Genomic DNA, 65,545 nt, shown 5'->3' on the forward strand with positions numbered 1-65,545 from the left:
GCGGGCCGCGTAAAGCAAACACGCTTAGTTTGCTTTACCTAGCGCGAAAGGATGACGCAGTCGTATTTTTTGTGTAATAATTTTATTACACATAGGTACTTACTTATTCTATTATGGCGCGCACAAACTGTTCGGTTTACGGATGTAAATCTTCATTGAAATCCCAGAAGGAAACAATATTTCAGAAAGATTGTATTAATTGTATCTGTTGAATTAAAATCAAAGCTATGTATATGTTGTCCTCATTATTTTCTAATCAGATTGTACATCCCAATGCGAATGCATTACTTAGTTAAATGTTATAATATACAATTAAGAACATCCAAAAATAAAGTGTCCACGTAAATAATATTTAGCAGTGCAATATCTGTAATTATATATTTATGAACAAATAATTACATCAGATTTAATAATCGCAATTATTTTGAATGTACATATGAATAAAGATTTCATCATAATATTAATAATCACAATTGTTTTATTTCCCATTTGTTGCAACCCTAGCGTATTTTCGTGTGGCAGCGTAATTACCTACGCTGGCGGCGGCATAGCGCGACATCAAAGGCGATTCCTTACTGTAGGAAATAATATTGTAATACTGTGGTTTGAACGCGCTAATCTCGGAAACTATTGGTCCGATTTGAAAAATTATTTCGGTGTTAGATAGTCATTTATCGAGGGAGGCTATAGGCTACATAATATATGTATAGTCACGCTAAGACCAACAGGAGCGGAGCAATGCGGGTGAAACCGCGGGGAACAGCTAGTATAACATAATAACAATCAGGTATTTGCTAATTTGTCTAAAACGAAGATTTATTTCCGAAAGAGTGAGAGGGAGGTATCATTTTAATGATAACTGAGCGAAATTATCAGAATGATATTTTAAAAATATCGTTAAATAGATTTCCTATAAAAATAAATACAAAAAGCGCCCCGTGTGAATCAAACACATCCACAAAGGCAAACAACAATGTATAACAAATATTTTGTAAATATTGTTTGAAAAGACCACGTCGCATTTCATTTTACGCGAATGGGCTGTGGATAATAAAGATGGCCTCTACTTTTATTTACAACGAATCCTATTGGAGGAAGAATGTTTATTATAGTGACGAATTTGTATGCTTGAAATTCTATTTTGGTATGTTTATTAATATGAGGAGTCATGTTGAAAAAATTGCTTTATTGTAAAACTAGCGGTCCGCCCCGGCTTCGCCCGTGGTACATATTTCGCAATAAAAGGTAGCCTATGTTCTTTCTCAGGGTCCGAAGATTGTCTTTGTCAAATTTAATCAAAATCGGTTGAGAGGTTTAAGCGGAAAAGCGTAACAGACAGACAGGCAGAGTTACTTTCGCATTTATAATATTAGTAGGGATGAATGAAATTAAATGATTATAAAGGTAGGTACAAGATTTAATTCCATCTTCTTTAGCTAAAAAACATAACAGTAAAAAAAGTAGTTCGAAGAACCAAGGAAACATGGAAAAATTGCACACAGGTATCTATCTTAATACGTGTGGATATAAATCTCGTGTCACAATGTTTGTCCTCAATGGACTCCGACTCACACTTAACCGATTATAATAAAATTCGCACACCACGTGCAGTTCGATCCATCTTGAGAGCTAAGTTAGTTTATTATAAAATGTAAAAAATTGAATTTATATTTTTGGTTTTATGGCATTCAAATGCTTTATAAATATAAATTTATAAAGAATAGAAAAAATTCGATCACGAGGCGGGACTCGAACCCGCATCCTTCGCGCCATTCCGGGGCGGATGCCTCACCAACTCAGCCACTCGTGACCCGCCCGAGTGATCGAATTTATTCTATTCTTTCAGTTTTATGTGTCTGAAGGGACACACCGCGCGCCATCTATTGAGATGATTAACAACCATTTCAACCAATATGAAGCACTTTTCAGTGAATACAATATTGTAACGATGGAACACGACCTTTTTTGTTGAATTTATATTTTTGGTTTTATGGCATTCAAATGCTTTATAAATATAAATTTATAAAGAATAGAAAAAATTCGATCACGAGGCGGGACTCGAACCCGCATCCTTCGCGCCATTCCGGGGCGGATGCCTCACCAACTCAGCCACTCGTGACCCGCCCGAGTGATCGAATTTATTCTATTCTTTCAGTTTTATGTGTCTGAAGGGACACACCGCGCGCCATCTATTGAGATGATTAACAACCATTTCAACCAATATGAAGCACTTTTCAGTGAATACAATATTGTAACGATGGAACACGACCTTTTTTGTTGAATTTATATTTTTGGTTTTATGGCATTCAAATGCTTTATAAATATAAATTTATAAAGAATAGAAAAAATTCGATCACGAGGCGGGACTCGAACCCGCATCCTTCGCGCCATTCCGGGGCGGATGCCTCACCAACTCAGCCACTCGTGACCCGCCCGAGTGATCGAATTTATTCTATTCTTTCAGTTTTATGTGTCTGAAGGGACACACCGCGCGCCATCTATTGAGATGATTAACAACCATTTCAACCAATATGAAGCACTTTTCAGTGAATACAATATTGTAACGATGGAACACGACCTTTTTTGTTGAATTTATATTTTTGGTTTTATGGCATTCAAATGCTTTATAAATATAAATTTATAAAGAATAGAAAAAATTCGATCACGAGGCGGGACTCGAACCCGCATCCTTCGCGCCATTCCGGGGCGGATGCCTCACCAACTCAGCCACTCGTGACCCGCCCGAGTGATCGAATTTATTCTATTCTTTCAGTTTTATGTGTCTGAAGGGACACACCGCGCGCCATCTATTGAGATGATTAACAACCATTTCAACCAATATGAAGCACTTTTCAGTGAATACAATATTGTAACGATGGAACACGACCTTTTTTGTTGAATTTATATTTTTGGTTTTATGGCATTCAAATGCTTTATAAATATAAATTTATAAAGAATAGAAAAAATTCGATCACGAGGCGGGACTCGAACCCGCATCCTTCGCGCCATTCCGGGGCGGATGCCTCACCAACTCAGCCACTCGTGACCCGCCCGAGTGATCGAATTTATTCTATTCTTTCAGTTTTATGTGTCTGAAGGGACACACCGCGCGCCATCTATTGAGATGATTAACAACCATTTCAACCAATATGAAGCACTTTTCAGTGAATACAATATTGTAACGATGGAACACGACCTTTTTTGTTGAATTTATATTTTTGGTTTTATGGCATTCAAATGCTTTATAAATATAAATTTATAAAGAATAGAAAAAATTCGATCACGAGGCGGGACTCGAACCCGCATCCTTCGCGCCATTCCGGGGCGGATGCCTCACCAACTCAAATCACTTGAAATGGTTGTTAATCATCTCAATAGATGGCGCGCGGTGTGTCCCTTCAGACACATAAAACTGAAAGAATAGAATAAATTCGATCACTCGGGCGGGTCACGAGTGGCTGAGTTGGTGAGGCATCCGCCCCGGAATGGCGCGAAGGATGCGGGTTCGAGTCCCGCCTCGTGATCGAATTTTTTCTATTCTTTATAAATTTATATTTATAAAGCATTTGAATGCCATAAAACCAAAAATATAAATTCAACAAAAAAGGTCGTGTTCCATCGTTACAATATTGTATTCACTGAAAAGTGCTTCATATTGGTTGAAATGGTTGTTAATCATCTCAATAGATGGCGCGCGGTGTGTCCCTTCAGACACATAAAACTGAAAGAATAGAATAAATTCGATCACTCGGGCGGGTCACGAGTGGCTGAGTTGGTGAGGCATCCGCCCCGGAATGGCGCGAAGGATGCGGGTTCGAGTCCCGCCTCGTGATCGAATTTTTTCTATTCTTTATAAATTTATATTTATAAAGCATTTGAATGCCATAAAACCAAAAATATAAATTCAACAAAAAAGGTCGTGTTCCATCGTTACAATATTGTATTCACTGAAAAGTGCTTCATATTGGTTGAAATGGTTGTTAATCATCTCAATAGATGGCGCGCGGTGTGTCCCTTCAGACACATAAAACTGAAAGAATAGAATAAATTCGATCACTCGGGCGGGTCACGAGTGGCTGAGTTGGTGAGGCATCCGCCCCGGAATGGCGCGAAGGATGCGGGTTCGAGTCCCGCCTCGTGATCGAATTTTTTCTATTCTTTATAAATTTATATGTAAAAAATTTCTATACATACCTCTAAAGAACAATGAATGTAAACAAATATAATTCATTCATTAAGTATTGGAAAACTGAGAGATGATACAAGAATTAAGCGCGTCACACACGGTGAAGATTTTATCTTAAAATACTGTTATATTTTATATTACAGTATCTTAACGCATCCGGTATCAGCGTTCGGACCATCATTTTTCTTTTTGTCATTGCGTACTAAGACTCCTGTAGAACCGCCATCCTGTTACAAATGACCCACAAAATTTCGCGTCATTTGTAACAGGATGGCGGTTCTACAGGAGTCTTAGTACGCAATGACAAAAAGAAAAATGATGGTCCGAACGCTGATACCGGATGCGTTAAGATACTGTAATATAAAATATAACAGTATCTTAAGATAAAATCTTCACCGTGTGTGACGCGCTTTAATATTACCGACAGACTAGAATCGACACTCGTAATGAATTTAGTGTTGATAAGACAGACAAAGATACAGAATATTAAACAATAGTATAATATGATATGATTTTATCAAGACAATAAAAGTAAGTGTCCAAGGAAAACACAGGTAAAGAAAAATATCAAAGAAAACATGTAAAAATATACCAATATTATAATCGTCAACAGCTACTGAAGAACCTAAAATTAGACACAAACTAGCAAAAGAAACATTAAAATGGTCAGGTATCAATTTAATGTTGGTATTTCAAAAAGCTTTGCTCATATTCAGCTACGGCAATTGTAAAAGAAATACATAGTAATATTCCAGTCTCCTTATAATAGATAGAATAAATGAATGAAAATTACTTTATTGTACACCTTATAGACATTTTACAAACATAACAATATAAGATAACAATGTACAGTAGGCGGCCTTATCGCTGGCAGCAATCTTTACCAGGCAACCCAGAAAAAGACGAGGAAAATAAATGAGTCAATAACATGGTGGTGCAAAATAAATAAAAGTGCCAGAATAATATTTTTATTGTATACATACTATACCTACATATATGCAGCTTACATTATAATATATCTACATATACACAGATAATAAACATAGACAGAAATAAGGTAAAATAGAAATGTTATATCTTAAGGAAAGAGAATAAAGAATATCCTTACAACCACGACAAAATTGACAATGAAAATATTAAATCCAGTAGCATATAATTCACCAAAACAACGCAAACCCACAATATAATACTTGTATTGTTTTATTTCGAGAGCTCTTAATATTACTGTCACAGATGTGAAACTACTTTTAAGGGTACTTAAATCTGGCAAGATTACACCCTTATTGCAATGGGTATAAGAGCTATTTTGAGTTTGATTTTTAAGTGGGCTGACTCTGCGATTGAAAGACTTCAAGAGCACTTGATGGTTGTATTGTTACATTACCCTCTTTTTCATCGCTGGTTAGAGAATTAGTTTCTTTATTGATGGGTTTTGAGGTTGGAAGTATACCCCAGTTGATTGAAATGGTTTATTCTCTTATTGATGACGTAGATAAAAGTGAAATTAATGCAAAACTAATACTTACTAAACTAGATGACTCCATTATACCACATACATGAAAGCCGTGGTATAAAATTGTTTGTGTCGATATGTTTTGGTGTTATTCTCAGTCTGTTATTTATCATACATGTAATACACCAGTCACCAATCGTATTTTATAAATAAAAAATTATCCTATCCGATATTTCTGGAAGAAATACGTTTGTAATATTAACACTTACCATACAATAAAAGGTTCACACCTTCACAGTCACTCAATAAACTTTTACTTTGAGTCCATAATTATTTCGTTTTAAGTAATTCTTTCACCTTTAGTAACTAGATTAATCCGAAGTAACAATAAAATTTCCTGAGCAAATATTTCTCCTGTATTTTATACTTACATTATACAGGGTGTCCCACTGTTGGTATACTAAGCTCAAAGGAGGTTATAGTTTTGCATACGCTGAGTACGTAAAAAATACTTAAAAAATTCCAGACGCATTTTTTTTCAAATAGATGAATTCTTAAAACTCTATGTGTACACCCATAACAAGCAACCCGCCCATTTTTGCCACCCGCACGTGAGCTATCGTTTAAGATTATGTTTTCATAGACAAAATGCTCACATTAGAGAAGCGGTATATGACGGCTGCGCGAAGCTAGAGAAGAAAACATGGATTTTCAGGAAAAAATTATCAAAAAAATTTTGACGTAATTTTGTTGTTTATGTATTTTTTACGTGATCAGTGTATGCAAAACTACAAGTCCCTTCGCGCTTAGTATACCAATAGTGGGACACCCTGTATATTTTCTTACTCCTGTGTGTTGCATAATCAAAGAATCTATTCAAGTTAGTAACTTATTCAGAACTTCAATCATTACTTGGTTCACTTGTTTTTGATTATAATATCATGACAATGTTGGATAATTAAAACACTAGTGGCGTGCGCCGGCTTGACCCTGGAAATTAATTTAAAAACAAATAGCAATTATTCAAAATAAGTTTAGTAGGTTTTAGATTAGATGAAATACAAAGATTTAACTTTATAATAATTAGCTCTTTTCTAGATCGTTATTTAAAAACTAAACAGTTTACTCTGTACAACAGATAAGGAATTATCTTACTAATATATACTTTGATGGCTATAGGTTCGACCGACCGGTTGAAAACCAGTAAAAATTATTGGAATATCTGGTCGTCTATATTTCCTTATGAATATGTGCTCCAGGTCATAAAACGACATACATACTAATGCTTTTTATCAATTTGTCCCCATGCCCCAGTAGGTCCATCGTCCTTGATAGCCAAGAGTCCCAAAAATCCCACTCCTTGTCTAAATCGCCTGAATTGACAGTAATTGGATCTTCCTCTCAATTCCATTGCACTTGATACACTGTTCTTTTAATCTCAACCTTGTGACCATAATCAGAGAATTCAATTTCGCAGACATAACGGCTGACGCATGTGGCCTTTAAATTCTACCTAACCAGTTATCAAACTCAGTTTTGCTAAGGCAATTTGAATTATATCTTTGGGAGTTAGGGTTGTTTCTCCTTTGTGTTTCTCGCTGTCCTATTTGACTTAGATACGGAACAGGGGTGCACCAAATCAAATTAATTCGATTAAGATGTTCTGTTTGTCAACTGTTGTAAATAGATCTGTAAATCAAATTTAAATGGTCCCGGGTTGGAATACCGCTGACATTTGGCTTACAAATATTCAGGTTTATTTCTTTATAGAACTTATTGGAGGTATTATACAATACCGGAGTGATATATTCGGAGTGATATTTGTTTTATTCTAAGGCCAGATGTTGGATAGAGTTCGGTGAGTTTTCGTACATAAGTATTCTACTACGCATGTATAAGGAATGTTACGTAAGTATAATACGAATGTTTGTTTCTCTATATATGTATACCAAATCGCTGATCGGATCTAGACGGAATTTGGCACAGTGATAGAATAGTCTGGATGAGTATCCTGGTGTAAGGTAATTGAAGCTATAGCATATGGTATGGCTAGAGTAAATTATATTTCTTTGTCCTTTATGGCGTACCTACCTATGTACATAAAACATTAGATTTTATTTGTAACATTCCAGTTGGGTCTAAACTCAAACTCAAACATTTATTTATTCAATTAGACTTCTATTAGAAGCACTTTCCAATCGTCATTACATATTTTTAACATTTACCACCGATTTGGAAAGCAGTATCTATGGAGAAGAACCGGCAAGAAACTCCATAGTTGAATCCATAGTAGACTAAATAAGAGGATTCCAAAATTTAAGAAGATTATGTAATTATTGTTGTTTGACCTGACTTAAAAACAAATTTTTAAACAATACTTAATGTCAATGAAAACACTTCAAGTGTTAAACTTCACTTCGTTTTCAAGTTTTTTCAATTTCAAGAAGCACACAGCAAGTTAAATATATCAAATAGCTTTTTGACAACAATGCAATACCTAATATAATGTTATATCAAAAAGGCATTCTTATAAAACCCTGGTGTTAAAAAATATTTGTGTATCACGGGTAAAATTCGAAACCGGGCGGGCCGCTACAAACACAAAAATGTGCAATATTACTTTTGTAAACTACAACTAGCGCCATCTATTGGTGAATACTTGAACTTATTTAATTAACTAAGGATTACTTAACTGAATGAATAAACATTTTTTTTTTAAATAGTTATACCTACACATATTTAAACCTCCAATAATATAAATTGCAGAAGAGTTTATTTCACACAACTTTTTCGATAAATTAATATTTTGGTTAGATATCTTGGTTTAATGTTTAATAGGTTGCAATAAGGGTTGCAAAGACATTGTCTTATAGGTGATAAGCAAATATGAAATACTCTCACTTAAATTATATCCTTAGTCACCCGTCTCTTGTCATGTTTACATAATTATATGTAGGTAGGTACCTACGTACTTACCTAAATTATAAGAAGTTCTACAAAAATTACTAACCAAATACCAATGAGCTTTATTTTCCATAGTAGGTATGCTTTGAAATTAAAATACATAACTACGCAATATTATTATATCTAGGCTAGGTATACCTCCATGTATGACAATGAAAATGGCTGCAAATTAGAAAAAACAAAGAACAATAGTTTTAACGAACACCTATTTATACCGAACTGCTTCATAAAAAATCTTAATAAAGTATAAAATTTTATAGCATTCTTTTCACATAGCAGATAATACTTCAAAGAGGTGGTACCATACGTCAAAATAATTAAAAAACACCATTAAACTTAATGTTTTCAATGCGACAGACCGCGCCGAATACCGACCAATTACCGCGAAATAACATTTTAATGATAATTAAAACTTACCATAAAATAATTAAAAAACTATAACGAATGAAATTTCGCTTTTAAAAAATTCTCAAGTTTTTCCAATTTATTAACACGTAAAGTGAGAGAGACGGGTGTATGCGCTGTCTCTGTCACGGCGGCATGGCGTGTGTCAAATGGCAGATCCCACGGCATCGAGACAGATACGTACTGGCATAAAATGCTAATTTAATTGAGTAATAAACGGCTTAATACTAAAATATATACATATCATAAACTATGACACTCGCAATTTCGTTTACACAGCAATACGTTCCATGGTCCAGGGAAAATTTAAAAATAAATTCAACAGTACAAAAATTTATTCATCTATTTAGTCATAAACAACATACCTACTTAGGTTATATTATTATTATCTATACGCGTTAAAATAAAGTGTTGAATTGTTCATAACTTCATTCTATCGCTTATGCGAAAAAGGGGATGGTAATTCAATATAAGCATTATAATGTACATTCGGCTATATTTTTTAAATTTACATTAACACATTTGTAATTTACACAGCGTAAACATTTTTATTAACATTAATTAACAATCAAGAAGATCTTACCTCCTCTCAAGTTATAAAAATACGATTTAGGTATGTAGTATGGAGTTACCATGGAGTAGGTAACTATGGAGTTTCTTGCCGGTTCTTCTACGTAGATACTGCTTTGCGAATCGGTGGTAAATGTTAAAAATATGTAATGACGTTTCAAAAGTGCTTCTAGAAGAAGTCTAATTGAATAAATAAATGTTTGAGTTTGAGTTTGAGTTTAGTACCTTCATTTGAATAGCTTAACATAATTTAGGATTTTTTAAAATGTACAGTAGCTTAATTAATGAATTCTGATCGAATATTCTATGTATTAGGTACCTATATTAGAAAAATATATATTTCTTATTGGAGTGAAAACTTCTTTAGCAGCGTTGAGCACTTTTTCTGTAACGGGTATAAAATCTTAAACTCGCGTCAGGACACGTGACCTGATCGAAAAAGCGTAAGACGGATGGATATTAAACATGCTCAACGTTAATAATCAACTTTTCACTTCTGCCGGCACTCCCGGAGTGCAACCCGTCTTTTTTTACAATAGAGAGTGCATCATAGCCTTCTATCGCATATGAAACGGGATCATACCACGGTTTTCGCTAGTACAACATAAACAATCGCTTTGTATTTCCCAATGTTCAATTAGATTATATTAATTACCATAAGTTAAATAATTTCGAATCCGTCTCTGAACAGCGTCCGCACGACATTTCGTTCTTCGACATTCTTTAAGCAACTTCACTATGTTTGCCCGCTGGCGTCGCTCATGTCGTGACAAAGTAATATTTAAATTTGATATTTTGTTTTTATAGCATTGAAATACTTTATAAGTATATGACGGCGCCACCGTCGAAGCTTTAAAAAATAACGAACGGCGAACCGATATAAAGCAGCGCGCGCGCACGACTCGGGTCATTCGTTCGCCGACCGTTGCCGAGTGCACATCTATTACGAGCTTACTATAACTTATTTGTGATATTTATTTTATTAGTGGTCATAATATTGTAATACCAAGTAATTGTATTAGAAATGACTGTATTGTAAAACTGACATGATTTAAAAGAGCAACTATGGAGTTTCTTGCCGGTTCTTCTCTGTAGATACTGCATTCCGAATCGGTGGTAAATAAAGAAATGTTTGAGTTAGAGGTGTTTCTTTGCTCGATTACCCAACGCAACGCCCACAGCTTGAAAATAGATCCACATTCTACACCTTTCGCCGACATCAGAATTGGGATCAAATCGAGCAAATGAGAAAGCACGTGGCGATAACCTGGATATAATTAATGCGTGCGCTGATTAAAAGACAAAATGCCGCAACCACGTGGCACTTCGATCCAGTTTCAACGGGAAGAGGCATCCTACAGATCTACGAGCATACGTGTCACTGAGCAGCCGGTGACAAAGGGAGAGCTCGTTATGTGCGGGCAGGGTGGCAACTTCGCCTCGCGCTGCGCGGATGCCACTGCCGCTCGCACCACCGCGTCGGACCCCGTATCATCGAGAGCAGCGCTTCATCATGACTTCACAAGTCTGGCATCGCAGCGTTATCGCAGTAGCAGTGGCGCGGGCGGTGCGCCTACAAGCCGTGTGGTTCATGGCAGAGGAGGGTTATGGTGTAACGAAACGACGCGTTGGCAGCTGCCACTCGGCACATGTATGAGGCTAAGTGCTGGTGAATCTGGTCAGTCGTACTATTTTTATTACTATGTTTCTGATGTTCTCTTGTAAGAAATCGGTCAGTAGATAACATTTCACTTTGAGTGTGCAATTAGATAAAGAAAGTAAGGTTTTTAAAATGTAGTAACTTATTTGAAAGAAAAAGAAATTTATTGCCAAAAACAAAATTTATCTTAAAATTCAAATATCAGTACCTAGGTCGTGTGACTTGTATTTCACTTATTCAGGGACACGTTTACTTGAGTAGGTAATTCACGTTATTTAAAAAAAAAAAACACTTCGCGGCGTAAGCACTGACTTCAAGATGAATTAAGTAACGACTTGCTTTAATGTTGGTTAGTTTGTGAGCTAACACTAAAGAAAGAAAGCGCAATAATTTGTACACTGCATCCAGATACTTCAATCGAACGTAAACAATAAACATTCACTTGTCCGTGTATCGGAACAAAAAACAGTATGCGAATTACTTTTAAATTAGTTTCTTAACTACCCGCGTTAGTTTCTTGACTACCCGCATTCATTTCTTGAACTACCTGCGTTAGTTTTTATTTAGACTATACCCTTGACAAATAGCAATTAATTGCTACACAAAGACAGCCTTATTGCCATTCGATTAAAAACGAAAAGCAATGCGTTAACTAGTGCTTAGAGGTTTAATAAACTTTTCGTAGGTTTTATTTAGGGTGATATTTGAGGTCATTTCTTTATAAAAAAAAATAAATAAATATTAAGTCGTGAACAATTCACAGTATACAGTTTTTACAATATGCAGTATTATGAAATGTGGCAGACTTAGTTTGATCGAATGAAAGATAAATCGAGGCATTTCGTTTTGAATTTTTACTTAGAAAATTTATTAAGGCCCTATTTAGGCAGTTCATAATACAATGTCACAGATAATTATCGTGTGTTCAAATAAACATCTGGCGTAAGATAAACGTTATGATTGGAGTACGGGTCTAGATTCGGTTTTAGTATGTAATTTGATTGCTTTAAAAAAAAAAGAAAAAAAAAACTCTTAACTATCCCATCAACGTAAGGGTCCGTTAAATATTACGATAGTTTAAAAAAAAAAAGATAATAACCGAAAATAATCTCAAGGTTAATCGCGCATTTACAGTTTACATACTGTCGTCAGAATATAATGTCTGTTTAATTGAATAGAGAAAAGAAAAAATCCATCCAGGTTTTCTGAAGGTTATTTTGTAGCTTCAAAATATAAGAACGCAAATCCTAAACGTGGAGTATTCGATAGTATAATCGATTTACATTGTGTGCATTTAATGTAATTCCTTGATAATAGTTTTTGTGACTAGCTGCAGTTTGACATCAACTGAATACATCAATTAGGTAGTTGTACAGTAGTTGTTGAGCAGTACATTCTTATTTACGTTGAAACTAAAATTTAGCTCAGCCCTTTTACCGTTCGATATGAGATTCACAGATGAGTTTAAGCCTACACTTATCAATTGTTTCGAGTTTTCAAAAGTTAACATACCGTTAAGGAATTTTAACCACATTTGAGAACAAGCTTTTGCCACTTTTTGAGTTAGTCGAAATTTTGTGTTTTTTTGCGGTTAAGTTACGAATTATTCGTTTTAAAAACTTTTTAGATATTGTAATTTTTGCGCTATAGTCAATGATCATAGTTAACGACAGGTAATGTCAGATTGATTTTAATTAGCTAAATTACAGAGAGCGTTTTACGACACAGCGTTTAGAAGCGAGGCAGTTAACAGTACGGCGCAGCGGTTGCGTAGCATATGGAGCAACGTAGCATCATCAGCGGCCAATGGTACGGCTCGATGACGCGATGCCAGGATGACGCAGCACAAACGTTGAGGATACGGTCGCGTACCGTTTTACTGATTTGCTGCGGCAACACTCTGTTTTCAGTTTTCATAGTTGACCAGTAGCATACTGACATCTGTTTACTCGTACGCTGTACGAAGTAAATGTGTGTTGTGTCCACACAACACACATTTACGTAATATTCCAATATTACTACAGTAATGTCGTTTATTAGAAGAAAGTGATATGCTATCTGGCATGAGGTCCAGGATAAAACATGTGTGTTCTGACCGGTCAGTAGGATCGGGGCAGTGTAGGCTGAGGCAGGATGGATGTTATTTTGACAAAAAAAAATGAAAATGAATTATCGTAGTAATGTAGTGTGAGATATTATGGCGTACGAGGACACAAGTATGACTGTATCGGAGATAACTTGTGTAAAGTAAAAGTTTGTAACGTGGATTATTGTAACGGTAATGATTTCATTGCAGGAATTGTGCGTGCTATCTGGTTTGCAGTCCACGGTAGTTGAGCCTTCATTTGTGGTGAGCGAGCGTCGTGTCTATGTTATGTGGATGTTGTTGGTGTTCTGTAAGGTCAGTATGGCCGAGCGGTATAGTTGTCTAATCCCGGGATGAAATACCGTAGTGCTGTAATACGAGAAGGGACGTACGAGGACGTACGATTGTCAGTATGGCCGAGGAGTGGAGAGAGTGGAGAGAGTCGTGAGTTTGGATTTAATATTGTTGTGTAAAAAAAAAGAAAGAAAAGAAGGAAAAAAATAATCCTTAAAAAAAAATATGCAAAAAAAATTATGCAAAAAAAATGATGCAAAAAAATGATGCAAAAAAAAATGATGCAAAAAGAATGATGCAAAAAGAATGATGCAAAAAGAATGATGCAAAAAATGATGCAAAAAGAATGATGCAAAAAAAAGGAGAGCAAAAGAATGGTGCAAAAAAAAAGAGAGAGCGAGTTATTGAAGGGAGTCCGGTCCAATTACTCGGCTATAGGGATTGCAGATCCGGTCTAGCACGCTATAGGGAAATCTGGTCTAGCACAGTAAGCTAAAGAGATTTCCGGACTGGCACGCTAGAGGGAAATCGGGAGAGATTTCCGGACTAGCACGCTAGAGGGAAATCTGGAGAGATTTCCGGACTAGCACGGTTGCTGAAGGGCTTGCCGGACCAGCACATTGTTTTAATTGTCTTGTTCCCAGGTGCTCAGAAGTCGCTCGAGGACGAGCGTATGTCAGAATGGCCGTGACGGCGCCACCGTCGAAGCTTTAAAAAATAACGAACGGCGAACCGATATAAAGCAGCGCGCGCGCACGACTCGGGTCATTCGTTCGCCGACCGTTGCCGAGTGCACATCTATTACGAGCTTACTATAACTTATTTGTGATATTTATTTTATTAGTGGTCATAATATTGTAATACCAAGTAATTGTATTAGAAATGACTGTATTGTAAAACTGACATGATTTAAAAGAGCAACTATGGAGTTTCTTGCCGGTTCTTCTCTGTAGATACTGCATTCCGAATCGGTGGTAAATAAAGAAATGTTTGAGTTAGAGGTGTTTCTTTGCTCGATTACCCAACGCAACGCCCACAGCTTGAAAATAGATCCACATTCTACACCTTTCGCCGACATATACTTTTTTTAAGAATAGAAATAATCCAGGTTCGCAGGTTCAAATCAGCATAACGCAGGTTCAAATCCCACCTCGATATGATCCAATATGATTGTGAAACTAAGGACGAATTACTTGGCTGAAAAATGAAATATATATTGTAGTGTAGGCACATAATAAATATAGGTAGGTATATAATATGACTAGCCAACTGTTTGTCTGTTTATATGTGAATTCATCGTATTACTGTGATGAATTTTAATAGCATCTTTTATTTTAAAATCATTTTTGAGATAAATTCACATTAAATAACTTACCATCAAAGCTCCGGTGAAAAGCTAGTAGGTATTGTGCTTTATTTGTAAATTAATAAATATTATTATCAAAATGATAGATTAGATTTTTTGTATATTTATTAAAAGTGAACTTTCACAAAATAAAACTGATAATATAAAATTTTCACTTAAATTAGGAATCTATAACATTTTAATAATAAGAATTTGGTGTTAATAAACTAAAGGCAAGTCTTTTTAGTAAATTACTTTTTTTCGAACGCATGATACCTATTTTATTTTTAATTTTGTAGGATTCGATGGTTCTTGAAATTTGGATATACCTAAATTTACATCAATTATGTTATGGATTTAGATATACTTAAGCTTCTTTCACGTGAGTGAAGCGACGCACGGCCAGTTACGTACTTCTATTTTATACACCCATATTTGTTAAAAATGTATTTTTTTCTATAAAAAATTTAGTTGTTACAGCCGCTTAAAATATTAATTTTTCTAGTATCTATCTATGCATGCATGCAGGCATCTATCTATGTATTGTTTTCCAATTTATTATTATCTAGTTAGAAAAATTGTTCCCACTAGACTCATTCCAATAGGAACTCGTGTCATAGTATTTGTAACGATACTCCTCCAAAATGGCTTGACCGATTTTCGTGAAGTTTCTATTTTTGGTATCATTTTTGTCCTTCATAATATTATATCGTACAATCGTAGATGATATAAAGCTAAAGCGTTTGTATTTGTTTGAACACGTTGATCTCAGTAACTACTGATCCGATTTCAAAAATTCTTACACTGTTGGATATTTACGTAATCTCTGAGTGTACATGTAGGTACCATAGGCAAAGCCGAGGCGAACCGCTAGTTATTTTATTAACACATGTGAGACAGTTTGAGAGTTTGAACAAAGTTAGCCGTGTCAGTGATAAATAATAAATACCTACTCAATAATATTATAATTATAATTACATATTAATATAACAAACTTACATTTAGATAATAAGAATCATTTATTACCAAATAATGCATTATACATTCATAGTAGGTACAATACTAATAGGTAATTATTTGAAGAAATAAATATTTAAATACAAATAAATAATGCAATAGATACAGATTTAATCGAGTATTTAATATATTTATTATTGCAAATTGGTGTTGAACAGTACAGCAAACATCCAAACTATGTAATAATCGCTATTAAATGAACATATTATGTTCAATTGACGGACATTTTGAATAAATAATCACAGAAAAAATGTTTTACATACAATTAAGACGAAAACCTATGCAATAAATCTTCTTATTTCAACTATTACACTTAAAAAGAATTATTACAGTGATTATAAGCAATTACTGAATTTAGTTAAGTGCCGTTTAGCTTTAGTGACCAATAAATTTTGTTAATTTGGAGCGAATTACTAATTACGATGGCGCGTGGCTGAATAGTTCTAGAAACTACCGCAGCGTGTCGTGGCGCTAGTGTAGTGTTCCGCTATTCGCCGCTAGATGGCGGGGTTTTGTATTGATTAGGGTTTGTATCTAAGTGCATATCGATTTTGTATCGATTCGATTCAATTCGAGTTGACAATTTTTTAAAGTGAAACTTTTATTACATCGTCTCAAACTTTCTGGTCTGTGTAGCGCATGTCGCGTGTATCGCGGCTGCCGAGTAGGTATACCTACTCGGCAGCCGACCGTCACGCGACATGCGCTACACAAAGCAGTGTTCGGAACCGTTCGAACAGTTTCACTTTTACCGTGGTTTCATAAAACCACACAACATTTTTTATGCCTTATATTTCATTACAAATGTAAATGCGTTGTGAACTATTTTAAATTTTTAAATTGTGATTGCAATTAATTCAATATTGAGAACTTGGTTTTTTCGAAGAGAATAATAAGCACTTAATATTTAGGTAATTATACAACCGTTAACTGAAAGTTGAAGATGCGGAGACAAAGCCTTATTTGTTTTGTGTTTTGAAATGTTAATAAGTTTAAATAATATATTATGATTCATAATAAAATATTTGAAAGGCATTTATAGTTTCTTACGAGAAGTTCAGTAAGTTTAGTGAAAGCAACAAACTAGGTTTAGGGCCGATTTTTCAATGCTTGAATAAAACTTATTCGTCGAATAATGTATAAAACTACCATTTTAAAAACGTAATCTAATTGCCCGTATTTGACAGTTTACGTGACATTTTAATATTATCGTGTAATACTTTATTAGACGGATAAGTTTTATCCAAGCATTGAAAAATCGGCCCTTAGTGGTAATCTTATTAAAAGATGAATGTTTGAACAATTATTCTAAAAATGCGTTCTCTGCTATTCTGAGGCTTATTTTTCATATATTTTACTAGTAAATAAGGGACCACACTCTACCTAGATAAAATTCTTATTAAAACACTGCAAAAATTGCTATTAAAATAAAATTATCTTAGCATATTTTATAAATGTTGGATACTTAATACGACACCCCTTAAGCCTTTCATTATAAAACATATTTGAAAATATGTCAAAATATATTAAAAACCACAACTCTTGAGTTCCCATACAATATCGGAAATATTGTAATTTTAAATCGAAAATTTAAATTCACCCCTTGATCCCAGTAAAAGCTATACTTTATTTTATTTCAAAATAAATAATCAATTAAAAAAACTAATAATTGTATAAACGATACACCGGTAGATCATTTTTTTTACATTCCACAAATTATTGTAAAAATTCAACCTAATTTTCCGTTTTATTACGTACACACCAATAATTGTACCACAGTCAAAATGAAATATCCTATCCTATATCCTTTATTACTAATATTATAAATGCGAAAGTTTTTGTGACTGTAACTCTTTCACGCAAATACTACTGAACCGATTACAATGAAATTAAGCACACATATAAAGGGTAACCTGGATTAACACATAAAATAGGTTTTATCCCGGAAATCCCACGGGAACGGGAACTATGCGGGTTTTTCTTTGAAAACGCGGGCGAAGCTGCGGGCGGAAAGCTAGGCATAAATTAAAATGCATTTGTAAATCAAATTAAAATTAAAACGTATTCTTTTAAGCAAAATGGTTGAATCACTTATTCCCGAAAGAAGAGCAATAGATAATTCCTATAATACAATGTGTACAGTTCGTTCCAACGCACGCTAAATAGGTACCTATAAACAATAGACCGTACTAGGTAGGTATATCTATTTTATAAATCTAATGACGTACTAGTTATTGTATTATCCATTTGTTATACATATCTTTTATTTGTTGTTATATTAAATACATTTTACTAAAAACGATAACATAAAGATTATTTATAATCTTTCAGAGAGCAGTTTCATTAAAAACATAGTTAACTGTGACTCTTGGGCTTTACATTTTTTCCAAACATAGCTTTCAATAGCTTACAGCAGTATACCACAAGCTTTATCCAAAATAATATAAAATCCAATACATTATTAAAACAAGATTCGTCTTGTACCGGAGAGTTAATATTCATAATTTTGTATCAAACGTGATTATCTTGTGATGTTTGAACATATTCATATTATATACATTATGTGTACTTTGACATTGATAGTATAGAGTAATAAATATATAGAGAGTTCGCAACACAAACAATGTTTATTTTAGCAATAGATAAGAGGCACTTTTTAACTTTTATTTTTTCTATCCTGCGATTATTAAACGAGAAATTGTAGCAATGTATTCTCTACTCAGTTATTTTATAAACTCAAATAACATGTACCTGATATATATTAGTTATTCCTTTATTATTATAGATATCAAATCTAGATTTTAATTAAGTATGATAATAAGATTGTATTCATTACAAACGTAATGAAATTACACCCAATAATTACTATTTTTTATTATCTCAACTATCTTATTTCTAATCCTATCAATTTATATGTAATCTAAACCTAGTAAGTAGGTATTTGTCTCTAAGAGCTTAATAACAAGACACATACCTATGTATTTTTATCACATGTATTTTGAAAATACCTCGCTCTTTTTAAAGATTCTTAAAAACATACCTATCAGTGTTCTAATATAAAATCACGTCTTTTTTCTTTCTATTCAATAATTTCTTAGTTTACCATACACATTCTCACCACACTACACCATTATACACTACACACACAGTACACACACTCACACATCCATACCAAACATTCTATAATGGGTACGTTTTCCTCTTTTTTGTATACCATGTCCAAAAAAAATATATATATATATATATTAATTTTTTCCACTTTGTCATTGTTATAATTAATGTAAAACTACTGTCACATTAATTGTCTTATTATTGGTATTCCTTTTTATTGGCGTATTGTTTTGTTAAAGTTAGTTATAAATATTGTAATACAAATAGCTGTAAGGAATCTATGTATGTAAAAAATAAAAAATAAAAATAAATAAATAATTTCCTTAAAATATAAATATAAAATCTTATTAACATTGCGTCTATATCCACATTACTCTGTGCAACTTAAGTTATCATTATGTTAATACGGCTAAGCTAGATTTCGGCTTATTCGGGCTAATGATAGCCATCTGTCCACCAGACATGGTTTATCCTTAAATTAATATTCCCGAAAAGGCTCTGGGAAGGAATTTTTAGGATACTTTAATTTTAATGTATGGAAAATTACTTTGAGGTCGCACACTTGATTAAAAATGAAAACATTATGACACAAACAAAATGACTCGTCCTTTACTACGAATAATATCCGAAAAATACTCAGAAACAGGTTGACCGAATTTTCTGAATTTTTATGTAGGTATGTCCGCGGCAATCATAATCAAAGAAAGGGATGGAATATTCGGCTAATCCATACCTACTAATATTATAGATGCGAAAGTAACTCTGTCTGTCTGTTACTCAATCACGCCTAAACTACTGAACCAATTTTCATGAAATTTGGTATGGAGATATTTTGATACCCGAGAAAAGACATAGGCTACTTTTTATCCCGGGAAAATGACGCAATCCCGGAAATCCCACGGGAACGGGAACTATGCGGGTTTTTCTTTGACTACGCGGGCGAAGCCGCGTAGGCGGTAACCTAGTATAGACTATAACAAGGACTTTGCTTTAAGTAGGTATCATAATCAAACTTTATCCAAATACCCTACTGTATATAAACGGAAAAGTTTATAAGAATGTGTAAGTATGTTTGTTTCAGGCGAAAACTACTGAACGGATTTACATGATATTTAGCAATGAAATAGCTTGTTTACTATAGGTACATAAGGTATAGAAATACATACTTTTTATTAAAGCTTCGATCGCGGCTGAAACCGCGCGGCGCAGATTCAATTGGTTCTTCAATCTATATCTGTGCGTGTTGATAACATCACCACTGCTCCAACGGTGAAGGAAAACATCGTGAGGAAACCGACATGTCGAAGAATTAAAAATTTCGATGACATGTGACATCCACCAACCTGCACTTGGCCAGCGTGGTGGATTATGGCCAGTTCTTTGGCATATTATGATAATGTACATGCTGTTACATATTCTGTAAAATTAAATTGAAATACTGACATGATTTAAAACAGCACCTATGGAGTTTCTTGCCGGTTCTTCTCCATAGATACTGCTTTCCGAATCGGTGGTAAATGTTAAAATATGTAATGACGATTCAAAAGTGCTTCTAGAAGAAGTCTAATTGAATAAGTAAATGTTTGAGTTTGTGTTTAACCTCATAAGAGGTCGGTGTCCCAGCAGTGGGAACGTACATATGGGCTGATGATAATGATGATGATGTTATATATCTAACTACTAGGTTTCCACCCGCGGCTTCGCCCGCGCAGTCAAAGTAAAACCCGCATATATCCCGTTCCCGTAAGATTGCGTCATTTTCCCGAGTTAAAAAGGAGCCTATGTCCTTTCTCGAGTATCAAAATATAACCATACCAAACTTCATGAAAATTGGTTCAGTAGTTTAGGCGTGATTGAGTAACAGACAGACAGACAGACAGAGTTACTTTCGCATTTATAATATTAGTATGGATTGTTTAATTAACGGTATCTCTCCTAAGTATATGATCATTATTTCAATCTACATGTATGTACAATTACACCTCCCCAACAAATAACAAATAAAAATAATCATAATCATAATAACCGCAAATTGTGAAACCAATTTAGTGTAATCGTCGCACAATGTAGTTCTATACAGCCCTTCGAATATGACGGTCATGTTCGATTTTAACCGGTTTATTAGTAATTTAACGGGAATTTTACGGGGATTTTGTACAAGTGTGTTTCGGGAGATTGGTGTGCAAAAAAAGTAGAGAAACATGTGATTTTAGAGTTGTGTATTTCAAATGACGGTAGGAGTGAATAGACCGATCAAGTGTTGTTTATTTATTGTTTGTATTATTTGTGTTTCAACTAATGGAATGATCGTAAGGTTTAATTTTTAAGAAACTTATAGATCTCTAAATATATAATGTTATATTATTAATACTGTAAATGTAACAGTTTGAATGTATGTAGGGTTGTATGCATGTATGTTATACAATCACGCCAGAATGGGTTTATTAAGCCAGGTAAAACTTCACACAGAGGTAGTCCAAAATAATAATATAGCTTTTTATCCGAATGCTAAGCGATGTAACAAGCCTAGCATTAAATATGACGTTATTTGAATGCTGAATATTAATTTAATAAAATAATAATATAAGAAAAAAATAATATTACTAGCTTCAGCCGGATAAAACAACTCTAATAACATCCAGGATCTACCTATATCTGCGACAAATTTCATCCATATCTAATCAGTCGCTTTGGCGAAAAACAGTAACAAACATACATCCATCCTTACCGACTTTCACATTCATAAGTTAAGGAGGAAGTAGAATATTAGTAGGAAGTGCTTAAAATAGAAAAAGTAAATTTTATTTAAATGTTTCCCCGTATATACGGAACAGGTAAACTCATGAATACCAAATTGACCTATTAAAGAGTCCTAGTTTTATTTTATCCTAATTTGGATACATTATGCTAATAGCTTTAACGTTTAATAATATACCTTTGTCACTAGTCAAGTGTCCCGACTTTGTCTGAGTTGATCTGTGATACTGTGAACAGATAAAAAATATAGCCTGTGTTGCCACAGATTACCTACTACATACTAAATATGTAGGTACTGCGTTTTACTTGGTATAGATGTTGTTTTTCTAATTGTAAAATAAATAAATAAATCTTTACTTTTAATATTATAAAGCTAAAGATTTTGTTTGTTTGAACGCGCTAATCTCAGGAACTACTGGTCCGATTTTAAAATTATTTTACAAATTGGGACAAACAAACAATTGTTAAATCTAATATTTCCTTTCAATAACATTACGCCTAAGTAAGAGCTTATTGATGCAGTTTCGAAATTTACGAACGAAAATTCTGCATTTTCTACTTTTTTGTGAAAATTTACCGTGGTAATGTATATTACTTTTTCACATAATATATACAAAATGAATAAAAAATAATCATATTAATTTTATAAGAAATAACTTTATATGCGAACATAATCAATCATTTGTGTTATCTTAAAGAAACATAAAATATGAAATCGAAAATCCAATATCAACGAGAAATCGATAATCAAGCAAGCAAATCGATTCCCACATTTGATTGACACCGTTCATTATGTAACCACAAACAACCCCATACAGAATACAACCCCTATTTATTTATTTATTTATACACAAATAAATGACTTCAACCGCCGTCGCGACAGACGTGCGGCGCCTACGCGTTTTTCAAAAATTTAAGGCCGGCTCCTCGTACGTACCTTGACTGCCTCCTTGGTTCAGTGGTTGACGCGTGAGCGTAGAACCGAGGGGTCCTGGGTTCGGTTCCCGGTGGAGACGAAGAAAAAAATGTCTCGGTCTGGCTGGACACAGAAGGCTGATCACTTACGTACCTAGGTAAAGGTAGTAGTACCTACCCTAAAGAAAATCGATCAGTGAAACAGATGTATGCATAATGCATCTGCCCCTTACCCCACTAAGGGACATGGGACTTCACTTACACTCAAGCTGGGGCAATATTTTAACAATCTCGGTTGGTCGGCGGTCGGGGGCAATTTCAGTTGTTTTCTAAATTGCCCCTGCTTGCCTATACACATCACAATTAAGGAGCCAATAAAGGGTCAAATTTCAAAATTGCCCCCGCTGCAGGTACGTGAGTAGCCGGCTTTAAAGTGATCCTGGCAGCCATTAAAAACGTATCATAGACTGTCTGATCTTTGGATAATTTAAAAACGTTTTACGCTTAATTTTATTATAATAAGGATCAAACATTATACGTTGTTACATTCGTCTTATTTGGGATGAGTAATATTTAAATATTTTTGTTTTATGTTTAAAAATAAATTATTATGATCATTTGTCTCGAAGCAGGCAATACTAACCGCCCACCGGCCACCATCGAAATTCATTAAAATTATTGTCATTACAATAAATTACTGCGTAAAATTCATTGTTTGATACCCCCTCTTTATACAGGTGGAATTTTGCAATGCCACCCGAAAGGAAAGTAGGTACTCTTAATAGGTACTCTAGAAAATTTTAATCAAAGAAACATTGCTTTATTTTATAAAAGCGAGAAAACTGATTTTAAAATTTTCCGAAATATCGCTTACCTTCGCGGAGTTAGGTATATCGAATCGAATCTGTTGAAATTATGACCTGTCAAACTTGATAAATGAAAGAGGGTTACTAAATTTTCATCGGAAATAACAATTGTTTAAATGAACATTTGTATCTAAAGGATTTTTGAACAACTTTATATTTTTATATAGAAAGAATATGTGAAACAAAACAGTGCTAACGAGTACAATTAGTTAACGAGTATTGTTAGAAATCATAAGGGAGCAGAGTTGAATATTATTTTGACCGTAATAAAAATGCATGTAACTGCCTAATTGATATATTCAGTTGATAACAATTCACCATCTATTAACAAAATATGTATTGGTCAAACGTTAAATAAACAACGTACGAAAAAGACACAATTCCTACAAATCATGTTTAAAAGATAGGCGAAAATGGGATTCGACGGTTTTTTTTTTTTTATTCTACGATAGGGAAGCGCTTGACCACGATCTCGCCTGATGGTAAGCTGAGATGTGGCCTAAGATGGAGCGCGCTTCCCTATTGTTGGTTAAATAAATTATAAATAAATCTTTATTTCAGACACTAATATCCATACATATATAATTACAATAATTACATTTTCAATTTGGCATATATTTGGGACAATTAACTATTTCAGTTTAAAAAAAAAGAAAAAACAATTCAACTATTACAACTCAGATGAACACAATAATATATATTATAATATTATTATATTATCACTATATATTATATTATCACTCACACACATAATATATATTATATTATCACTGGTTGACCCCGCACAGGTTTTTCCTAGTGGGTTAACCAGGGATTTACTACAATTTATATGAGGTGTAAAAAAATTGTGAAACAAATAAATAAATTTGAAATTAAAAAAAAAAAATTAAAAAAAAAATATAACCAATACTTAAAGAAGATGGGAAAAGTGACAGCTGTATATGACAACTATTCGAAGTCAAACACTTATTTATTCAATTAGACTTCTTCACCCGAAAAATTCATCCGAAAAAATATAAAGAAGTTATATATAACAGTAATACATACATAACACAAAGAGCTTATCGCAATAATATTCGCAACAAATTCGAGTGGCTCACAAAAGAGGCAAGGAGCGAATTTTCCGCAAGTTTGAATCGTAAAATTGACCCATCGTCCAATTTGGTTATTATTGTTCGGAATGCGAGGGTAGTCGCGAATCAGTTGTATTGTGCGCGCTCAGTCGCTCGGAAGCGGCCGCGGGGTGCGGACGTGGGGCTGTATTTTTAACTGAACTTCTTAACAAATAGAAACAAATCTCATAGTTGTAGGCTAATTACCCCATTCAAAGCTGTTTTTATTTAGCCAAATTCGCACTAAATTTCCCATCCAATTTAATAAATTACTTAAGTAATTTGAGTTTATTGTAAAAATATACATATTGTGGTTTGCTATAGGAAAATTTTAATTTCGCTGTATAAAAAGGTAGGTACCTGCATATAAAATAATTGAAACTAGATACCTATATCATAGAATATATACTCTAACGCGACCCTATATCCAATTTATCTAGGTGCATCTAAACCTTAACTTCTACAAGATGAAGGAGAAATTACATCTAAAAACTATTTAGGTATACCTAACCAATTTTGTAAAAACTTTCACCTGTAAAAACAAACATTATTTCAGCGGAGTATCATGCATATTTCATTTCATTCTTATATATTTTTAACTACCTACGTGACGATTTATACATATACAGGCAGTTTTTTTTATAAATTAACTAAGAAAATTCGCTGTGGTTGATCCAAAGCCTAGGTCACTAAAGAATAAGTAACTTACAGAGGTGAAAAACAAAATTTAAAACATTATTCAAATAATAAGTAGATATATAACAAAAGAAACTGATAAGCAGACACTTTATAAACTTAACTTAATGAAATTCACTTTAATAATTATCAAATTTTATTAAATGAATGAAAATAACCGGAAGGAAGTTAGCGCGGAAAGTTTATTTTTTTAATTATTAATATCTCAAAAAATTGCTCCTTAAATGCTCCATCAGAATCTGTAATTGCTCCACTTCTATAATTATTAGTTTATTTATAATTAATTTTTTAAAAAATCCAAATACTGAAAACTTGATTTCCCTATAGAATGAAAAATATTCACTCTTCATAAAAAATTTTTTTGCAAAAAAATTGCTCCCGATTTGCTCTATCAATTACAAAAAAAAATTATTTAATTTTGATAATTTTTACAATAGTTGACTGAAAAACTATGTTTGCATAGTAAACTATAACTGCGCTGTGACGTCATCAATTATTGTCGTTGCGACGCATAAGGGCCATATTTACATGTATCAGCACTGCAGCGATATCTGTAGACCTTAATGTTTATGTTTTCTTATTTATATAATTTACTAGATTTCCGCCCGCGGTTTCGCCCGCGTTTTCAAAGGAAAACCCGCATAGTTCCCGCAAACGATAGCAACTTGACACCGAAAGATGAAACAAGCGACTGAAACACAAATTAATTAAAAATTACTTGAAGTTTTAATAATACGAATAAACGTAATATGCGAGTTTAGGGATGGGTAGGGAAATGTTTATAAACATACCTATAATAAGAATGATTTTAAATACATAATAATATCTGTTTCTTTCAACTTTTGCTAGATGAAACTCAATAATTAATTTATGTAATAAGTAAAATTTTTATGTAAAACCTATTGTCAAAAATAATTCTTTATATAATTATAAAGAATTGTTTATACTCTAGTGAAAAATTTTCCGGTGATTATATTATAAAAGGGGGAATTATAAAACGAGCGAACAAAAAAAAACTTTGCGACTGATGATGACATACTGTTTTAATAACTTGAGCGGTATGAATTTGACTAAGCGAAAAATTAACTAAACTGACGACGAATATTGATTTATAATAAAATCCAGAACGAGCTTACAAAAAGTGGATTGTGATAAATCCATTTCAGATATTAAAATTTTATCCGAGCGACTTCATTTCTAAGTGAGCGACTGGAAATACAGAGAGGGCAACTTCAATATTAAGATAGATTCGATTTTTCTAAGTGAGGTTATACTTAGCGAACTACTAAAAAGTTCACTTTGAGCAAAGTTTTGTAAGCTGCTTTATTAATGATTATTGGTTACTGATATTCTATTTGAGGACTTATGTTTTTTATTTTGATACGCTTTTTTAATGAAAACTACAGATTTTTAAATGCGCGCGAATTCGAATGGGGGCGGGGCGACGAATCGACTGGCAAAAAGGATCGTGCGACTGTCCCGAATTTTTCAATAGATATGTATGTGTCGTGGCCATATCGTAGATTTGCTCATTTCATGAAATGGCCAACATAGTTTGATCGTCGTTATCGTGTCGATTTGGTCATCGACATTTGGCCAGATCGTATAAAATATTAGTCCGGGATACATCGCCCATTTTTGCAAGTGATTACTATCAAGCTAATTTTTCGTGAGTAGCTTTATTTTGATGAGATGCCCAATAATTTCATGTACGAAACTCTCGATTGTGGTAGCTTACAGAGGTAACAAGGATAAAAATTTTTGATTTGACGGTTCTCAAATATTTATATAGCGCCGGCAAATACCAGAAGCGAATGGTTTTTTCTATAGAAAACAGTTAGGTTAGGTTAGGTTAGACTTCAATAAACAACGCACGAGCCGAGCGAGCAAAGCGAGCGTGCCGCGGCAGCGGCCGGCGAGTGCCAGAAGCGAATCGCTTTTAAAAAACAAACAAAAATGGTCGCATTTCGTGCATGCATATTACTTTATTTTTACGGAGTTCATTGTTTTATTTAATTACCCTTATATTTCAATAATAAAATTGCTCAACTAATAGAATAGTGTTTCTTCACCGGAAGGAAGTTAGCGCGGAAAGTTTATTTTTTTTAATTATTAATATCTCAAAAAATTGCTCCTTAAATGCTCCATCAGAATCTGTAATTGCTCCACTTCTACAATTATTAGTTTATTTATAATTAATTTTTAAAAAAATTGAAATACTGAAAACTTGATTTCCCTATAGAATGAAAAATATTCACTTTTCATAGAAAATTTTTTTGCAAAAAAATTGCTCCCGATTTGCTCTATCAATTACAAAAAAAAAATTATTTAATTTTGATAATTTTTACAATAATCAACTGAAAAACTATGTTTGCATAGTAAACTACTGCGCTGTGACGTCATCAATTATTGTCGTTGCGACGCATAAGGGTCATAGGTATTTACACGTATCAGCACTGCAGCGATATCTATTAAGACCTGCTTATGTTTTCTTATTTATATTATTTACTAGATTTCCGCCCGCGGCTTCGCCCGCGCAGTCAAAGAAAAGCCCTCATAGTTCCCGTTCCCGTGGGATTTCGGGGATTGCGTCATTTTCTCGAGATAGCCTATGTCCTTTCTCGGGTATCAAAATATCTCCATACCAAATTTCATGAAAATTGGTTCAGTAGTTTAGGCGTGATTGAGTAACAGACAGACAGACAGAGTTACTTTCGCATTTATAATATTAGTATGGATAGTGATTGAGTCAACAATTGAATAACAAGTGTAAGTACTATTTTATTCAATAATAATGAACAATTAATAAATATTTCTACTGTCAATCATCATCAAAGTATTGAATTGGTATTAATAATTGAATTTGAATTTCTGTTTACTATAAGAAAAATTAATATGCACTTTTTATTTCAGGGTGTGAAGGGATTCAGTCAAGGAGTTTTAAATTATTTAAGAGTGGTAATTATTTAGAAGTAGGGTTCGCGAAAAAAATTGAGCCCTACTTTTATATAATCACCTGAAAATTTTTCACTAGAGTATCATTAATAATTCTTTATAATTACATAAAGAATTATTTTTGACAATAGGTTTTACATAAAAATTTTACTTATTACATAAATTAATTATTGAGTTTCATCTAGCAAAAGTTGAAAGAAACAGATATTATTATGTAGGTATTTAAAATCATTCTTATCATAGGTATGTTTATAAACATTTCCCTACCCATCCCTAAACTCGCATATTACGTTTATTCGTATTATTAAAACTTCAAGTAATTTTTAATTAATTTGTGTTTCAGTCGCTTGTTTCATCTTTCGGTGTCAAGTTGCTATCGTTTGCGGGAACTATGCGGGTTTTCCTTTGAAAACGCGGGCGAAGCGGCGGGCAGAAATCTAGTAAATAATATAAATAAGAAAACATAAACATTAAGGTCTACAGATATCGCTGCAGTGCTGATACATGTAAATATGGCCCTTATGCGTCGCAACAGCAATAATTGATGACGTCACAGCGCAGTAGTTTACTATGTAAACATAGTTTTTCAGTTAATTATTGTAAAAATTATCAAAATTAAATATTTTTTTTGTAATTGATAGAGCAAATCGGGAGCAATTTTTTTGCAAAAAAATTTTTTATGAAAAGTGAATATTTTTCATTCTATAGGGAAATCAAGTTTTCAGTATTTGGATTTTTTTTAAAATTAATTATAAATAAACTAATAATTGTAGAAGTGGAGCAATTACAGATTCTGATGGAGCATTTAAGGAGCAATTTTTTGAGATATTAATAATTAAAAAAAATAAACTTTCCGCGCTAACTTCCTTCCGGTTGTTTCTTCAAATAGTTATTTCATATTATTTTTATTTTTTAAATGTGAGCTCATTATACTCTGCTCATTAGTGTATTTTTCAAAGTGGTTTATGTATTCGAAACACTTCATTTAAGATAAAATGCCGCTCAGTATAAAAAATACATTTGCCAAATATTGAAAAAAATGCAGGACGTAACGTTGACACTCAAACAAATATTAGGTCGCTCAAATATTATGAAGCTGCTCATTTTGTATTTTAAGTAACTCAAATTAATGTTTGTAAGTTGCTGTTCTGTTGATTTCTCGTCACTCGAAGTCAGTCGCTCACTTAGTAATTCTATAACCCAAATTAATTAATTTTGACACTTAGAACTGTAATTTACAGTCACTCGTTTTATTGCTACCCTTATAAAAGTAGGGCTCAATTTTTTTCGCGAACACTTCTAAATAATTACCACTCTTCAATAATAAAAAACTCCTTGACTGAATCCCTTCACACCCTGAAATAAAAAGTGCATATTAATTTTTCTTATTAGGGTTCCGTAGCCAAAATGGCAAAAACGGAACCCTTATAGTTTCGTCATGTCCGTCTGTCCGTCTGTCCGTCTGTCCGTCTGTCACAGCCGATTTACTCGGAAACTATAAGTACTACAGTGATGAAATTTGATGGGAATATGTGTTGTATGAACCGCTACAAAAATATGACACTAAATAGTAAAAAAAAGAATTGGGGGTGGGGCCCCCCATACATGTAACTGAGGGATGAAATTTTTTTTTTCGATGTACATACCCGTGTGGGGTATCAATGGAAAGGTCTTTTAAAATGATATAAAGTTTTCTAAAAAACATTTTTCTTAAAGTGAACGGTTTTTGAGATATCAGCTCTCAAAGTCGTAAAAAGTATGTCCCCCCCCCTCTATTTTTATAACTACGGGGTATAAAATTCTAAAAAAAATAGAGGTGATGCATGCTAATTAACTCTTTCAACGATTTTTGGTTTGATCAAAGTATCTCTTATAGTTTTTGAGATAGGTTGATTTAACTGTAATTTATTATATTTGCTGCTACGGAACCCTTTGTGCGCGAGCCCGACTCGCACTTGGCCGGTTTTATAGTAAACAGAAATTCAAATTCAATTATTAATACCAATTTAATACTTTGATGATGATTGACAGTAGAAATATGTATTAATTGTTCATTATTATTGAATAAAATAGTAGTTACTTACACTTGTTATTCAATTGTTGACTCAATGACTATCCATACTAATATTATAAATGCGAAAGTAACTCTGTCTGTTACTCAATCACGCCTAAACTACTGAACCAATTTTCATGAAATTATGTATGGAGATATTTTGATACCCGAGAAAGGACATAGGCTATCTCGAGAAAATGACGCAATCCCGGAAATCCCACGGGAACGGGAACTATGCGGGTTTTTCTTTGACTGCGCGGGCGAAGCCGCGGGCGGAAATCTAGTAAATAATATAAATAAGAAAACATAAACATTAAGGTCTACAGATATCGCTGCAGTGCTGATACATGTAAATAAGGCCCTTATGCGTCGCAACGACAATAATTGATGACGTCACAGCGCAGTTATAGTTTACTATGCAAACATTTGCAGTCAACTATTGTAAAAATTATCAAAATTAAATAATTTTTTTTTTGTAATTGATAGAGCAAATCGGGAGCAATTTTTTTGCAAAAAAATTTTCTATGAAAAGAGAATATTTTTCATTCTATAGGGAAATCAAGTTTTCAGTATTTGGATTTTTTTTAAAATTAATTATAAATAAACTAATAATTATAGAAGTGGAGCAATTACAGATTCTGATGGAGCATTTAAGGAGCAATTTTCTGAAATATTAATAATTAAAAAAAATAAACTTTCCGCGCTAACTTCCTTCCGGTATGAAAATAGTATAAAATATTACAGTTTAATGATCTAAGATAAAATATTTGTGAGGATGGATGGATGTATGTGTTGTTACTCTTTCACGAAAATGAAAATACTACTGAACTGATTACAATGAAATTATACACACACTAGCGGTCCGCCCCGGCTTCGTCCGTGGTACATATTTCGTAAAAAAGGTAGCCTATGTTCTTTCTTAGGGTCTAAAGATTATCTGTGCCAAATTTCATCAAAATCGGTCCAGTAGTTTATGCGTACATACATACATACATACATACAAACCTTTCCTCTTTATAATATTAGTATAGATTAAAATACGTCGTAAACCTTTTTAAGAATGTTTCACAGTTTCACAGCTAGGTACGTGTCGCATATATGTAATATGACCCTATTTTAATTTATTAAACACGAAATTAATTTAGCTATTAATATTAATATTTTTCTTAAAATATGTCCCTAAAATACGCACTACCCCTGTAAAAAAAGCTCTCTGCGCTAATGTACGAACAATAGATATTACAAAGAACATAATTCTAATAAAAAAAAGTGTGTGCGTGTAACCTTTACGCGCGATTGAAGTAAAACGCACATGTCAATTAAAACCTTGTTATTGAATATTATAAAATGTCGCAATTGTCAGAAAATTTATTTTTAATTTACTTATTTTAAAAGTAATAAATAAACAAGTATATTTAGAGATTTTCAAAAAATTTTGCAATTTAAAATAATGTTTTTAAAACTGTTGAATTTTTCATTCACTTTGCTATTCACAATTGATCCGTTTGAAAATTTGAAAATAAATAATCCTAATTGATTTATGATATTTGCCACTAGCTGGCGTATAAGTCAAGAAGCGTGTAGTATATGACATATACTTACAACCAATCAGAATTATTATTTTTAAATGGCGGAAACTACACAGCGTTACTTCCGTCAGAAAAAAAATCTGAGTTACTCCCTAGTCGCGCCTAAAGAAGTTTTACTTCAAAACATAAGAAACTCAATGCCGTAACAATCGATTGAAGTCAAATGGCGATAATAAATCACATTCAGAGTGACGCCATTAAAACAACATTTACAAGAATTCCCTGTCAACTCAACGTAAATAATATTCGAGCGATTAGTAGCAGTCATGAAAAATTATTCAAGAACAGAAAACCATTATTTTTTGAACCACGCGTCCCCTTTAGCTCTATAAAAGTTTAATAAAAAAAACAAACAAAATTTCTCGACAAGAGCTCAAAATAATATGGTCGGTATTGCTTTAATGCGATTCTACTGTACACTCATAAATGTACATCTGTCTCGCTTTAATCCATATTATAATATGTGTTAGAGCGTGAAAGGTGATTTTCTGTTGCATATGATTATCAGATGTGGCGGGAAATGATGGAATAATGTTGTCTCGTTTTTAAGTATTTTCGAATATTATGTAAGAAAAGGACGGTTAGTTAATTTGAAATATGAGACTTCATTATGTGAATTTTTGTTGCATTACTACGAGCATGAAAGGGTTAAAATGCGTTCGCGTTTTTTTCATTTTACTCGCGTTGAGAAAACTTCATTTAAAAATCGCATGTATTACAGAAGTTATACTTCCTAAAAAATTGAAAATTTTAATCATAAGAGATTATCAATTTACTAGGTATTTACAATCTACATATACAAATAAAAAAAACGCAACGCGTCCATTAAGATAATATTACTATACGTATGGAGGAGACACCACGAACAAAATCTGTGGGCCATTTTTTTGCTCTAACTAAGTTTTAAAAATTATTATCTAGTTAGGTTCTTACCGATGAAAGTTATTCCTTTGCACATTTCCGTATTATTTGTATTATTTGTGCAATATCGTAACACACACGAAGGCATATTTGATGCGTTTCACTTTAAAACCATTAAAAAAACCGCTCAACATACGTCATGTGGCGTATGTTGAGCGGAACATAAGTGATGTAGGCGGTGTCGTCTCCATATATGTATATCTCAATGAACGCGTCCTGTATAAAATTGTTAAAGTATTATTAAAAGAGGACATATTGTTTGCTATGTAGCAAACATGTGTTTATTGTTATATTATTTGTTTATACCAATATGCAACATAGATGTAAATATAAATAATTAAGCAATTTCGAAAAGTTAATCCTCTGGCAGAGAGCTATTTTCACCTTACTACCTAAAGAAAGAATTTACCGATTTCATTCCCATTTTCATCGGTTTCATCATATTCTTTGAAAATTCTAATTTACGTTGCCCCTTAATCATACTAAAGAAAGAATTTACCGATTTCATGCCCTTTTCATCTGTCTCATCATATTCTTTGATGATTCTTGTTTAGGTAAAAATTGCGCGAGTTTTAGGTACCTACATGAAATTAGAATTTCACGATTACCTAAGTTTTTTAAATTCGCATATTTTGTTAAAATCTATATAGATAACGTCTCTAAACTGTTTTTTATCATTTATCTATGGGCTTTTAATCTAATTTTTAACTGTTGTAAAACAGAATAACATCAGTTGGATCAGCAAGTAAGGACCTATCTTGAAAAATGCGAAAATAACACTGATTATATATGTTAAAATGCCTGAAATTCTGGATAATTCTGGATGAATTATTGATAGATAGAATGCAAAATAAAACAATATATTTATTCAAAAACATACTTAGCTTGTGTTGGAAGATAACTTACTATAAAATCCATATATTTATATATAAATCGTCAAAAGAAATAACCTAATGAATATTACAATAGTGTAAAAACAACATAATATTTTTGTATATTCCTTTAGCTACCTAATTGATTAGAAATTTGAATTAAACAATAGATACCTGCTACGAAATAGGCAAGAAGTTTGAATATAATATTTTAAATGCGTCATATTTTTTTCATGCAGACCATAGAACAAACTATTTTTTGAAGTGAAACTTCTTTATCGGGGTAGGAAAAAAATGGAGTGTAACATTCTTTCGTTACGCGTGACATTTTTCCGTTACGCGCCATTTTTTCTTATCCCTACCAGTTACCACGCGTAGATAATTCGACGTATTTGTAAAGTTGCATATAGTAAATTATTTTTTTGAAAAATAAGGTCGTAAAGAAGTTTTTTTTTTACTAAAGCTTATTCTTAAAACAAAAAGTTTAAACCAATTCTTTTTGCAATGTAAAAAAACTGCAAACACGAAACAAACTAAAAACAATGTAGGATCGAAAATTATTCTCACTATTAAAGAGTTTTCCACAAATGAAAAATGGAAACGCGTTTATTCCACTTTTGAATGTACCCATTTATACACGCTTGTTGTGTATGGGGTTGTAACTGGGAACGTTAACCGACTTGAAAAATAATAAATTTTATAGGTGATGCTGTGGCGTACAATGTTTTATTTTCATACTAGCTTTCCGCCCGCAGCTTCGCCCGCTTTGTAACAAAGTCGCTTTCTCTGTCCCTATGTTTGCTTAAATCTTTAAAACTACGCAACTACGCAACAGAGATTTTGATGCGGTTTTTTTAATAGATAAAGTGATTCAAGAGGAAGGTTTTAGTATATAATTTATTAGGTTTTAGACAAAGTTGGCGAAGCCGCGGGCGAAAAGCTAGTTTATAATAAATTAATAAAAACCACAGACAAAATACAGATAAAACATAGGTTATACGAATGCTTAATAATAATTATCATTTACGCAAAATTTACACTAGGTAACATTTACCTATTATCAAAACTTGCTAAGCTTTCTAAGTTTGGTATAATAAATTTCGATAGTTTTGTTTTCAATTAAATTTAGTGTCCAATACTATATTTTCTGAGTTTTCATTCATCCTACCTAATATTATAAATGCGAAAGTTTGTAAGGATGGATGTAGGTACCTATGTGAATGTGTATTTATGTTTGTTACTCTTTCACGTAAATACTACTAAACCGATGACAATGAAATTTAGCGTAAGTACATATAAATTGTAACTTACATTAGCACATAGGATAGGTTTTATCCCGGAAATTCCACGGGAACGGGAACTATGCGGGTTTTTCTTTGAAAACGAGGGTGAAGCCGTGGGCGGAAAGCTTGTATAATTTAAAGGTTTTTTTATAATTAAAGAACAAAATAATATAATCATATCGATTTTAATAAAATTCTCAATTTAACGATTTTAGTAGGTATATTCTACATTTCATTTTCCCATATGAGCTCATTTTCTATCTATATACCTACTTAAAGACATTTAACTGATATATTAAAGCACAATTTATTATTTAAATAATCCCAAAAAATATGCAAAAAAATCACAAAAATTGAACATAAAATTCTAGTTTCCCTCTCACCCCCATTGGTGGTTTCCACCCTGTCGGTTGCCATAGCAACGCCTACTAGGGGCCGACGACGCCTTGATATAACGAATGTATTTGAGGGAGGCTCTAAATTTACTTACTTATGTATTTAATAGATGTTTGTTTGTACTGCTTTATGTATAAAACGTATAGGTACATAAGTAAGAAATATTATAAAATTGTTGAGTGGTTATAAAAATTGTGTGTTTATAAATTTTTATTTAAAAGTTAAAAGTGAAATTTCCCGCCCTACGTAGGTATGTGTTATAATTTTCTTTTGTTTTACTGCAATTATTATTTTTATTAGATCGTCAGTATACATATAATCGTTTATTTATATTATATATCGTTTAGTATATATTTTCAGTTTTTATTTTACCTAATCAATAAATATTCGTAATACACCAAATTGACATTTCCTTATTCGAATGATGTCTTTGTATCGAAAATTTTTCATACATGTTCGTTTTGGATATGATAAGTAGGTATAATATAACCGGAGAATTATTTGTTTCTGCGTTTATGGCGGTCAGACCGATTTACTTTAAAAAACATGATGAGGAAAACAAAATAATTTGGAAAGTAATAGCTCAAGTAGGTAATACATACCCGCTCTTCTTCTGCGCATAGAAACTGCTTTATAACCAAATAATTCAAAATATGTATGTATCTACTAGGTATCTCTATCTATCGAATATGTATGACGATTCAAAATTGCTTCTAAAAGAATTAGTTTAAATGTAGAATACAGAAATGTTTAAGTGAAAACATTCATAGACCATTTGAAAACGGAAAATAAATGTTTCAACTTTCGATCAATTTTTTCTTTTTTATTTTAGCTCAATATTATAGATTAAACAAACCAGCTAAATAAAGCTTAAATAGCAATTTTTCTTTGATTTAAACAAAGAGAGTACAAATCTCTTTTTTAGAGTATAAGTATTCTTTGGTACAAATGATTTAGATGACTTTATTTTACGTGTCTGCGTAATTTATATATATGATTTGTAAGTAGGTAAGTAGGTATTGCTAATCTACCTTTTTTAGTTTATTAATAAATCGTTAAATAATCATCATCATCATCTACAAGAATTCATTATCATCAAAACACTGTTGCAAAAAGGCAAAGCGACACACAACATTTTTATTTATAATCTGTGTCGCATTCTTAAAAAAAAAATTCAATTCAATATTTAAATTTATGGAAAAAAGAAAAAACAAAACTCCCGCGAAAATATTACGTCACATGACAGATGGCGTAATTAACCCGCGCTATGGAACGGCGGTTGAATTTAAAAACAATGGTCACAATGGCTCTTGCTGTGTGGAGTGTGCTCGAACAATTTGCTACGTCTATTCGATACTGGGTTTTATTTTGTGATATTAAATGAAAGAAGTTTAAAATGCAGTCGAAAATAGTGATTGAAAGTAAGTTCTTGTTTTTCATGTTAGATATAAAATGTAAAATACACAGGTAAAATATAGATACCTACCTATAAGTAAATCAAATGTATTGCAATACAAAGTAAAATCTTGAGTAATCCATACTAATATTATAAATGCGAAAGTAACTCTGTCTGTCTGTCTGTTACTCAATCACGCCTAAACTACTGAACCAATTTGCATGAAATTTGGTATGGAGATATTTTGATACCCGAGAAAGGACATAGGCTACTTTTTATTGCGAAATATGTGCCACGGGCGAAGCCGGGGCGGACCGCTAGTAATGTATAAATCTATCTAACTTCTGTCTCGTCATCAGGATAAATAAATAAATTCCCGAACAGAAAGTTTTCTTTTTGAATTCGTTTCTAGGAAAGGTTCCGTATAGCGCAAACGGAAAAATCGAGATTTTCCTCAAAAATCTATAAGTACTTACATATATTTAAATTTCTAATACCTAATGTTCTAATTCACATAATTTTTTAACTATGGTTTATTTTATAATGAATAATCTTTTGGCAAAGTGCAGGGTAGATAGATTAAGTATCAATTCAGTGACCTTCTGGATTAATTTTTCTAAATATCGAAGTTAAAAGTAATAGTAGGACAAGAGTAGGACTTATATCTAATATCTAATATATATTATAAAGGCGAAAGTTTGTAAGGATGTATGGATGTATGGATGTTTGTTACTCTTTCACGTAAAAACTACTGAACCGATTACAATGAAATTTAGCACACATATAGAGGGTAACTTGGATTAACACATAGAATAGTTTTTATCCCGGAAATCCCACGGGAACGGGAACTATGCGGGTTTTCCTTTGCAAACGCGGGCGAAGCCGCAGGCGGAAATCTAGTTTTTCAATATGTTTCTATTAAAGTAGGAATCAAAGAATAGTTTGTATTTATTATTAACTAGTTGGCAAATGAAACTATCAATTGATATTATTCATATATTACTTATACGGTTACTAAGTTTCCGCCCGCGGCTTCGCCCGCTTTGTCTAAAACCTAATAAATTATATACTAAAACCTTCCTCTTGAATCACTCTATCTATTACAAAAAACCGCATCAAAATCCGTTGCGTAGTTTTAAAGATTTAAGCATACATAGTTACATAGGGACAGAAAAAGCGATTTTCTTTTATACTATGTAGTGATGATAGTGATACCTACCTTTTGAAATGTTTACGGCAAAACAAACACAACCGACTCTATCTACGTATTAATTATAACTACATATTATCTCAGATAGATTATTATTTAAATACCTGAAATCTACAAAAAAAGATAAAGTTTTGACACATCCTGGATCTCATTTTTTTGTTTCATCGTCACTCAACTAATAACAATAAATAAGCCAAATTTACACACCTCTTTACTGAAAATTAAAAAAAAGAACTGTCAACCGAAAAAAGAAAACCAAACGTCACTCGAATCGCACAGATTAAAAAAGAACTCCGACTTGGCAACATTTTCCCTCCAATCAATACGAATCGCAAATTGCTCGAGCGTACTCCACTCCGTGGAGTGCTATTGTGGTCTCACTATTGTTTACATCAATTGGGGTTCAATCGTTTTGTATTTATAGATACACGTGTAGCGTAGCGTAAGATAACTATGTAAATATCTTTTAATTGCTCATTGTTCATTGCAAGGAATTTTATAGTAATGGTATCAATAAAAAATAAATCTCGATAAAATTAATTAAATCGCTATAGCCTATAACATGAATAAATAACATAAATAGGTATGTGCCTTTTTATGAAAGTATTTCAACATAATATTTTAAAACTAGTATATATACTACATAGAATGTACTACCTAGGTATATGTAGATATTAGATACGGTTAAAATATTTATATAAAACTAGCGGTCCGCCCCGGCTTCGCCCGTGGTACATATTTACGTTTTCTCTACATAAGAACCATCCTCGTACTTCAAGGAATATAATAAAAAAAGAATTATCGAAATCGGTTCAGCCGTTCTCGAGTTATGCGCTTACCAACACATTTTGCGATTCATTTTTATATATAAAAAGATTATTGATTATAAAATATTTTAATCAATAATTAGGCAAGCATCCAAGAATGTAATAAGTATCTACATAACAATGACAAATTTAGTTCTACTAACAGACCTAATCCTAACTTTACCTATTTTTTTAATGACTAACCCAGCACACACTGCACAAAATAAAACCAACTGTTTAAATAAAACAAACAACCAAAAAAAAACTTTTTACTACAAAAAAAGCACTGCGACACAAAAAAAACAACACACATTCATTGATAAAAAATACTGGCCGTTCATAATTACGTCCGCAAACAAAAAAAAAGTCGAATTATAGAAAATTATAGTGAACGTGTATTTTGTTCCCGTATCGTGTCATTTAGACAAAAAAATATGCTTTGAGAAACGTCATTTTTCGGAACGGATAAAATTTTTACGACTGTGATTAGGCGGTATCCTCAGATCCTATTTGCTTATGTTTTGAGAAAGGAAGCAAGGATGGTTTGATGTGGTTAGTTTTGCTAATTTAAAAACTTCAAGAGAAAAGAAAAAGGTGAGGTTGAAGTACCTTCCGGTATATGTCGAATGTATGTAACTTAATGTTTGCCAGCACAATAAAGTGTAAATAAATAACTAAATCACTGGCCAATAAGATGAAATGTAAAAACTTATCAGAAAAATTTCAATGAATTAAAATATTTTTGTGGATAAGTTTACTAGATACCTACGACAATGTGGATTACTAGCTTTCCGTCCGTGGCTTCGCCTGCGTTTTCAAAGAAAAACCCGCATAGTTCCCGTTCCTGTGGGATTTCCAGAAAAACCTATCCTATGTGTTAATCCAAATTACCCACTATATGTGTGCTAAATTTCATTGTTATCGGTTCAGTAGTATTTGCGTGAAAGAGTAACAAACATACATACATACATACATACATACATACATACACATACACAAACAACACATCCATCCTCACAAACTTTCGCATTTATAATATTAGTAGGATAGGCGAAGAAGTAGAATGAATGTATTGGTGTACCTACATAGAAGCTTTATTACGAAGATTTTACTAAATTGTAGATTTAGTAAAATATTGGTAACTAGCTTTCCGCCCGCGGCTTCGCCCGCTTTGTCTAAAACATAATAAATTATATACTAAAACCTTCCTCTTGAATCACTCTATCTACCTATTAAAAAAAACCGCAACATAGGGACATAGGGACAGAGAAAGCGACTTCCATCCAATACACGCAAAATAAATCATTTAACATACATAAAGAAATAATCTGGCATCACTACATTATTTTGCAATTATTGGTATAGTTTAAAATTAGTTTGAAGTTTCAATATAATTTACGATAGGATTAAATTGTTAAGTACGTCCTTAATTGTACAAAATGCCCATTTATAAAAGAAAAGAAACTAATTCTAAAATAGACTTCCGAACATTCAAATTGGTCTAATTCAACCCCTTAATATTATAATTTCGAAATTAAAGTACAGATAATTATTTTTTCCTATTATTAAACAATTATTTGACAGCCTATATTTAAGTTACATTTAGGGAAGTTATCCACTTTACAAGTTAGATATAATATTTATAAGCTAATTGAAACAAAGACCTTAAACTGCGAATAAATGAGGGTATTGTTCGTAATAAGGTTTGAAATTATAGACTGAAGTAGTGTGTAGTATCTACGATTTTACGACAAATAATTTCGATAAGATACAGTCTATTTTATTAATATTTTTATACGGTTGCAAAAGGAAAACCCTATTAGAGGAAAACTCTAGACAAGTTTCTACATTCCTAATAAAAAATAATATATCTACATGACAAATGACACGCCAAATCACACACTATTTTTATCTGATTTATTAAAATTTAAAATGAAACAAAACGAAATGAAGATCTTCATTTATTTTAATTTTAAGAACAGTAGTTAAAATCAATTTACCATGTATTTATATTTTACAGGATAAGAATGCATTTCGAACCAAAAATAGAGAAAACTGAATTTAAAATATAGTTCAATATTTCCCAAAAAAATATAATGTACCTACCTCATACATAATTGTTTGAAAAATAATAAAAATAACAACTTCTTATACTTATTTCAATCGACATAATTTTTCCCAATCTCCTTAAAAGAAATCAACGCGAATTCTTGAAGTGAAGCTTCTTGAGGCGCGTTGAGTAAAATTTCAAGGTTGCGTCATGGCAATACCGTCACATCATAAAGCGACGATTTTGTTATTTTTATATCTTGCCAAAGAAGTTTCACTTCTGACACGTGTGCTCGACACAAACGCTCTTTTACATAGGTACCTATTCTAATGGCAAAATAAACGCAACCATAATAGACCCCCGTTTCCCACCTAACCAATTGGAATGATCTTATTATAAGCACGTGTCTCCTAATTGTCTATTCGGAACCATTGACACTTTATATTTTGATTAACTAATCTCTCTTTAATAATGCAATTGTTACTGTAGGATTTATAATGTTAATGGTTTATATTGTTGCGATTTTTTGAAGTGAAACTTCTTTATCGGGGTTGGAAAAAAATTTAGTGTAACATTTTTCGTTACGCGTGACATTTTTCCGTTACGCGCCATCTTTTTCTTATCCCTACCACGCGTGATTCGACGTATTTCTGTAAAGTTGCATATAGGTAGTAAATTATTTTTTGAAAAATAAGGTCATAAAGAAGTTTCACTTCTTACGTGTGTACACTTACACGCACACATTTTTTTGGAAAAATTCAAACTTACTATTACTCGTAATGTACCTACTTAGCAATTTATTACAAACAAACGCAAAATGAAAAAAAATACATTATACCTACCTATTGAGTATTGGTATAGAATATTACCTAATCTAGATAAGCACGCGGTTTCGCTTGTGTTTCACAGATATGTAAATTAGTCTAGCCATGTGAAATACATGTAATCCGTCTTAAAATCTTACCTACGTCATTAAAAGGATACATTACAGCATACAAAATATAGGTAATTAATTTTAAACCAATTTTTACTCTAATTTGTGAATAAATTAGATGTACCTACCTAGAGTCTATTTTCTAAAATTACTAAACAATTTGATATTTCATTCGACAAAATACGTCTAAAAAAGAAGAAAACTGTAAACTCAATCATTTATTTATCAACTAGACGTCTAGAATTGCTTTTGAATCGTCAAAAAACAATTTAATATTTACCACAGCTTCAGAAAGCTGCAGTCTTTACAAAGAAGAGCAACTTTGTAATTTACTAAGCAAGACATGTAATAAATAACATTTTTAAGTTTACAATTTTGGGCGTATTTCAACATATCAGCAATAAGAATATTCCCCAAATAACCCCATTGGGAACACTAGACACCCCTGCATTGACTATCGGGGCAATTGGCCAATCAAAACGCTCGCCCGTCTGTGACGTCAAGTGTGACGTCACGCTGTAATTACGCCTTAAAATTAGGAAAAATGGGTACCTAATTAATCTATTTCAGCGGACTTCAATTGTGGCTTTGGTATTATTAATTAGGAAAGATTTCGTATGAGTTAGGTATTTGTAGATGTGATATGGCCAGTTCATATTTTAAAGAAGGAAACTCAAAAGTCAAAATATAATTTACTAGACAAATTATGTCGGTCTAAATCATAGAGTTAGTTTCTGTGATCTGTGGTCTAAATGGTGTTGATGAAATTTATACATTGACTAGCGGTCCGCCCCGGCTTCGCCCGTGGTACATATGAAAAATAGATGTTGGCCGATTCTCAGACTTACCCGATATGCACAGAAAATTTCATGAGAATCGGTTCACCCGTTTCGGAGGAGTATGCAGACTAACATTGTGACACGAGAATTTTATATATATAAGAAGATTGTAATAGGATACGACATCTTTATCATTTATATGGTGACATTTTCGAGCTTTTAAAGGTATAAACACTAGCTTCCGCCGCGTGGTGTTTTAATAAAAGGTATAGCCTATGTTCTTTCTCGGTGTAAAGATTGTCTGTGCCAAATTTCATCAAAATCGGTTGAGACTTGAGAGGTTTAAGCGGGAAAGCGTAACAGACAGACAGACTTCGTTTCTACTGGGGACGAATCTGCGGGAAAAATCAAACATTTCCATAGCTCATGTATTATTCTGGTAGATAAGCATCTGGTAGACATCCCTGCAAAATATATATTATCAATCCGTTCAGTAGTTTCCCGAAAAAGAGTAACAAACATACCTACATCCTCACAAAACACGTCTATAATATTAGTAGGATTATTTTTCCGCCCGCGGCTTCGCACACATTTTCAAAGAAAAACCCACATAGCTCCCGTTCCTATGTGATTTCCGGGATAAAAAGTATATAGCCTAGCCTATATGCTATATCTTATTCTGGGTCTTCAGCTACATATAATCGGTTCAGTGGTATTTGCGTGAAAGAGTAACAAACATCCATAGGTACATCCAGCCTCACAAACATTCGCATTTATAATATTATTTTATAGTAGGTAGGATTCGGATCAACAGCTTCTCAAAGTAGCACAGATCTACGCAAGTACAATCGAACAGTAATGACAATGAACTGTGCAAAAAGCGCGGCGCGTCTGGTGCGAGGGAGAGGGAAGAGAGCGGGATAGTGAGATATGCGGACAGCGCGCCGGGCATTGCTTGGTGGGCAAAGATTATTAAACAGATGTGACAAGTGTATTGTTTGGTGATTGTATTGTTTATAATGATTAAATGTTTAATACATTTGGAATATGAATTGTTTAAATTGGTTGTTATACTTGGCTTCCGCCGTGTATACTTGATGTTGTATTAAAAATTACAAATAAATATATGTAAATGCAATTTAAATAACATGAAGTTTATAATTTATCAAAAAAAAGGCTTCCAAACAATCGAATGAGTTTCGCTTTTTTCTTACACTTCATAAAAAAACACGTAACTGTTGACAGACTACCAGCATTTCAGTATCGACTCATTGTTTTAATTTATTTTTATTATACAGGTATTTAGGTACCAAATACTAATGTTTTATTTCGATGTATGAGGCGCTATCGTTATGGAGTAGTTACAATAAAGGACCATAAACAATTCACGTATTATTCAGAATAAATAATATTGGATGTGTGTTACCAGTTTTTTCGTAAGTTACCTCGCTACCAATACATAAAAAAGTATCTGTTAATCAAGTATTATTTTAACCTTGTTTGTTGTAAAACTACATATTTCCAATTTTAAACGACAACACTCACACGTCAAATTAACACGAACATTCATAAATTGTAGTATTTTATTAAAACTTATGTTTTAATTAAATTATATTATTATTAAGAAGGATTCACTTATTGCATACTAGCATTCCGCGGTATCCCACTATGTAGAAAACTTAATAAATTATATAGTAAAACCTTCGCCAAGAACCACTCTATTTATTAAAAAAAAATCAAAATCTGTTGCCTAATTTTAAAGAAACATACAGATATACAGACGGGGGAACAGCGACTTTGTTTATACTATCTACCTAGTAGTGTACTCAACATGCACAACACATAATTTTATGCCGCATCTATCTTATAATCTATGATCTACATACTAGATCTTCTAGAGTCTAGACCTTTGATACACCGTCACAAAAACACATCCTCGCCATTACTAGCACTGTCTAGATTTAATTACAATAAATATCAATGATTTAACCGTTTTATGGCCTATTCATTAGTGTACTGTAAAAATTTCATTTATAATTAATGATTCTTAGAAAACTCTTTGGTACTGTAGTTAACACGTGAGTATTTTCTACAGTACCAAAGAGTATCTGGGTTCGATTCTCGGTAATTTATTGTTTATGAAAAAAAAATGTCGCGGTTTGGCTGGACGCAGAAGAATAACAGGCTTGTAAGAAAAATTGATCAGTGAAACAGATGCATAATGCATCTGCCCCATACCCCATAAGGGGAAGCGGAGCTTCACTTTTAATACTTTTCAGATATCTATTGTAGGATTATTTCAAATAATACATTATAAATTAAATCATCATAAAAACAGCTAAACAATGGAATTCACTCCCTAACACCATTTTTCCTGAACAATACAACTTGGACCTCTTCAAAGCTAGGGTGAATAGGCTCCTTCCAGGCAGACGTGCAACCAAGTAGACCACATCGCCGCTTCCCATCAGGTGGGGTTGTGGCCAAACCTCTGCCTATTGTTAATAAAAAAATAAAAATAAAAAAATTAAATGCTTCGCATAGTGTTAAAACCTATACGATCTAATGTTTTTCAAATGAAAAACATTAGAACTAGCGGTCCGCCCCGGCTTCGCCCGTGGTACAAGTTTACGTTTTCTCTACATAAGAACCATCCTCGTACTTCAAGGAATATAATAAAAAAAGAATTATCGAAATCGGTTCAGCCGTTCTCGAGTTATGCGCTTACCAACACATTTTGCGATTCATTTTTATATATAAGATATTTGAAATTGTACCTACGTTGTGAAAAGTGAACGTTCATTTTCAGCTAAAGAGCAATATTATTATTTTTTTTTTTTTGATGTAAGTATTTTGACTGTAAATTAAGTTCAATTTAAATGCAAAAACAACTTTGATCTAAAGCTAATAAAATAATTAATATGTATAAGTATAGATATTGCTCCTACGACTCGCAAACTTACACGAATTCAAACTTAAAACTAAATAACTATACACATTATGGTATAACTATAATAAAATTTTGTAAAATTAAATTGTAAAACTGACGTGATTTAAAAGAGATTTATTAAAGCTTCGATCGCGGCTAAAACCGCGCGGCGCAGATTCAATTGGTTCTTCAATCTATCTGTGCGTGTTGATAACATCACCACTGCTCCAACGGTGAAGGAAAACATCGTGAGGAAACCGACATGTCGAAGAATTAAAAATTTCGACGACATGTGACATCCACCTACCTGCACTTGGCCAGCGTGGTGGATTATGGCCAGTTCTTTGGCATATTATGATAATATATTCTGTAAAATTAAATTATAATACTGACATATGGAGTTTCTTGCCGGTTCTTCTCCGTAGATACTGCTTTCAGAATCGGTGGTAAATGTTAACCCTTAATAAGGCAAAGGGATATAGTTTCCCACCAAGACTATTTTGAAAAACATGTTTATTTTACATGAAAGATAGCCCATAGAATGAACGCAACCGAAATATACTATTCTCTATAAGATTTTAAATTTCATAACTTGCAACACTTTTCAAAAAATGACTACCTTATATTGAAATGGCAATTATGTCAAAGTTCAGTGACGTGAAAAAGTGCTAAAATAACGGTCATTTTTTGGTTACTTCCGAGAAAAAATCTTTTATTGTTCAACGAAAAATCTTGTAAGTAGATTATGTTTCCATCTTTTATGAAATGACAACTTTAGCTATGTTTTTATATTGATTTTATGCGTATAACATTGATAACAGCGTTAAAATCTGCGAAATACTAAGTGGGAAAATTATTCCCTTGGCCCGATTGAGTTTATAATTTATTTCTTATTATATATATGAAAGTTTGAACTCACAAATATGTCAATACAAAATACAAATAATAATAGAATGCTGAAATTTGAATGAAAGTAAGCTTCTTAGGGGATGTAGATGTGATATTTACATGGAATAATTTATTTGTAACAACTTTGGAGTTCCAGATGCGATACGTTTACTCAATGTCGGCGTCCATCTTCCAGATGAAGGAAATACTTACAAAAGATGCCGATTTTGTAGCACAAAAAAAAAGAGGAGAGAAGAACAAAAATAGTATGTTCCACGTGCCAAGTTGCACTATGTGCAAAGAAATGTTTTATTCCACGAGGCTTCACCCCAAGAATAATTATATTTTTAACACGCTTTTAGCTTACTTGTAATTAGCTATATGTATTAATTATTAGAATAAAAATACGATTGCAATACCGCTTTTTATTTATCATGCATGATAATATTCATAGGTAAATAAAATAAAAGTTCGTAACGCATAAAAAAAAATTAAAAAATAAATGAAATGACAAAAGCGAAACCAGGTGAAATACTAGTATATGAATAACAACAAAACTAGGCATAATTCCCTTTGCCTAAATAGGCGAAGGGAATTATTTTCCCACTTCGAGACACAGTGCACATCCACCCAAAAAAAGGGGGTAAAAAACCATCCCCCCTTTTTCAAAATACTTTTTTTAAATTCTGCAGTATCTATTTACACTATTTCCACTGTAACTTACTTTCTAGCTGTAACACAGGCGCGCGCCTTATTAAGGGTTAAAAATAATATGTAATGACGTTTCAAAAGTGCTTCTAGAAGAAGTCTAATTGAATAAATAAATGTTTGAGTTTGAATAATAGGTAATTTGTATTCTTTTTTAACTATTTTGTTGATTTGAATCCTGAATAATAAAAGTTGGTTCATACCCATTTAGACCTCAAAAGGCTGAAAACAAAATAGGTAGGTAGAGTCTTACTTTCAACTCTTTGGTAATAAAAATAAGAAGAGCAACAGTTTATGACTCCAATACTTACCTATAAATACCTACGCTGAATATAAGTATTTTTGGTATGAATATACAAATTGATTTTAAACCTAAGGTAGTCTGAAAATTTAACCAGTTATAATATGATTTTGCATATAAATTGTAGAATATTCATTTATTAAGAAAATTACAACAATCCACTTTATATAAATATGTGAGAAAAGCATAAAATGATTATTAACTATTACAATTAAAACGCAATCACTTCACGCAATAAAAAGATGTGCCATACTGATGTGTTAATTTGTTCACGATTATTTAATTTGAACGTTTCTCGGTATAATTTTAATAACATAATAACAATACGAATCGCAGTGGCAAAAAAATTAATTCACATTTGTCAATTTGTTCGCTGTACGGCGCAATTAAAATGATTTAGTGCGTTTTAATTAACGCGTTGTATGACTCGTGGCGCCATCTCTTGGTGAATAGCAAGAACTATGTTTACTTGTATGTTTTAAAATATTTCGCTTTACTATGTTTCCATATCAACTATGTAATAATGTAATTAATAAACATGTATAAATCAATATTTGGACTTACTTTCCTATTATAAAATCTAATCTAATTATCTAATATTTAATATCTAATATCTAATATCTAATATATATTATAAAGGCGAAAGTTTGTAAGGATGTATGGATGTATGGATGTATGGATGTTTGTTACTCTTTCACGTAAAAACTACTGAACCAATTACAGTGAAATTTAGCACACATATAGAGGGTAACTTGGATTAACACATAGGATAGTTTTTATCCTGGAAATCCCACGGGAACGGGAACTATGCGGGTTTTCCTTTGCAAACGCGGGCGAAGCCGCGGGCGGAAAAATAGTATTTACATATTTTACTCGTCATAATTTAAAAAGTTATAAGCAGAGGACCAAATTATCTATTAAAAACTTTAGAATATTATTGAAACCAAACAAAACAAAGCTTTATAAATAAACGACTAACTGCCATTCTAACTAGCTAATACTTTTAAAGTGAAACTTTTATTACATCGTCTCAAACTTTTTGGTCTGTGTAGCGCATGTCGCGTGTATCGCGGCTGCCGAGTAGGTATACCTACTCGGCAGCCGACCGTCACGCGACATGCGCTACACAAAGCAATGTTCGGAACCGTTCGAACAGTTTCACCACAGACTAATAATAATATACTACGTATACAAGTTTCACTTTTGCCGTGGTTTCATAAAACCACACAACATTTTTTTTTTTTAAATCACTTCTATTCCTTTTTATTAGGGAATAAAGCATTAGGAAAATAAAGACATCAACACTATTTATCTATTAATTATCAAATAAATTAACATTTAAACGACTAAGTAATAAGTATGTATGGACGTAAATATAAGAGATCTTCATTACTTCCCCATAATTTCAAAATTTGAAAGTCATGAGATGTGACTGGCGCCATCTTGTTTTTAACATAGAACATGTTTACAAATAAATTAAATTTACAGTCGAAGCAAAACAGATACCATGTATTTTATTGTTGTAATGTATTATTACTATACATAACTAATGCAAAAGTATATGAGTAGCAGTTCAATATATATATAATACTATTACTAGCATACCGCCCGCGGCTTCGCCCGCTTTGTCTAAAACCTAATTTATTTATTTTATTTATTTATTTATTGGTTTACCAACGTTTGTTTACATTTTTACATTTTTACAAAAGTTTAGATACACAAAATAAACAAACATGGTTAATGTAACAAACACTTACTGGCAAACACAGCATGCAAAAACGTTAAACCAGTTTATTTTTTAAGTACATAAAAAAAAGAAAATTAATATAAACAGAAAAAAAAAATATGCATATACAGTTAAACATCATCCATTAAAAGAAAAATCTTGAAAAATTTTACGGAGTTTGCTGGGGGAGTCCGAAAAAATGTCGAAAAGCTCACAGTGTTTATTAATAGTATTACAAAATCTTGGAACTGGAGAATTACGGCCCGAGACAGTTCTGCGAAGAGGAGGACAGAGTGGTAGCAAAACCTTACGTGGGTACCTAGAAGGCACTCTTATGTTGAGTCTTTGCAGTATTTGAGGACAATCGATTTTGTTATTAAACAATTTTGATACAAAAAGGACGTCTAGCATAACTCTACGATTATCCAAAGAAGTCATTTTAAAAAAAGAAAGTTGTTTTTTATAAGACGGTAGCTGTTTCTTTGATTTACCACTTGTAAAGACTAGGTGCAATAAAAATCTTCTTTGGATCCTTTCCACACGTAAGGAATGACACGCATAGTGTGGTCTCCAGACCACGGAGCCATATTCCAAAATGCTACGGACTAGGCTGTTAAATAAAGATATCTTTGATGTAGCGTTTTGTAGACCTTTCATGTTGCGAATCAAAAAGCCCAAAATTTTGGCCGCACGTGTAACAATATGGTGTATATGTGGGACGAAAGTTAATTTATTATCGAAAATGATACCTAAGTCTCTTATTTGCTCTTGCTCTTGGACAATCTCAGATTTTATAAGATAATTGTGGCGTATCAGATTTATCTTGCGTGAAAATCTTACTAAGAAGCATTTTTTAGGATTAAGGTCCATTTTATTACAGTTGCACCAATCAACAAGCTTGTCTATGTCACTTTGTAGTTTGTAACAATCATCGATCGAGTTGATTGTTCTGCAAAACTTAAGATCGTCAGCGTACATAAAACTTACTGAGAAAGATAACAGGTCAGGTATATCATTAACGAAGGTGTTAAATAATATTGGGCCTAAATGCGATCCTTGAGGAACCCCAGAATTAATATTGTGTATTGTAGAGCGAAAGCCATTGACAACTACATAAAAACTCCGCTTGGACAAGTAAGAATTAAACCATTGTAAGAACTGACCTGAGATTCCATATATGTGTAACTTTTTCAATAATAGTATGTGTGAAACCTTGTCAAAAGCTTTACTGAAATCGGTATAAATAACATCGACTTGCCCATTGTGATCTAGGGAACTAGACAGACTTTCACAAAAATCCACTAAGTTAGTCGTAGTGGACCGAGATGGCAAGATAATAAATTATATACTAAAACCTTCCTCTTGAATTACTTTATCTATTTAAAAAAAACACATCAAAATCCGTTGCGTAGTTTTAAAGATTTTAAGCATACAAAGGGCCATAGGGACAGAGAAAGCGACTTTGTTTTATACTACAGTAGAGGTAGTAGTACCTTATAGTAGGTACTTTGTGTAGATATGTAGTGATGATGAAAGAATTCCCAAGTTTAACTCACAATACCTACCTATGTTCCTACGCAAAAAGAGGATAACAATATCTAAAATAATGATATTTATTACAATGTTCAAATGATTTGATGTCAAATGCTAAAAAACGGTTAACAAAATGTAGGTAATGAATCTAAAAATAATATAGTACCAAAACACTAAAATATACCTAGTATTTGATTATTTATGTAGGCATGACTTTTCCGTATAACTCATACACTTAAATATCAAAGTTCGTGTGTTTCTGCATATGAATAATAACATTATATCTAATATTTATTACTACTATAAATAAATTTGAATAAATAAATAAAAACTTCCTGTTGAATCACTCTATCAATTAAAAAAACCGTAACAAAATCCGTTGTGTAGTTTTATAGATTTAAGCATACATAAGGATATAGGGACAGAGAAAGCAATTTTGTTTTATACTATTTAGCGATATGTTACTTAGTTATTGTTTACACAGAGGTTAAATCTATAACTCAGTAATACCTAAATAAAAACCCAACCCAATTTCGACAAACGAAAATGTAACATCCATTAAAATAATTTATTAGTTTTTGACATAACACACGTAACAGGGCTCGCGTGTCCATTTTGTTTACATCAAATATTTGGCGAGGCTAGGTGTTGGTAAATTGATGCAAATTTTATTTAATAGAAGAATTTTCTTGGGAATTAATCACAGTAAAACTATTTATTTCTTGTTATATATGTACAATCAATCTACAGTTAAATACAAGATATATATGGCCAAGAAATTTATTTTTACGCAATTGATCCATTTCATTTGTTTTTTCAAGTCAAAAACGCGTACGCGTTATATTTGTACTTACCACAAAATTAGTTAATATCTCATATAAAAAAAATAGTTGATAAGTATACCTAAGCATAAGCAGTTTATGTTGATTGTACCTAGGTATCATAATATAATGTATCTACATCTAAAGTATTGCAAATTGGATGCGTTCTGCATGTTCGTTTCAATAGAGTGAAACAGGAGCGGAGCCACGCGGGTGAAACCGCGGCCTTTTTTTTTTTGTGTGGTGTCTCTCAATGTTAGCCAGAAGGGCTTCTACATTTTAACACGGACGCGGGGGTGAACTGAAGGTTCACCCTGGTAGCGACATGCACAAGGGCGTCCCCCCTTGACGGGGATCTCGAACCTCGGCTTGGGCTGTCGCTTGAGTGGAGGAGGCCAGGAGGGCCCTAATCGGACGGGAACCGCGGCCGCGGAGCACAGCTAGTATGTACTATTATAACAGTTTTACGATTTTGTAGAAGGCATATGTGTTTAATAATATGTGCATCAGCAAGGGTTGTTAATGCATTACAAATTTATAATATTATAGCACTTTTTAAACCAAATTAAATAGTATTAACTAACTATAAACATCAATTAAGTTGTAAAAACAATAAACTAATTTTAAAGTTTGTTAACACCTGCAGTGTTGATAATAAAATGGTAATAAATGAATTAAAATCAAATTATTGTTTATTTTAACACCGTTTAAAGTTTAAACTATTAATTATTAGAAACTGCACGTTAATGCGTTTAAGGTTGAAGAATAATATGTACAACATCAAAGATAATTGATATAATCGTTTCTGAGAAATGCATGAACAAACACACGAAAGCTGCAGCACGGCAAATACATTGATTTCATATTTGTTTGTACTAATATTTTTCTCAAGTACTTAAATAGATGCTTTTTCTTACCGACGGTTGCACAATAGACACTCATTTCGATTGTACTAATAAGTATCTACACATTTTTTGTAAAATGGTGTTTAAATTTATATACCTAAATGGTATATGAGAATTTTAATTGGATTATTTTTCCGACCCAAATATCGACCAATAGAATTGCACGATTCGACGTCACGTCACACGTGGTACATACAACCTACATGGTATTATACTAATAATTTTTTGAAAATTTTCTCTGGTAGTTGACGCCAAACTGACAGGTTGAATTCAATCGTAGTATATTATTATTAGTCTGTTATTCAATTATGAAATTATTGGCCGACATTTGGGACGGAAAAATAATCCCCCGAATACCACACGAACTTCGGAACACCCCGAATACCACAGTCGTCAAGTTTTTCAGGAAAAATCAGTCGAGCTTCGCGCTCGTGATTTTTTAACCTGAAAAGCTTGACTCCTTCATTTGTTTGCAACGAACCTATCGGAAAATATACCCGATAATTTTGAAGCTCTTGTGGTATTATAAGTGAGTAACATAAAACATGTGTTGAAACTGTATAATATATAAGAATAGGTAAAATAAAACTCTTTTGATCTGTTTCACGTTTATTTTATAAAAGAGGACGGACACAATACCTATTAAACACACAACTTACATACAAGTTACTAATTTTATACTATACTTAAATCTATATACTTATTAGTTATTACTATCCGAAACATTCAAGATACCTACATTACAGATTATTTTCTTATTTCAGAATTTGATGACATGCGACATCTGCCAACCCGCACTTGGCCAGCATGCTGCACTATTTCTCATAGGAAGCCTGCAGTGTACCTGCAATGGGAACCCATCTATACAGCTGAAGAGTTTGTCTGTTTGAACGCGCTAATCTCAAGAAATACTGGTCCGATTTGAAAAATTCATTCGGTGTTAGATAGCCCATTTATCGGGGAAGGCTATAGGCTACATAGGTATCATCATGCTAAGACGAACAAGAGCGGAGCAATGCGGGTAAAACCGCGAGGCACAGCTAGTTACTGATATTGTAAAAGTGTATTTGAGCTTCTTTCACGTAGTAGAGGAGCGATTTTGTTTTGATTTTTGAGTCTGAAGATAGGAGGTTAGAGAGTGACATAGGCTTTTACCGCGGAAAAACATCATTCCCATGGAAATTTCTTTTGACTACGTCAGCTTAGTCTTGGAAAGCTTGTGAATTATCAAACTCAAACTCCAACATTATTTTATTGATTCAATTAGACTTCTTCTAGAAACACTTTTGAATTTTCAAAGTCTTTCCATTAGCCACCGATTAGAAACTCCATAGATACCTACCTACCCCATATCTACGACATAATAATATGTATGATATATAGAAGGGTGTTATGTCAGAATCCTTCGTTTTCAAAATCGGTCAAACAGCTCATAGCTCAAACATAAACACATTTAAGATATTCAACATGGATGTTTCCAAGAAATATCGCAAGATCTAAGGTAGTAAGGTCGGTAGCTGTGACCAACTTCCCCGAAAGGTCTGATAATTATACAGTGCGCACTGAGCCTGCGGGTAACTGCTTATAGGGTATACAGGGTGCTCCTTACAAAAAAAAATAAAAAAAATAGTGTATGAAATGTGTGACTAAAGCATGTTTCCTATTATTTTGGTGCACAATAAAGTATTTTCGTTTATTTGTTTGTTGTTTGTAAGCCTTGTATTTGTGATAAACATTTGTTGATCTCAAAACTTATTTTAATATTGACGCTCATATTCTCGAGGGATCGATCATTTCCACTACCAGCTCTGAAACATACAGAGCTGCTAGCAACACCTCAACGTGATGATACAACTTGACAGGCTATAGGTATGCTACTAAAACAACATACCTAAACAATAAACTAATACTAACTTGAACTAAAACTAAAAGTAGGTATAATAAGTGTATCTATACGTCCATACGTCCGTGTAAAACATTTGATGGTTGTACAATGTGAACGATTACTTTGTTCATGTTCTACTACTGAGATAGTAACTTATTAAAGAACTAGATGTGCCGCGCGGTTTCAAACGCATTGCTCCGCTCCCGTTGGTCTTAGCGTGATGATATAATATAGCCTATAGCCTTCCCCGATAAATGGGCTATCTAACACCGAAATAATTTTTCAAATCGGACCAGGACCTAGTTCCTGAGATTAGCGCGTTCAAACACACGAACAAACTCTTCAGCTTTATAATATTACTAGCCGCTCCGCGCGGTTTCACCCCCGTGGCTCCTCTCCTGTTGGTCGTAGCGTGATGGTATATAGCCTATAGCCTTCCTCGATAAATGAGCTATCTAACACCGAAAGAATTTTTCAAATAGGATCAGTAGTTCCCGAGATTAGCGCGTTCAAACAAACAAACAAACAAACTCTTCAGCTTTATAATATTAGTATAGATTATTGATAGATAGAAATGATTATAACATTTGTTCTAATGCTAACTGAATCTAGTGGCTGTACTGTGATTAATCCCGGAATTTCCAAAACGGCTCACTAATTTTGTCGCCATGTCCTAACATAGCTATTTTTAAAAAAGGTAAGCTTGGTGATTTTGTATTAATGAAAGTACAACTTCTTCGCATTTTCGCAGGAAATAGATAGTTACAAAAATACAAAAATCTGAACACCCTGTACCACAAACTCCCGGAGTTACAGTAAAACCACGCCTGCCGTTTGGGCAATGGAATATTATAATGATATTTTTGCTCTAAGCGATACCTTATTATGAATAAAAAGGGTAAACCAGACTTGGATTTTGTAACTGCTTCCTATGAATCTATTAAAATGTATTCTATTTAAAATTTTCTTGTTTCAAGATATACAGCGTGTTCTTAATTATAATACTTACCTCTTCTATTATTATCTGCCTGTCTATTTATGTATTTCCAATGAATGGATGATTTTTTATTGTAGGTATAGATTCCTAGAACCATGGAGATAACTATTTCAAGTATGAGTTACTGTTTCATATTTTCGTTTTTGGAAAAACGTACATATTATATCAGCTAGGTTAACTATGCATATTTTCCTAGAAGAGTCACTTGAAGTCACAGTTGAGAATTTAAAAAGAATGAAATAAATATACTGTTTAAAAGGGAAATGCTTTGTATATGAGGAGCAAAATACAAAAATATTTTTCTGAATATTCAGATTCTGGATATATGTGGGACATATAACTATATATTGTTAATTTTAATTGCAGAAGGTCTTCATAAATTACTATGAACGTAACATGCTTGGAGTTTTCTTCTAAATGCTACCCCATTTATGCAACAACAAATTGACATGATTTTAACATAAGATATAAGAATATGAAAGTAGGAAAAGTTACTTTATCTGTTAATATAAGATCGAAGCCGCAGGCTGTAAACTAGTGATAGTAATTATACTTCAATTATGGTGTCGTTACTGACAGCGATCTACCAAGTTAAGTAATTTCTAAGTCCATGATTTACTTTGTACAGGAATCGAGACTATTAAAATTAAAATTGATATAGTTTATAACCTGAAAAACATGCTTAAACTCATGAAATTATTGTATTGTTATCGACTCTTAATAATGTACAAAGTTCGAATTAAATCTGTCCGTTTAAAGTGGGTCAGAATCGAGTCTGCAGGAGTCGGTTACATACAAACATACAGGTGAAGCTAATATTATAAGCGTGTTAAAAAATATGGTGCTTCTGTCAAGGATCAAACTAAATTGTATTTTTTTTTTCTCTGTAATATGTAAATGGATTAATTTACTGTCCACCAAAAAATAGTATATGATGCTGTAATGTAATGAGCTGTGTTTTTTTGGGAGAGACGTAGGTAGGTATGTGAAAAAAGTATAAAAATTGTGAATTAAGCAGTTATAAAATCTGTGATGATTTTTTATTAATCATGCTCATTAATTTATATTACTTGTATGAATGTGATAAATACATATTATGTAGGTACTTACCTCTAGCAAAACTTTCAATAAAATTATAAATTACAATTGATTGTTTTATTTTACCCTAACCTTTTTACTTATCCTCCTATCCTCTTTTATAAGATCAAGTCACTTAAAGAAATAGGTAACAAAATTCATTGAACAACCGCAAACTAATTTTATAACTACATTTTACATTACATTGTGTTGTTCGTTCCCATAAAATTACGCATGACTTAGAAAACCACATAATTATATTTTTTCTTCTATAAAAACTGATAAAAAATTTAACACGCAAAGTCCCTGCAATAACTCCTTACTCCGTACATAACGCCTAAGGCGTACGAACCTAACCTCACTTTTTTGAGTGAAAAACGAAAACTAACCTTATTTCATTAGAATAGAGTTGAAAATTAAGTAGAAAAATCCCACTTACACCTTTTCAGGAGTGAACAAGATGACACGACTCGAAATATGATAAGGGAATCCAATGAAATATATTAAAAGCTATTTTCAAACTATTTTTAACTCTATATCTATAGTGTAGAGTCGATTTTGCTGTAAATTTGCTTTGAAATATCGACAGCGAAGCAATAATTTATTCTCTTTGACCGCAAAGTCGCGCCGAATGAAAATGTAAAGTTAAATGTTGTTGAAAGAATTATACAATATAAAAATTATTTTCTCTACATTCAAGACTTCAAAAAGAATACTTAATTAACTATGACCGTCGTAGTTTTTCTATACTTTTTCATCTTTATATCTATGTAACGTATCTACTGTTAAATGTCTGAATCTGTATTTTTGATACGTCATGTTCATTAAAAGAAATACTGCTTTTTCTACACAAAAACTACAAAACCAATTTTTGTAAAATAAACTGAAAAACTAAATTAATATTCACACATTATTTTACGGGATTTAAGCTTACAGTACCTAGTGACTAAATAATAGTTACATTAGATAACACCATGCAGATTTAATTAGGTTTTCTAAAATTAAATGATATTTGCAGCCTAGTTACAACACCAATCACCATACTTCTGAATTTTTCAAGCAGTTGCAGGCTTCCTACTATTCCTTAGAGCATTAAACCAACGTTGGTTTAATGCTCTAAGTACCTACTATTCATCGATTTATTTCTTACTAGCTTTCCACCCGCAGCTTCGCCCACTTTGTCTAAAACATAATAAATTATATACTAAAACCTTCCTCTTGAATCACTCTATCTATTAGAAAAAAACCGCATCAAAATCCGTTGCGTAGTTTTAAAGATTTAAGCATACAATATACTTAGCTTAATACATAGGGACATAGGGACAGAGAATGTGACTTTGTTTTATACTATGTAGTGATAGTACGACATTCCTGTTATAATCTTCTTTATATATAAAAATGAATCGCAAAATGTGTTGGTAAGCGCATAACTCGAGAACGGCTGAACCAATTTCGATAATTCTTTTTTTATTATATTCCTTGAAGTACGAGGATGGTTCTTATGTAGAGAAAACGTAAATATGTACCACGGGCGAAGCCGGGGCGAACCGCTAGTAAATAATAAAATAACCTATACGTGTATAATATATTGTATAAAAAAAGCTAAAACATTCGATCGGAAGCCAATGCACGTCGATTCCACAAAAGTCGATAGATTAATTTGATAAATGCACGTTGTAACCGACAATTATGAGTTTATCGAGATATATTATCTCGACGGGATGTTTTTTGGAAATTAGATACTGCCTTTTGCTGTTTTTATTGAGAATCCCGGGATTTGATAGGATGAGTAATGCTCAGATGCCGTTACTAGTTCAAGGAAATGCAACAATAGAGAGAAAATCATAAGAAAGCAATGAAGGAAACGAAAATACGTTTACATATTATGGCAAATGAGACCTAATTACATTAAATGCTTTGAACATTGAATTATCCCTTAATCGGTTTATTGTTCAGCGCTCCATCTTAGACCACATCTCAGCTTACCATCAGGCGAGATCGCGGTCAAGCGCTTCCCTATCGTACAATAAAAAAAATAAAAAAATTGTCACTGATTTTCAGCGTTCCCCTTCTGTCATATTGAATGAATTGAGTCATGTATATGGCAAAAACTAAACCGTATAGTTGCGCGTAGATAGTTAGATATCCTATGCATTTTCCGTTTTTACTGTTCTGTGCATTTTCCAGTTTACAACTGAAAAAAGGTATATTAGAATACTAGATTTCCGCCCGCGGCTTCGCCCGCGTTTGCAAAGGAAAACCCGCATAGTTCCCGTTCCCGTGGGATTTCCGGGATAAAAACTATCCTATGTGTTAATCCAAGTTACCCTCTATATGTGTGCTAAATTTCATTTTAATCGGTTCTGTAGTTTTTACGTGAAAGAGTAACAAACATCCATACATCCATACATCCATACATCCTTACAAACTTTCGCCTTTATAATATATATTAGATAGATATTAGATAAGATGGCATTTATTTGAAGGTAGAGCTTTTACATGTTAATATAATAATTTCAATATATATCTTTACATACGTGTTTGAACTGAATTTAGATATTATGTTTGCTATATACTGTATAATACTGAAGCGACGACTTTCATTTAAGCAGGTAATATCGATATAATAATAATAAATAATAAATAAATATTATAGGACATTATTACACAAATCGACCTAGTCCCACAGTAAGCTCAATTAAGGCTTGTGTTGTGGGTACTAGGCGACGATAAATATAATCTTTATATATAAAAATGAATCGCAAAATGTGTTGGTAAGCGCATAACTCGAGAACGGCTGAACCGATTTCGATAATTCTTTTTTTATTATATTCCTTGAAGTACGAGGATGGTTCTTATGTAGAGAAAGCGTTAACATGTACCACGGGCGCAGCCGGGGCGGACCGCTAGTATTTAATAAATACATATATAGATAACACCCAGACCCAAGAACAAATAATTGAGTTCATCACACAAATATTTGCCCCGACCGGGGATCGAACCCGGGACCGTCGGCTCAGTAGGCAGTTACTTTACCACTGCGCCAACCGCGTCGTCATAATATATAGATTGAACCGATCTTTTTACTAATTTTCCATTAGACAATTAACAAAATCATAATTTTTATTCCAAACGTTAGATCTAAGTATGTATCGAGACTTACTGCTTCAAATATATAAGTAGTTACATTTTCCAAGTATATAAATAGTTTTTTATCAAATTCCTTTACCAAATGCATATGCATCAAATATGATCGAATACAAAATGTATCCATAACTCATAGCCGATAACGTCATATGCTTGAGGCATTAAATCAAAAGGCGAACATTCAGAAATTTTATTCAAAACATTAATATGTCGAAAAATAAGAATGAAGGAAACGATGCGTCAATTAAACTTTGTTCTGGAGGTGCTGTGGAGTCGCTGTAAGGACTAATTTTATATTTTTGAGAAATAAGCGTAGCAACTAAGTTACATACTGCAGTTTATTAGCCAGCTTGATGAATAAAATAACAAATATTAACAAATATTTCGACAAGTTATTTTTGTTTCACAATTTAAATATAGAGCAAAGGAGGCTTCCGTTACATTTAGGTACAAACTTATAAGCGCTTGTGCATACCTACTAATAATGCTCATAATATTATGAAATTTCGAATACCGTAAGTTCTCCCAGCAAATATGCTCTATAGCGTATGAAACATTTGTTTTCGTGTTTATTACTTTGAAACACATACGCTCTGAAACTGTTAGATAGATTTTCTTTAGTCGACAGAAAATTCTCTTACCATCAAAAGCTGTATAAGTCCTCCATCAATATAAATTAATATGTAATCAAACTCTTGCTTCGATGCAAGGTAGCGTAGCGAGAAAGAAAAAAAATATCCTATAGCTTTCAAAATCCATACTAATATTATAAATGCGAAAGTAACTCTGTCTGTCTGTCTGTTACTCAATCACTACTGAACCAATTTGCAAGAAATTTGGTATGGAGATATTTTGATACTCGAGAAAGGACATAGGCTACTTTTTATTGCGAAATATGTACCACGGGCGAAGTCGGGGCGGACCGCTAGTTATGATATAAGTGTAAATCTGTAAATCCAGATTGGTGGTTATCCTGTGATATAAGCAAACACTGGTGGAGATAATTAGTTTATTATTTAGTTAAAGATTTTCCTAGTAACTTATCTATACTAATACTAATATTATAAAGAGGAAAGGTTTGTATGCATGTAGGTATGTATGTATGCGTGGTTTTCACGCATAAACTACTGGACCGATTTTGATGAAATTTGGCACAGATAATCTTTAGACCCTGAGAAAGAACATAGGCTACCTTTTATTGCGAAATATGTACCACGGGTGAAGCCGGGGCGGACCGCTAGTTCTAAAATAAAGTCAATCAAAACTACAAATTGCCTTGATTCTATGAACTTGCTATGAACAAATTAAGAACCATTGGAATAATATTACAACAAATAATAAAATACAATATTCAATACAAGAATGAACGCATGCAATTTTATTTTATTAACGCAATAGCGACTCTACAGTTTCCGTATTATCGATTCATCACCGATCAATCAAGCTGATTCGGGTAATAAATTAAATTTTTTCATGATAAATATAACGTATCATTAAACCCAATATATTGGTGCTAACGTATAATTATCAACAATACATCTATTGATCTAGCTTCGTGTTATTTTTTCATAATTTTAACAATGTTCTTGAATGCAATATCGTTGAGGTTACATTGATGCTTATTGATGATGGAACTTGCTGCAACTTTGAAGTATGTAAATCTAATATATATTATAAAGGCGAAAGTTTGTAAGGATGTATGGATGTATGGATGTTTGTTACTCTTTCACGTAAAAACTACTGAACCGATTACAATGAAATTTAGCACACATATAGAGGGTAACTTGGATTAACACATAGGATAGGTTTTATCCCGGAAATCCCACGGGAACGGGAACTATGCGGGTTTTCCTTTGAAAACGCGGGCGAAGCCGCGGGCGGAAATCTAGTTATGTCAATATTTTTAAGATTAATTTTTAAGATTATTTTTTAAACAGGTTAAAACAGACGTAAGTTGGTAATAATGCTTATAAATATATGAAAAAATCGAACTTGAGGTGTTTTTTGACATGGTTTAGAGACCCTCGCTAATCTCAGGAACTACAGGTGCGATTTGCAAAATTCTTTCGGTGTTAGATAGCCCATTTATCGAGGAAGGCTATAGGCTATATTGAGTATATATCATTAGGTAAACTAAGACCAATTATAAATAAATATTAAGACTACCTCTCTAAGCAAATTAATTCTAAAAGATTACATGAATACCTATTAAAAATGTGCCATTTTTTTCACATTAAAGTTCTTTTTTGTGAATTCACATATAAAATAAGCTTTTATTTAAACATACGAGTGACAACGAAGCCTTGTTGCGTGCGGCTGTAGCGTGTATCCAAACAATTACGTATTTCTTTGTTTTATTTATTCTTTGTTTTATCTGTGCTCGCGTGACGGTCTGGGAAATGGGATTTTTTTCGCAATACCTACTTTGTTAATCTCGGCTTTGATTATCTGATTTGTAGATTGTTTAGTCTGTGGTTAGAATACTGAGGTTTTCGTAGTAAAATTTATTATGGTTAGGTATATAAAATTTTATAGGATGTAGGTAAGTATTAAAAAAAAAGACTAGGAATAATAATTGTGTTAATTAATATCTTAAGAATAGATAATAATATTTAGTACAAAATTAATAATATGAATCTGAATATTATGTAGTTTGTTTGTACGCTGAAATCTCAGGAATTAGTAAAACGATAGCTGGTAATAATTTGCTATCAGGATAAAATATGTACATGATGTATTTTCACGTAAAACTGTAAACTTAATTAGGCAAAAACGTTATCGTATATTATGTTACAATATAATTTTATATAAATTAAATTGGAATCAGTTTTAATAAGGTTTTCATGAATCTATCGTAGGTAGGTATCTAGTAATGAGATTCTAAAAATGTTTTTAAACAACTTGATACTACCTGAATAAAATACAATAGAATTTAATCTTTTGTTAAAATTGTATCTTTCAATATATTTTAATCAGAACTCCCGTAATTGTTACAAATGATTTATCCAAGTAAAGTTAAATTAAATCTTTACTTGTATCAGCGCCATCTATTATTGGATAGAAGGAACCTTCACCTTTTCAGTAATGTATTGACTAAATGTGAAAGTATAAAATAAAATTATGAATGAAAATTTAATTATAATGAAATGAAATTAAATGAAATTAAATGAAATTAAATGAAATGAAATAATTTATTTGCAGGAATTGTGGTTAATTACAAGGTTTACAATATATTACAATAAAGTCCGCACAATTCGCCATCAACTGGCATACAAATATTTTATGTGTATTTAACTAACTAAAATACAATATATTTTTAGATTAATTTTAACATTTTACATTACAAATATTATTATTATCTACCTTTCCTATCTTTAATGTTTACAAGCAAAGAACTCATTTATATTATAAAAGCAATGAGATTGCAGCCACTTTTTTAATTTAAGTTTAAACAATTGCATGGGCAATTCCTTAAATGCCATCGGGATTTTATTATATATCTTCGCACTCATAAAATGACTGTTTTTGCTACATAAAGCAGTGCGACAAATTGGAAGTTGCAATCTGTGAGGATCCCTGGTTGGGTACTGACTATTTTGACAACTTCTAATGTACCTATATATAGGGATGCTGTTTCACCAATATTCCAACCTCCAAGACCCCCAATGACCTAAATCATTAGTATTAAATACTTATAATTATATGCTTATTAGAAATATTTAATCAACACCTAACATAAATTCGATACCTACCACACAGAGTCACATGGAACTATCAAAACTCCCGCCATTATTTAAAAACTGACATTTAAAATTTTTCACCGATTAAACATCGATTTTCTAACCGATAAATCACAGACGATTCTGATTTACAGAAGAATGATTATGATACGGGTCGTGCGTTCGATTCTCGAGTAATCGTTACCGCAGGCCCTGAATTAGCCGCAATTAAATGTACATTCCGAAAACCCTTGGCCTTTTTGTTTTTTTTTATGTGAATCTTTCTACGTTTGGAAATTGATCTGCTTTTTTGACAGGGCAAGGAGGTTTATGTTTTTCGGACGTTTTTAAATAGTGGGGAACCGTTATATTATATATTTTAATTGTGATATTGTCACTGGCTTTTTTGATAATAATTATAGTTATCAAAAAAAAACATATCACTTAATTTTCTTCCAAAATATTAGATTAAAACTTGTTCTGACTTCAATCAAAAGTGCGTGTTAATAATTTTTATTACCTATTTGATATTTGACCTAATTTCATACAAATTAAATCTAGCTATTTTCGCAGGATCGAATGGAAAACTTTTGATTACTATATTCCTTGATTTTATTGCAAAATGTAGCCAAATTCATTTGCGTAGGTACCTACTTCTTGAAATCAATCAAGAATTTGGGTAGTTTTGTTTAACTTTCGTGATAGGTAATCTGTAACAATTATCATGAAAATCGGTTCAGAATCATTTTCGCATTTATAATATTTGAGAGGGAATTGGAAATTTCAAATAACTAGATTCCCAGTCTAATAGGTAGGTATATAAGGCTTTACTCGTGTGCACCCATCATTCATTTCTTTCGCTATATCTAATATGAGACTGTATCATTCTAATTTAATATTATAATTAGGTATTTGATTCTATTACCTACCTACACAGATGTAGGTATAATATATTTTATCATAGAAATATTTTTTTTTTTCATTAATCAACGCCAAATGAATTGAATAACATGTTGCGGATATTGACTTTAAGAATATAACATGAAATGATGGAGAGAAGCCGCGGTCGGAACACTAGTCGCATACCTATAGTTTTCAATCTAAGTTCCCATATACCAAAATTCATACATTACACCCATATATCAGACACCCGTGAGAACTCGAGAACCCAGCAATCAACCAATCGGTGCTTCGCAATTAGCGTACAGACGGACTGGTTTATATATTACGCGTATAATCAAATACTACGCTTTTAACCGCTTGATTTTATACTGGTAACCTATTAAAAACTCGAATTTCTATTACCCGAATCTTAAAACCCCGAAAACGGTTGTTAGAACTTTTAAAAGACAGATGGAATGAATGACAAATTTTTAAAATTCCTTTTTTAATTTCCCAGATGAATCAATTTCCAGATGCACCAAAACCAGATTTTTAAAAAGTATTTTTTTGTTTCCCGTATTCTCATAATACAGATCGCATTATACCAGATTCTCAGAATACTTTTTTTTGTTTCCCATCGTACCATTTTCCAAATAAACTATTGCCAAATTTTCATAATCTTTTTATTTGGTTCCCATATAATCGTATAACAGATAAACTATTGCCAGATTTTCATAATCTTTTTATTTGATTTCCATACAATCGTGATTATACATTTACTATCGACTGAAAATAAACATTGTCAGTAAGTAAATTTATTGTTTTACTTGTCCATTACCGAAAGGTTTAAGTGTCCAATTCGACTCAGTAGGTTAGGTTAGGTTTGAACTGTGACCCCCCATGCACGAGCCGAGCGAGCGAAGCGAGCGTGCCGCGGTAGCGGCCGGCGAGTGCTAGAATCGACTCGCTATTGTTTTTTCTTGCCCATTACAGTAAAGTTTAAGTGTCAAATTCGACTCAGTAGGTTAGGTTAGGTTTGAACTGTGACCCCCCATGCACGAGCCGAGCGAGCGAAGCGAGCGTGCCGCGGCAGCGGCCGGCGAGTGCCAGAACCGACTCACTATTATTTTACTTGCCCATTACAGAAAGGTTAAAGTGTTAAAATCTATTCAGTAGGTTAGGTAAGGTTCGTGCTGCGAAAGGATTTCGTTTCGCTGGATATCGTTTATTTGAATTTCAAAAATCTGGACATTGTTTGTCTGGATATCAATTAACTGTATTTCAAAAATTTGTGTTTTAATAATCTGGCTTTCGTGCATATGGCTTACGGTCATCTGGATTTTGTG

At 32.7% G+C, this 65,545-nt stretch overlaps 1 protein-coding gene across 1 annotated transcript; it reads left to right on the forward strand.

Moving 5' to 3' along the window:
* The first annotated feature begins 10,396 nt into the window (after positions 1-10,396).
* LOC149896532 (uncharacterized) lies at positions 10,397-14,616 on the forward strand. The gene is made up of 2 exons (XM_090117500.1): positions 10,397-13,639; positions 14,263-14,616. The coding sequence occupies exon 1, from the start codon at positions 10,884-10,886 to the stop codon at positions 11,301-11,303; it is 420 nt and encodes a 139-aa protein (XP_089973626.1). The 5' UTR covers positions 10,397-10,883; the 3' UTR covers positions 11,304-13,639; positions 14,263-14,616.
* The last annotated feature ends 50,929 nt before the right edge of the window (positions 14,617-65,545 follow it).

This window comes from Colias eurytheme, chromosome 28, assembly GCF_061535395.1.
Source record: "Colias eurytheme isolate Ceu_HAF_F1 chromosome 28, ilColEury1 Martin Lab GWU primary, whole genome shotgun sequence".
Taxonomy (NCBI): Eukaryota; Metazoa; Arthropoda; class Insecta; order Lepidoptera; family Pieridae; genus Colias; species Colias eurytheme.

Bases quoted from the DNA above. Each gene is read 5' to 3' on its own strand.
- LOC149896532 (XM_090117500.1), top strand. From the start codon at position 10,884: ATGCCGCAACCACGTGGCACTTCGATCCAGTTTCAACGGGAAGAGGCA.